The sequence below is a fragment of the Cuculus canorus genome, chromosome 5, assembly GCF_017976375.1.
Source record: "Cuculus canorus isolate bCucCan1 chromosome 5, bCucCan1.pri, whole genome shotgun sequence".
In the NCBI taxonomy this organism is placed as follows: Eukaryota; Metazoa; Chordata; class Aves; order Cuculiformes; family Cuculidae; genus Cuculus; species Cuculus canorus.
The window spans coordinates 9349929-9414973 of NC_071405.1; the positions used below are offsets into that span (position 1 = coordinate 9349929).

Below are 65045 nucleotides of genomic sequence, written 5' to 3' on the forward strand. Positions count from 1 at the left end.
TTCTCCCAAACAAGGACTAGGGATGGTGGCAAAGCTACCTTTGTACTGCTTGATGATGGAAAGTCAAGCCTATATCATGGAATCATAGAATGGCTTGGGTTGAAAGGGACCTTAAAACTCCTCCAGCCATGGGCAGAGACCAGACCAGGCTGCTTAAGGCCCCACCAGCCTGGCCTTGAACACCTCCAGTGATAAGGCAGCCGCGACTCCTCTGGGCAGCCTGTGCCAGTGCCTCACCACCCTCACAGGAAAACATTTCTTCCTAATGTCTCATCTAAATCTCCCCTCTTTCATCTTAATACTATTCCCCTCATCCCTATCCCTCTGATAAGGAGCCCCCATCTTTTCTGTAGGTTATTTTAGCATCCTTGATATTCACATTTAGGAAGCCTCTGATTTAAGTCCTTTTTTGACAGGTGGTCTTCTTCACCTGGCAACGCCCAGCCTAGGAAGGCAGGGTTTGTGAAGCACAGGACGCTGCGGGCATGCAGCTGCAGAGTGGCTTGATGAAAACACCGTGGCAGCCCAACTTGTTGAGCCCATCTCCCTTCGTATCCGATGGGATGCCGCGTCTTCCTGAGCTGAGATACTGTTGCCAGGGTGCCTCAAAGCCATCTGCTCCTCTACACATGGACAGGGGACAATGGGCAGTGGGCCTGCCTGGTTCAGGGCCAGTGCCGGAGGAGGAGATGATGACTGAGTCAGGCTGCAGACAGCGAGAGCTGGAGCAGTCAGGGTGAACTTCTCTTGACCTTTCCCTAATCTGCCAGTGTTTGAGCACAAAACCTCAGGCTTTCATATGCCACACGTTTTCATTCATTTATACAGATACATTCATGCTGCTATTATTCCAGGTTTTTCTGTTTCCATCCCCTGGGGAACAGCAAGCCAGGCACAGACAAGACATCTTCTGCCAGCAGTTATGTGCTGCTCTTTGTCATCACGCTCCACTACTATACCATGAGGGAACTGCTTCTCTCAGCCTTGCTGTGCTTTTCTTCATCAGCTGGGATTTTCCTCCTGGCAAAAGGAACTGGAGCCCTCTTGTGTTGAGCTGTGGAGCTTGCAACAATCCCTTTAGAAATCCCTTTAGGTTAAGCCACCCCAGATTCATCGAGATGCTGTGGATGAGCTGCTATTAATACAAACTCGTCTGCTCTGCTTGTCTTTAGTAGCAACATTACACACAATGATACTCCAAAACAGATTTCAGCTTCAAAAGCCACAGGCTTAATTATAAAAAGATAAATAAACCCACCTTATGATATAAAATAAGCCTACTCTAAACTCAGCTACTGGAAAAGAGTGGATTTTTCAGTCCCTGGAGTTTAATTAATAGAGTACAACATGTGCCAGCTGTGTAGGAGGTATAAATTAGAAAGAGCAGTGATGACTACAGGATTTGCCATTTCACTTGAACTTTGAAGGCACCTAGAATAAATCAATCTCTCTTCCCACAGAGCTGAAATGAATGGTTTCCACCGAGGGGAAACTCCGAGTGAGTTTCCCTAAACATAAGAGCATAGAATCGTAGGAAACCTCAAGTTGGAAGGGACCAATAAGGATCATAAAGCCCAACCCACTGTTCCTGCAGGACTACGTAACTGGAAACCAAACACCAGAACAATCCCTGCTGGCCTTTGGGCTACAGGTTTTGATTTGTACTGGTAGGGGACCAGGAGATTCGGTTTGTACTGGAACAGGGTCCAACCTGTCCTGGTAAGAGGCCAGGGATCAAGTTTATACTGGGAGAGAATCAGGGGACTTGGTTTGTGCTGGGAAGGAGCCAAATGATCCACTTTGTACTGAGATGGGTCCCAGTTTGTACGGGGACTGGTCCCTGTCTGTAGTGGGAGGAAGCCAGATGATCCGCTTTGCATTGAGATGGGTCCCAGTTTGTACTGGGAGTGGTCCCAGGCTGTACTGGGAGGGGGGCAGGGGATATAGCTTGCACTAAGACTGGTCCTAATTTGTACTGGGAAGGCAGCAGGGCACCCAGTTTGTAGAAGGAGGAGCCAGAATCTTTCAACATGTGGCTATGGCAGAACAGCACAAACACTTTGGAAGGGGCAGTGTCTTAATTGCTGAGAATTGCCAGGATTATTTCAAACCAAAGTAAATTTGGTGTTATTTTCATTAATTATAGTTATAACTGATGTTTTTCTGCCTCTTTCAGTGATAACAGCTTGACAGAGAAAGCTAATGTTGAAATCACTTTGAATATTAGTACCAGTATTTTATTTTGAGAAACTAAAATATTTATTATGCGATCACAATCATGCCACTTCTTCAGAGTCGTGGAAAATCTAGGATTATATTTGCCTTAGATTTCCATGTGGGGAGAAATATTTATTTGTTGTAATCCCTTCCCATAAAAGTTGCTGTAAAACAATCTGTTCAAAGATGTTTAAAGCCATTTCTACTGCAGACTCATTTAAGATATCCTAAAAAATTGTTACCTGTGCTTTTAAGACTTATATACAGGCTTCCAATGGTCTCTAGGGTGGGATCTTAATTTTATATTGAGCCTTTTAAGGCCATTTTATTAAAAGTAATATTATTGTTGTTGTGTGCCACAAATTGCAATGGAATTTTACCATTGTAAGGTGACAAGGTCCTTGCCCGGTGACACTTATCCTCTAGCTCAGAGACACACGATCTGTGGAATAATTTCATGTACACATGGCCTTGTGGAGACACAGTACCTACACCTCACTGCACCAGAGGAGGTTTAGACTGGATATCAGAAAAAAATTCTTTACTGCAAGAGTGGTGAAGCATTGGAACAGGATGCCTAAGGGGAGTGGTGGAGTCACCATCCCTGCAGGTGTTCAAAAACATGTAGATGTGGCACTTCAGGACATGGTTTAATAGGCGCAGTGATGTCGGGCTGATGGTTGGACTGGATGATTGTAGAGGTCTTTTCCAACCTCAATGATTCTGCGATTCTATGATTCTACGAAAGTCAGCCTTAAAAGGTCACAAAAGGAAACAAATTCTAAGGAGGGTTTTGAACACAGGGAAAGGAGAGGTTGTGTTATTAGCATGAGTTGAGCCCCCTCTGCCACTGGTGCAACACTTGGAAGACTGAGACCCAAGACCCTCCCAGACAATGTACTGACTAACAAAGAAGCAGATGCAATGTTGTGTCTTTCACTGCTTTCATTGCACGTCGCTGTCTCCCCCATCTCTAAGCCCAACCCAAGACCATGCATGAAAGAATCATGGAGTTATAGAATCATAGAATGGTTTGGGCTGGAAGGCACCTTAAAAATCATCCAATACTCTGCCACGGGCAAGGTCCCCTTCTACTGGATCAGGTTGCTTAAAGCCTCATCCAACCCGGCCTTGAACACTGCCAGCGATGGGGCAGCCACAACTTCTCTGGACAACCTGTGCCAGTGTCTCACCACCTTCACAGGAAAACATTTCTTCCCAATATCTAATCTAAATTCCTTCTCTTTGAGTTTAAAACCTTGACCTTATCATCCCACTCCCACACTCCCAGATAAAGGGCCTCTCCCCATCTTTCTTGGAGCCCCTTTCAGTACTGGAAGATTGCTATAAGGTCTCCCTACAGCCTTCTCTTACCTAGGCTGAACAAGCCCAACTTTCTCAGCCTGTTCTCACAGCCCTCTGATCTGTGAGGGATGCTCCAGCCCTCTGATCATCTTCACGGCCTCCTCTGAATCTACTCTAACAGATCTGTGTCCTTCCTGTGCTGAGGTCTCTAAAACTGTACGCAGGACCCTAGTTGAGTTCTCACAAGAGCAGAGTAAAGGGGCAGAATCACCCCCCTCGACCTGCTGGTCACACTTCTCTTGATGCAGTGAGAGAAACTAAGCTGTGGACCAAGTTTCTCTGAGTGACTGGAACTTTCAAGGCTCCCAGCTTATAAGAAAACACAGAGACACTGCTTTTTATGAACGGCTTAGACACTTTCTTCAGGCCTTTTAATGTGCTTCCAGTTGTTCTCCTGAAAAAAAAAGGCATTCATAAAAATGTCCCAAAGCACTAATCACTTAAAAAAAAAGTCTGCATTTGGTTGGCTATGTAATTACATTCTGTAGAGGTGAATGTCATTGCCTTTCTCCGTTTTGCTTCCTGGTCCTCACCACGTGTTGCAGATCATTATTATAATCTGACACAAAAGCATCTTCGGAGAGTGATGCATTTCCTCAGCTTGTGGTTAACTGCAACACCTACAGACAAAATGAGATCTTATGTTTCAAGACTGCAGGAACAACAACTGGGAGAGATAACTTCTAGGTATTTCAGCTTTTGCTGTCTGGATTGCAGAGCACATCAAAGATTGAACAACAGCGCGCAGTTGCTGACTTTCAGCCTGGCACATCTGAAATGGAAATAATTGATGCCAATAGTACCTTTCACTTAGAGAGAACTCCTAATGCCTCATGCACACAGCAGCCGCGTGTCTGAGAGACACAACACTAGCGAAGCAAAGAAGGAAGACTCTGACAGAAGACATTATGGTAATGTACGGTAATGGGAATTGCTGATTTGAATAAAGTAGCATGTTAAACGCTCCACAGTCTCTTTACTGTGTGCCATGGCCCTATTTACAACTCCATCTTTGAGATATTTGCACTCAATACAATTTGAGACAAGCCAACATGCCCGGATTACAGTATTTTTCCATTAATTTTGTTTTTAAAAATTTAAAAAGGATACATAGAAACTTCGTCCCTTGGTGGAGACTTGACAGCTATGAACAAGCTTTGCGGCACCATTCCCGTTGTTTACCTCTTGGATGCATCTTTTGAAATGAAACGTTTGTCCCAAGCCCAAGGTCAGTGCAAAGCTATCTGTCACTTGTAGAAACACTGTGGGTCTCAGAAAATAGCAAACACTCGGTTTTGTAGTTGTTAGAGTAATAAATATGCTTTATTACCCATTTATAATGGGAAAAAAAGCAAATATTAATAAACTCACCTGTTAATAGTTGCAAAGCACAATAACCCATGTTGTATGCATGGTGGTGTGCCTCAGCCCAGGCCCTGGTTGAGCACATGTGTTTCTCTCAAAGGAGTCAAGAACACACTGTAGTAAAAATGGATGATGGACGTCACGATAATGTATACCATTAAATGATTACAGTCTACTACTCCGTTGACCTCTGCAGTGCTTTGTTCTTCAACCATCTTTTGCAATACAGCGTCTCCTTCTACAGTCAGATTAGAGCATCCATTATTCCTTTTGCTGCTGCACCCCCGTCCCCAAGTATCTCCCTCCACCAACTTCACCTTCTCAAACACAGAACCATAGAATTATAGAATGGTTTGGGTTGGAAGGGACATTAAAGATCATCCAGTTCCAACCCCCCTGCAATGGACAGGGACACCTCCCACTGGCTCAGGCTGCCCAAGGCCCCATATAACCTGGCCCTGAACACCTCCAGGGATGGGGCAGCCACAGCTTCCCTGGGCAACCTGTGCCAGTGTCTCACCACTCTCAGAGTGACGAAATTCTTCCTAAAGTCTAGTCTAAATCTGCCCCTCTCCAGTTTATACCCATTGCCCCTCGTCCTTTAGCTACAAGCCTTTGTAAACACTCCCTTCCCTTCCTAAAATCCTCCAGTGGAGTCATGGATTTGGTTGGTCCACAATAATTTGACAGCTCAGGTTCGTCTCTGGTGCCTGTAAATCAGGACTCTTGGCTTAAGAAGATTGTACTGAAGAACACGGCACCGAAACCTGCTGACCACAGTGAATGAAGAGGAGCTCTGTGCGCAGTTTTTCTTCCCCTTTTGCGGGGCGAAGATAATCATAAGCCAACGCCATCCGCCACAGATGTGATATCATGATGTGATATGAAGCTGAAGAGGAGGGCTAACAGCTTGGCATGCCCAACGCAGCCAAGAGCTGGGCAGGCTCACACAAGAATGTTCCATGTGGCAGTCCTCAGCTGCTCACAGCTTTTCTGCTGTGCAAGGAGCTTTCTGCAATGTGCATCATGGAATAGGATGGCCAGCAGCATCTGGCGTGGGGGCGGGGGTCAGCCTTGACGTCGCGGAGAGCTGTGCCACTGCGCTGCAATGTCATGAGCTGCTGCTGCTCGTAGGGCCGTGGAGAATACATAGGAATTGACAGAGAGGTCAGGGAGATAATATGAAGTAGCTAACGTGGCTGGGAACCTGGAGAGAAAATGACAAGTTCTTTTGCACTTTTTGAAGCTGAACCTTATTTACTTCTGGGGACAGATGATCTGAAGAACTGATATAAACCAGCGGGTGGAAAAAGTTTTCTCTTAGGAAAGTAAGAGAACATCCTCTTAGAAACCTGTGGGTAATGAGTAGCAGAGGAAAAAGAGGCAAGGATAATCCTGGATCTAAAATCAATCTTACTAGAATTTTTCTGCTGCTTTAAGGAAATATGCACAAAATATCTCATTGGTAAAAGAACCCAATGACAATATAACCAAACATAGCCATGTGTGACCAGATCAGAAGTGTAATTCTCTCAATGACACGATGGTCACTTGAGGGTTTTTTTTTGGTGTATCTGGGGGAGGAGTGAGACAGAAGTCAGCCAATAACTGCCTTGACAAGGCAGATCTTTCATCTTGCATAAATCTAACCTAATTCCCTTCTTGCCACAGAAACTGTGCTGTGGACCCTGAATCCCTGTTTCGTAACACTCTGTGAGCAAGTGTGAGAGGGCAGGAAGCACTTGGCACAGGTTAGGTTCAATAGAAAGGAAATTTGCCAAGTGTTCCAAGTTTAAGTGCATCATGTTTTAAGTTCTATAGATGCAGGAATGCAAACTGGCCTACAAACTTTTGTGAATTGGACGACGAGTCATGATTAATTTATCAAGCTGTTCTAAATACATCAACTAAAATAATGGCAATATAAACAAAAGTTATGTAATTCCTCCTTGCCCATGCTTGGGCCCTGCTTATGATGGCAGAAACATAAACTGAACTAGAGCGTATGAAAAGTTTTCCAAGAAAAAAGCCTTTGTTTAATGTTTCCTCTGCATCAGCTATTCCACTTGCCTCCCAGACGCATATATTCTAAATCATGCTTTTGCTGTCCACAGAAAATTCCTCCACCTAGTTAGACTTTCAAATCTATGATTTTGCACATTAATAAATAGTAATGAAGTCCTGAAGTAAATATCAATGCTACAGTTTCATTGGCGATCTTGCTGACATTTATAAATATCTGCAGCTTTCATGGTTCAGGACACTGGCGGAGCTTCCAGATTCTGTTAAACTTTGTCACATAATTGTACAGATGGTCTCTCTTTTAAAAGTATAATGTGTAGGGTTCGGGGAATATTTCTGTTAAGCAGCACTGCATGTGTTTGCCTGCTTTATTGGAGGCCATGGTTCTGTGTGGCTGTATTTTCGCTGACCTACTAAACCCACTGTTTTTCATCCCAGCTGACACCAAACAGCCCCCACTGTTTGCACTTTCCCAAACCATGGAAATATTGCTATCTTGTGATTACTCACTACTCTGAATTAGTCATCCATTTATACGTCTGTCCATTTATACGCTACAACATAATCCAACAAGATTAATAGCCATTTCACTTCTTGTGTATGCCTTTGTCTATCAACAGGATTACAGGACTTGGTTCCTGTGGTGGAAAGTTTAGCTCAGTGACCCAAGAAATACTTTCCAATTGAACACCATTGTTGCCCTGCTCCAGAAGGTAAGGAAGAGCGATTCCACAACACATCCTGGACTGAACTGAGCATGGGACAGTCCTGGGCCAGGGATTTGACTGCTGGGATAAAGCCAAACTGAAGGGCTGAAGAGCATGGGTAACAAATGGTTTGAGTCTGGCTTCTTACAGAGATGTTTAAGTGACCAAGAGCAAAGGACTTGGGGTGGAAATCAGTTTCAGCCTCAGATTGTATGGTTGGACTCGATCTCAGAGGTCTTTTCCAACTTGGTGATTCTATGACTCTATGATTCAGGAGTGGTTCAGTGATCTCTGAGTCTGTTCCTTGTCGAAAGCTCCTAATCATGCAATACTGCCTAACTCTGTGCAAAAAAGACAGATGCCATAACATATACTCCTTCAATAGGAAGAGTCCTAAGAATGCAGTATCTTGCATTTATACTAAACATGGCAAAGTCAGAGGAAATTCTCCACTTCAGAGAACTCTGTCAAAGCTTGGCTTTGCTCCTTGTACAACAGGGAAGACCCTTGCTGTCTTAGGTCTCTCAAAAGTCCTTCCATCCAAGCAGAAATCAAGTAGTTGCACTATCTGTTCTCTGCTCAGACTGGTAGGAAATCAGTAACTTCCAAGAAAAACAATGGTAAAGCTCTCTTTTTACACGAATAAGCTTTCCCAGTCCAAGAGAGTCCCATGATCTGTTATTCCCCATATGACATTAATGGAGGCCTCAGGATGGTCACAATGAGAGGAACTGTTCAGGCAAAACTTTCTTGATTTGTGTGCAGAAGTTGTTGTGCAGATACAGATGCTCCCAGTAACTCTGCCTTGCTGGCCTGGGACGACAAAAAGAACTTCTGTCACTTGCTAAATGGATTCTGCCAACACTTCTGAAGCCCTAACACTCTTTGCATTTAAAGGAAGTTAAAAGTATTATGTATTATCTCTTTGGGAAAGTTGTTGTGAACCTATGGAAACAGCCACCTTAATTCCCTGTCTGGTCACTAGAGACATGAGACCTGTGATTGCCACTGTCACTGCCAAGGATGAGACCTTGAACGGTATGGTCAGGGCAAGTGGGATGGACTACTATTGAGGTACATCATAGAATCACCAGGTTGGAAAAGACCTCTGAGATCATCGAGTCCAAACATACCTCTCTGACACTAAACCATATCCTTAAGTTCCTTGTCTACCTGTCTTTTAAATACCTCCAGGGATGGTGACTCCACCACCTCCCTTGGCAGCCTCTGCCAGGGCCTGATGACCCTTTCAGTGAAAAATCTTTCCTAATATCTAATCTGAACCGCCCCTGGTGCAGCTTGAGGCCGTTCCCCCTTGTCCTGTCACCTGTCACTTGGGAGAAGAGGTGAGCATCCTCCTCGCTACAATCTCCTTTCAGGCAGCTGTAGGCAGTGATAAGGTCTCCCCTCAGCCTCCTAGATCTCAGAAACAGGTGGGATTTTGCTTGCAGGCTGGAGAAGGGCAGCTCTGAGCACAGCGTGTAAAACCAGCTTTTCAAGAGAATGCATAAAGGACCTTTAGACTTTCTTCTCTCCGGATTTCCAAAGATGTATTTATACTGGCCTAAAATAAATGTAACACAGAGGAAGGGAGAACAGCTTGCTGCATATGCCACAATACAGATCAAGTCAAGTGAAAAAGCCAGTGTTGGTGGCACATGAAAAATTAGCTCCCTGAAGCAAAACAGGCAACGACTTATTTATGCTGGCTGGAAAAAAACGCTTGTTCTATACACTTGGTCTTCTCCTACCTATAGCTCTTCCCAAGTAAGGCCAACCAGCCTGGTGATTTTGCATATCAGCTATTTTTATTAGACACAATAATGTCAGTAGACACTGGCTAATGTAATGTGTGAGTTGAAGCACGTGGCAGTGAACCATGGGTTAAGAAACATAGCCCCATCTCCAGTTGTCTGTATTCTGATAAAGGGAGGAAAAGCAGTGACAAAATAATTGTGTATCTAAGGAAAGGTTGTAAAGCCATGTTTTGATCCATATTTAGCAGCATTAAATTGTGAAATAGCACAATGAAGTCTGCTTACATTCAACAGAAAACTAGAGAAAATTGTTTGCCCTAATGTCCAACCTCAAGGACCTGCGAGGGGTTGTATAGAAGATCAAAACCTAAATTCTTGAGTCTGTACCAAAGCGTGAGCTGGCCCAACAGTGACTTGAGAATGAAACAGCTAAATTGCTTTCAGTATACACAGTGAGGCTGGTAGGACCCCTGCCACCGCCGCCCCTTTGCCTTCTCCACAGCTGAAGCCTGTCCAGCACACAGGCACATTGAGGCTGACCCCACCGAATGTTTCATGGCATCACGGCGCACAAAAAGTCCATCTGAGACCCAAGGGCTGTGCAGAGGTAAGGGCAGACCTTGCTCTGAAGGCCGACTGGTTGGTTTGAAACCAACAGAAAAGAAGGGTAGTGGGAGCAGGAGGGAAGGGCGAATGCAGTTGGATGTGCAATCTCTATGCCCTATAAAGGGAAAGATGGTTGAATATCACTACAAAACACAGCTGGAAAAATGAATTTTAAATATCTTTACCTGAACTCACTGACTTAGTGCATGATTTGTTTTATTGGTTGGAATATCTCGCTACTGACCCAATCATTTCTTGAGCTATTTCCTTGCTAATGCGTATAATTGCTGCCAGTTCAGATAAGCCCAAAGGTAAGAAAATAACATCCTTTCCACATTTTGTTTATTTTGATTCTCCAAAGATGAGGTCTTTTAAAGGTCATATCTTGACATAATTCCTTTTTTACCCCCTGTTGTGCTAAAATAGATCAGTATTATTGACCTTGACAACAATGCCTGAAAGGTTTAGTGACAATCCGTTCTGTATCAATGAGCACATAAAACTGCTTTTATGGGCTGAGGCGCTCTCCATGCATTTGATAGCAGGCAGATCAGCTTTTCTTGACAAGGCATGGAGTAAAAAGATTTAATGTATCCATCTCAATGTGAATTGGATCGTACTCTCCTGACATGAGATCCCCAGCCCCAGGGAGAGCCGCGCTCAGCGCTGTGTTGCTGCATTAGTCACTCGTAATGGCTACACGAAGAAACAGAGCATGACAAGAGCTAAATAACACTGTGAGTGTGGAACTGTCCAGGTTTCCACGGCCTCACTGCTTTCCCAGACTTTTTAAATATGAAAAGCAATAAAATGGTTTTTAAGGGGGCTTATTTTTCTTTTGAAACCACTCTTCTCTGAAGCGTGCTTTGTAAAGGTAGGTCTTATACAGTGAATAACGCAGCCAGGGGTTCTGTTAAGGGTCAGACAAGAACTCTCCGCTGGCTCTTTCAAGTGGCTTCAGATTTGGGGTGTTAAAGCAGCTGATCTGCTAATATTTAACTGCTCTCCTGGTGCTGACTCCAGTTTCACAGGGGCCAGTCCTCAGCCTGTGTTTGCTCTGCACCTGCTCTGAGGCAATAGGTCCCTTGTAGCTGAATTTTTCTTTTCCTTGTATTTTTTTCCTTCACTGACGCCCACTCCAAAATAATCACCAGAAGTACAGTTTCATCTCTGCATTTGGTGAAACTCTGTCCCAGAAGAATCACAGAACAGTTTGGGTTGGAAGGGACCTTAAAGGTCATCCAGTTCTTACCCCCCTGCGATAGGCAGGGACACCTCCCACTGGCTCAGGCTGCCCAAGGCCCCATCCAACCTGGCCTTGAACACCTCCAGGGATGGGGCAGCCACAGCTTCCCTGGGCAACCTGTGCCAGTGCCTCACCACTCTCATGGTGAAGAAATTCTTCCTAATGTCCAGTCTAAATCTGCCCCTCTCCAGTTTGTACCCGTTCCCCCTCATCCTATCCCCACAAGCCTTTATGAATAGGCCCTTTCCAGCTTTCCTGCAGCCCTTTCAGGTACTGGAAGGTCGCTAAAAGATCTCCTCAGAGCCTTCTCTTCTCTAGGCTGAACAAGCCCAACTCTCTCAGCCTGCCCTCATAGGGAAGGTGCTCCAGCCCCCCAATCATCTTTGTAGCCCTCCTCTGGAACTGTTCCAATAGCTCCATATCCTTCTTACGCTGAGGGTTCAAGGACCGCACACAGTATTCCAGCTGTGGTCTCACAAGAGAGGAATAGAGGGGCAGAATCCCCTCCCTTGCCCTGCTGGCCACGGTTCTTTTGATGCAGCCCAGGACATGGTTTGCATTCTGGGCTGCGAGCACACATTGCAGGCTTATGTTGAGCTTCGTATCAGCCAGCACCCCCAAGTCCTTCTCCGCAGGGCTGCTCTCAATCACATCATCCCCCACTGTGTACTGAAAACGAGGACTGCCCTGACCCAGGTGCAGGACCTTACACTTGGCCTTGTTGAACCTCCTGAGGTTCTCACAGCCCCACTCTCCAGCCTGTCCAGGTCCCTCTGGATGACATCCTGTCCTTCTAGGGTGGCAACTCAGCTTGGTGTCATCTGCAAATCTGCTGAGGGTGCACAAGAAGGCAACGCAAATGTGCCTGTGGTGTCAGCCGGGGCAGGATTTCACTTGTTTAGTTAGAAACAGGTTTTGCCAGAATCCTGAGTCTTTCCCCTTGAGTTATGGTGATAACTGGAGGAGAGGGGAAGGGGGAAGGGAGAGGGAAGCACTATAACAGATAAACAGATGAACAAAACAATCACGCAGGAGGAAGATGTACAATGACTATTGCTATTCTGATGGTTTGTGTTAAAACTTGAAAAACAAGGCACATGAAGAAAAGAAGACAAGATGGAAATTAAGACCTTTGTTCAGAATTTACATTTCTCTGGTTTAAGGGGTTATAAATAATCTTTTCTAGTGGGCTGAGTTACCTCCCATCATTAGTCTTACCTCCACAATGCCTGTTCTATCACGTTGTTCACTTCAGGGTCAAAAAAGCTGTGTGGAAAAGCAGCAGATTTCCCTGAACCCAAGTAGAGGGACTTGTTAACCAGCCCTTTCTCTATTCCCTCACTGGGAAGTTAACCAAATCCTTGTGTGTTTGGCCACAGGCTGTCCTCCCCTGTATTACTGAGTCTAGAAGTGATGTGGAAGCATCATGGCCACCCTTCATGATCCCTTCTGGACATGCAGGATTGTTGTTCAAGGATCAACAACTTCTGTATCAGTCCAAAGGCAACTGGTATATCTGAAAACAATATTTGGAGAGGAAAGGTGTAGCTCACTGCGGCACAAGCCCCAGGACTGGAGAAATGCTGAGTAAAGGTAGACCATTTATCCCACCTGTGGGAGAGGAGGGATGGAACTGGGATGAACGTTTCTGTGCACACATATTACTGAGCATCAGGGTTTAGGCAGAGATCCTGAAAAATCCCATTCCTCTTTCCTTCTCAAAAGAAAGAGAGCTACTCTCCCAAGAAAGGGTGTTTTTATATTTTGTATTTCATCCTTTCGTGCTTGTTTGATTCCTGCAAGGACAGAAGGCACAAAAAATGCCAAAAAAGAGCTTTGATCACAGAAAGCTCAGCTGCATAACACATCTCAGTGCAAGTCAAGGACCACCACCATCGCTCACATCAGCTGAGCACAGCAGAGTTGCTGCAGGTATAAAGAAATCCGACTCATATGGCTGGTAAAGCAAATTCACTGCCATTCAGATTCCTGCTTCAATCATTTAAATGGTAGTTTGCAGATCAAAGGGGTCTTGGAAAAAACAACAATCCAGGTTATGTGAAATACAATCTTAGTTGGAATGAGCCACTGTGGGGTTCCTTTCCTAAGGCAGCCCATACCTCCAGGTGTTGCTCTTGCAATAAGAACAAAAGAGGGAGGTAGGGGAGGATGAACAAAACCCCCCAAAAGTCAAAAAAAGAATGAGGAAGAAAAGAGAAAAGATTAATCATTCCATCATCAGCAGACTCCTGAGCAGGGCATTTGTTCCTCCTGCAAGAAAAGTCCTTCCTTTGCCATCCAAAACAATCACCTGGCATTTAGCTTGCCTTCAGCCCTTTCCCCCGTTTCAAGCATGTAATTATTTACACCAGGTGCTTTGCTTCAGCCCATCTCTTGTGACGTCTCCATTCACAAGTCAAGGATTGTAATTCTCCAGCCTCCACTGAAGCTTCTTTGTATAAGTTTTCTACCCTGGGTGTAACGTTACATTGACAAGCGACATGGCACAATGGAAAGGGAAATAGAATTTACCTGGCGAACAAAGGGTATTAGTGCTCCCTGCCTCTAACCCCAGGTGACCGTACAGAGCTGACTGCAGGGTCTCTGCTGACAGAAGGCTTGAGTCATATAAAAACTGTGAGCGTGGCAGCAGCGCTGGCAGACAGCTACACCTGCAGCCCACGGCTATGTGCAGCCACACTGCTTTGTGCCGTTACTTCGGGTACACAATGCCAGTCCTATTTAAAAGTTTAAATTAATGAAAGATTTTAGCTAGCAGGGTCCTCGGTGCTGATGGAGGGTGTTTAACCCAAGCAGTGCTCACCCTCTCCCTTCCCAGCCACTAACAGAAGACTGCCCCATCGCTGCTCGATTCAGACTCCGGGGTCTGGCCTTTTGTGCCCTGGGCTTTGCTAGTGGCTGCATTCAGGATGAGGTGCTGTCATAGAAATGCTGTGAAAACTCTGGGCTTGTGGCACTCATGATGCTGCCTCTTTGTTTCACTGAAGCTCCTGGAATGTGCCTGTTGCACCCACATGGGGCAGGACCTGTTCCCGTGTGTCCAGCCGGCTGATCCAGGACAGGTGCCCTTGGGCTCTGCTGTAAAACAAATAAACAGCGATAAGGATAATGAGGGGAAAGTGAGAAGTGAGGTTATTTCAGTTTGCAGCTCTTGTCCTTTGATTTGGTTTGATGGGGCAAGTCCAGGCAGGGATGAACTGGGAGAGGAAGTGAGTCTGAGGGCTCCCCCTTAGCCCTGGCTATATAGTACGTATGCCACTGCATGCGAGCCTGCTTGCAAGCACAATCTCTTTACACCTATCTAAATCAAGGGTATTTCCTGCCTTTCCCTCCCAGAAAATTCTCAAGGTCATGGATTGCCCAGAGAGGCAAATAAAAATACTGAGACAGTGATGGCAGATAAACCCTGTCTCTCCCATCACTTCTTATTGCTTCTCTTCCCTGAAAAGTGTGTGCAATAAATTAATGAGTCCTAGATTCTAAAGGGGAGAAATTCCTCCTTTTCCAATTTCAGCCTACATCCCCCAGCCTCTGTTGTGTCATCTACGCTTACGGTGGATGCTGTGGGAGCCCTGGTTGCTTCTTTTCAGAAGCAATTCTAGTTCCGTGAATATGGGGAATACTCTGGCCATACTTTCTTGTGATCTTGTCCCCAAACCGGTCTTTTAAAGGTGGCAGCCCACTGCTCCCAGGATGCCCTCCAACCAGGAGGCCTGAGGGGAGAGAAAGATTCACCAGAGAACATCACCAATGACTCACACATCACCCCTGAAACAGTGGTGTACCCCAGGGGTCAGTGTAGGGGCCAACACTGTTGAAGCTCTTCTGCATTACTGACCTGGGCGATGGGAAAGAGTGCACCTCAGCAAGCTTGGTATAAAATTAGGAGGTGTGGTTGATACATCAGAGGGTTGGGCTGCTGTTCAGAGAGAACCTCAGCAGGATGAGGCAGCAGGTCAACAGCAGTGTCATGAAGCTCAACAAAGGGAAATGCAAACTCCTGCACAGGGGAGGAATAACCCTGTGCACCAGTACAGGCTCAGGGCTCAGCGGCTGGGAAGCAGCTTTGCAGAGAAGTACCCACCGCTCCTGTTGGACATCAAGTCGACCGTAGGTCAGGAATGTGCCCTCATGGCACAGAAGGCCAACAGCCTCCAGGGCTGCCTTAGGCAGAACATTCCCAGCAGGTCAAGGGAAGTGCCACCCTTGGAAGCCTCATTAAAGGATGAGGAAATCTGTCTTCACAGGATCACAGAATTGTTTAGATTGGAAAAGACCATTAAGATCATCGAGTCCAACCGTAAACCTAACACTGCTAAGTTCACCACTAAACCATGTCCCTAAGCATCACATCTACATGTCATTTAAATACCTCCAGGGATGATGATTCCACCACTTCCCCGGGCAGCCTGTGCCAGTGCTTGACAACTCTTTTAAGGAAGAAACATTTTCTGATGCCTGGTCTAAAGCTCCCCTGAACTTGCCCAATGGGAATATCCTCCTAGGCAGCACAGTAACACCAACATTGCTCAAATGCTACAAATAGGTTTTTGAACAACAAACTGCCAGAGAAGGCTGAGGAGCTTTGCAGTGGTGGCAGTCCTGCCTGAGCAGAGCACTCTTGGCTCTGCTGCCATACACACTGCACAGATGCGTGAAGATTTCCAGTCCCACTGCCAACCTCCAGCCCTGCTGACATCTGCTGTAGGAACTCCCCACTGCACAGAGGAGGCTACAGGCAGTGCTGTAGGAAAGGTCCCCAGCAGGGAAAGGAAGGGTTGGTTGTGCTCCTACGTGTATAAAAATTCATTTTTCTCTGTTTTTTTCCATTTCTTTCTCTTTCTAAGCCTTTGCCAAACACAACAATAAACTTCAGGGGAGAGCAGCGGGACAGAAATCACTTGCTCTGAGCATCCCTAAAGCAGCAGCTAAAAAGTTTCAAACAGGACAGTGCTGGCTACATCGGCGGGCAGCTTTGCTGAACTCAGCACAACCTTCTGCTGTCTGACTTGGCCCTGCTAGAGCACCAAGCACCGCTCCTTCTGACACAAACATTCCTGTTGCTTGCTGTGAAATGCGCTACCAAGGCACCTTTCTGCTCTTCCTGCAGATGCTTCTGACTCATGCTGATCAACCAAAGATTAGGGGATCCAGCTTTTGAAGTCCTCTGAAACACGTGCTTTGAAAGTAAATAAATTAATTGAAGCAACATTGGTCCGAGCCCTATCAAGGCAGAGATCAGACAGAGGCGGGAATAATGTCCTTGAGCTTTTTTTTCCATTCCTTCCTTTGACCTGCAGACCGGAGGAGGAAGAAGGCAGATGTTTCAAATAGAGACGTTACATCACTGTTTTATTTATATCCTCCATCTGTATGATCTGTAAGACGTAAGTGGGGCCAAGCATAATTATTCCTAAAGAAATTAAGGTATGAGCAAGGCACGTGCACAGCCCCGAGGTGTAGCCTGCAATACAGGGAGAAGTTTGTCTTCCCTTTGGGGCAAGTGAAGATCTGTTCCTCCTTCCCATCACCTCCACCTTCTGCCTATAAACCTGCAGTTACCTCTGGAGCTCCCAGGACACCTGGCCATGTCCAGGACCATCTGCACACTCACTGGGTCTGGTGTTAGTGAGCTAAAGCCAGGAGTACTGGAAGACAATTTTCTTGAGGGGCACTTTCAGGGCATTTGAATAGCAGCCTCAGCCTTGCTGTTTGACGCAGCAGATATTTCTCCCATGGACAAGTTATTTTACATTGGAAAGGAATAGAAGAAAAAAGTAATAAAACCTGCCTATCTCTGAATTGGACTTGATCCCAAGGACTGCAGGAAATGGACCCACTGGTCGGGATGAGGATCTTATTCGATATGCAAACACTCACCAGGCTTTGGCTTGCCTGTTTCTTCATGGATTTCCCAGGTCCCTTAGAGGTTTTCCTCAGCTGCTGAAGAGTGCAGAAACACTGGTTAGAACCAGTGCTAGAACAGGTTGCCCTGGGAAGCAGTGGATGCCCCATCCCTGGTAACAGACGATGTCAAGTTAGACAGGGCTCTGAGAAACCTGATCGACTTTAAGATGTCCCTGCTCCTGCGTGGGGGTGGAACTGGGTGACTTATAAAGGTCCCTTCCAACTCAAACCATTATATGATTCTCTGAAATGGGGAAAAGGATGCAGTTTAGCATTCTTGAAGCTGTCAGGTTCCAGATGTGACAACAGCATGTCTCTCTGTCCCATCCCACCACCTCTCACTGCCTGATTATCCCAGAAGAGGACGCGCTGTTTTACAGCTGAAGAGCAGAATTAGAGACACCTTCCCCTTGGAAAGGCTTTGACATCCCTAGGTGAAGGCTTTTCCTCAGTCAGAAGCATTGCAGACTACCGGTGTAGGTTTATCACAGTGCAACATCTTTGAGCACACTGCAAATGCAAGTTTTTCTATGAGAGACTGCAGTTTTAAACTGTAAGACAAGTAGGAGACAACCAGCTTTTGATTTACTATTAATTATCTATTAATTCTATTTGATTTTTATTAGATTTTAGTAATTCTATTTTATTTTTTATAAGCTTTCTATTATTTTTTCTATTTTGATTTTCTATTCCACTTCCTTTGCTATTTTTTCATCACTCTGCACCACAATGAGGCGAGATGAACAGTCAGTTCTGGCTTCGTCCCATTTGTTACATGGGATTGTTTTCTTTTTCATTAACTTGTTTCTCTCTTTACTGTTTTTTTTGTTTTGGAAAGTATAGTCTGTCCACAAGGAGAAAGAGAAGGCAAGTGCAGAATTTTGAACCTCTAATTTCTGTCCAGATTTCTACTGCCTGGACCTTGTCTTCATCCTGGCCACACTTTCTGCTGCTCCGTTCTGCAGCAACCAGACTTAGTGGCAACAGCCCAGGTCCAGCATTCACCACCAACCAGGAGAGAGGCCACCCGATTCTAGGACATCTCCCTGAGAACAGGCAGACAATTATTTGAAGAACAGGAAGAAAGAGGGTGAGAAAACTCCAGCAGTGACAGCCTATTTTACAAGCATTTACATTCATAAAAAGCAGATTACTGCAGGAAAATGCAGTATTCACAGCTGGCTGGAAAATTCCCTCAAATATAGTTTCCTTTGACTCTCTCTTCTGCAACAGTTGGGACTTGGTCTGAAATTCAAATTAAGTTTCATACCCAGCCTACAATTCCATTTTGTGCCCCAGAGCAAAATTTCCTGCATAATTGTGTGTATTTAGGTCAGTTCTCCATTGTTTGCTTCTGCAAAGAAAATAGCTTATTTGCCAGCAGAGAAAATTCCTAATGCAGTTTTCAAAAGCACTTTTGCAATTAGAGATTGAGCTCCTAAATGAGACTGGAACGTAGGCATGTATTTGCTTGGGTAATGTCTTCAGACTTTTTATGGGTGTTTTTGACAGCAGGGCAACTCCATTTAAACCCAGCGCATATTTGACATTTATACAGGGATAGCTGCTTTGCCAAGCTATATTTTAGAAAGTAGTTACCCTATTTGCATACTTTTATTGAATATTAACCGTAAGTATGAAATATGTACAAATATTAATATAACTAATTAACATTTAATCTCAAAAAGTAACACTCATAATCTTTTCCTGTTCTAAGGTTCTTCCCACTGCAAATCTCCCCTACCTATTTGTGTGGACTTCTTGTTTCTCACTTTCTGCTGTGAGAAGTCCTCTCTTAGTATCTTCTGTTTATGTCTGACTGTAAAGCACAAGCGACATGCATGGGCAGATCTGTATAAACATTTTAACTTGTGCAGGTATCTAATTAAAACAAAATATTCTGAGCTGAGTCTAATGAATAAGAAAGCTCTTTTTATTGTTTGTTTAATTGGCTTAGACCGGAGATCTACACAAAGCGATGCCTTTATCTCTGTATCTTGCAAAGAAACATGGAGCACGACTCAAAATGCGTATTTCCTCTACATCTTAGAGACCCAAAATATGATCTTGTGGCTTCATAAACATTTTTGTGAATGCACTGCCAGAACAGGCCCAAAGAGTATGGCCACACCAAGCAAAGGCCCCGTCAGGGATTGATTTAGGGCAGTCATACCAAAGGTCGGGCAGTGGAAAGTCAAGAGCTGATGTTACATGTAGACTTTTCAACATTAATTAAACAATCAAATTAAATCTCTACCACTCCACCCCCCAAGACGCTTGTGAGGGACAACAAAGCGTGGCAGATCTACCTCATGATGCTGGGAGCGAGGGGAGAAAAAGAATCAGGTCACAGCACGCAATATACAAATCCTTGGGATGCCGCAGGGCACAGTATGCAACGACCTCAGACTGTTTTGAAAATCGATTACAGAAGGCCTTCAGCTGAATGGAGTCAATGACCCTGTCTATGCATGGCAAAAGGAAAACAGCTACATCTTCTCTGAGCTGATACGCACGAGGTTTCCTGGCCCAGGATCCCCACGGTGGCTAGCAAAAGGAGATCGAAGGAAGCGGCCCCTCCCAGCTGTTCTTCAGATCAGGAGAGGAAAACGTTGGCTTTCTTTTCAGAAAGATTTGATTTCTATGATATCAAAACAGATGAACCCCTGTTTTCGCTTCAAAAAAACATCACCAGCTGTGCTAGGGGTCACAATGCAATAGACAAAGAACGTGTGTAATTCAGGAACTATAACTGCCTAATGAAATATATGTCAAAAGAGACAGCTGGCCTGAAGGCTTGGGCTGCCCAGTCTTTGTCTTGGGGTTTTCTCTAGCTAGAAGTACAGAAGAATTAGGACTGGTGAAATGGGGTGCATTTTATCTGGTATATCCAGTTGCCAATGTCTCCTTTTTAGTATTTAAGCTTGTATCCTTCAGGATTTGTAACTGCCATCCAGCTAAAGCTTTTCTGCATCAACAGTTTAAGCCATAACCAACGCAAGAGAACGAAGGGGTTTCTCCCAGTGAGCACAGCACTCAAACAGAGGGGACAATTATTGTGTGTGATTTGGGTAGCAAAGAAGTGGCAACATTAAGACTCAGGATTCTCCAACAGACATCAAAAAATGAATCTTAGTCTGTTACTACTTGGGAGAAACTCTGCTTCCAATAGCTATTTCCATCATCCTCATTAGAGCACGAGATCTTGATCCAATAAAGATCTTGGTTCACTGATATGCATGGAATCCTCTCCCCATCAGTGCTTAAAGAACAAAAGATACATTGCCGCAAAGATACTTAGTTGCTGGAGTGTGTCCGGAGGAGGTCAACAAGGCTGCTGAAGGGTCTGGAGAACGAGTCTTGGCTGAGGGAAACGGGATTTTTTAGCCTGGAGAAGAGGAGGCTGAGGGGTGACCTCATCACTCTCTAAAACTAACTATAAGGAGCTTGTAGTAAGGTGGGTGATGGTCTTTTCTCCCAGATAACAACCAATAGGATGAGAAGGAATGGCCTCAAGTTGTGCCAGGGGAGGTTTAGATTGGATGTTAGGAAATATTTCTTTACTGAAAGAGTGGTGAAGCACTTGAACAGGCTGCAGTGGTGGAGTCTCCATCCCTGAAGGTGCTTGAAAAATGTGTAGATGTGTCACTTTGGAACATGGTTTAGTAGACGTGGTGGTGTTGGGCTGATGGGTGGACTGGATGATCTAAGAGGTCTTTCTCAACCTTAACAATACTATGATTCTGTAAGATATTTATGCCAATCATACACAAAAACATTTTTAAACTGATAAAGATTGAAGGAATTGTGAATAAGGTTAGGACTGCTCCGTCTAAAAAACTTGTGAACTGGAGCACAGGGATTATATTGCCTAAAAGCATTTACTCTTAAAGCGCAGAGCACATAATGTGCCAGCACCAGTTCATGAAACTAAATACATTTTCCAGGCAATGGTGCAAACCCATTTGAAGCCAAGCAATACTGAAGTCAAAAAAATTAAAAAGGGTCAAAAGTAGGTCCATTAACTTTCTTTGCCTCAGCAAACATACACTGCACCATTGTGTCTTCCTTTGTTTCTCTTTCTTCTTTCAGAAAAACCAGTAGCAACAGCAGAGGAAATGACTTGTGGGTTCAGAGCCACACAAACATATGAATAGGCTTACTTCTAAGCACATGAGCAGCTCATCGGCTTCAGCTGGGACTGAGTGTTCAGCATGTGCTGCAGGGCTTGGACAGCACAAGACCGGCCGAGTGGATGTGGACGTAATGCCTGCACGTGGTCAGGTAAGCTGAGACAAGGTATTCTCACTACAGCACAAATTAGCTGCCTGGAGAGATGTAAGAAAAAGTTTAGCAGTTCACCTAAGAGCCTCAAACCCTACTAGACCAGGTGTTGAAGAAAGCAAGCACACGCTATTCCTAATATAAGCAAATGTAGAAAACACACACATAAGACACAAGAGGGAATATGATAACACCTAGAGGATTTGCAGACTTTTATAGAACACTCTGGAAGCTTCAAGGCAAAAAGAGATGGGTTAAGGAAGAAAACCGAAAGGGAATGGTTGTATGCGAGAGGCGGCAGAAGGAATGCGCTTCATTGCATACAAAGCAAGAACCAACCACAGGACAAGACCCAACTGATTTGTGTACACAAGGAATATAAAAATCAGGCTAAAGGTTACAGTTTACCTAGAAACAAGGTGATAGGGTGAGCAAAGTCCCTTATCAAATTTTAATGGGAAAGCTTTATATTAGCTTAAAATAATAAAAATTGGGCTGTGGCCAGCAGCAGCTTTCTTCTGGCACTGAACTCATGCCCTTGCCAAGGTTTTCAGATGTGGGTAAATTGAGACCCTCATCCTTAGCTTACCACCTGAAGCTGGGACAAGATTCATCTCTGCTAGGCTGGCCACTTCTTAATGTTTCCTAACAGCATAAAAAAGTTTAGATATTGAAATTATAAGTTTTAGAAGTGGAAAAGAATTAAGCTAAAATGCTTACGTAACTATTTACATTATTTCAATTCATTCTGTATATTTCATTGCTAATGTTTTTAGTAAAAGTCTTCTGATAAGCATTCCATTTTGTTTTGTTTCCCAGAAACTGATTCCTGAAATCCTGCCAGTCTCCAGTTCATTACTGGGAGTCAAAAACAACCCACCGGAGCGTGGCTTAACTTAACTTTCCTGTTCCAGTTGTATTCGGTCTTCTAAGACAGCTGAAAGTGAGCACTAAAATTCCCTAAACAAACAAAACATTGCAAGGAGAGCAAAAAAAAGATGTCCTAAGTGTACCCTTCCTTCAGGATCCTTATAATATGAAGGAAACCATGTCAAGATTAACACTGATTTAAGCCAATTGTGTCCCTTTGTATTCTTCAAGTAAGAGACTCCCACTATACCAATGACAGGGGTGAGCACAACAGAAACAATAAATTCCTTTCTAAAGGAACACTTCAAAATGCTTCTGGCCTCTTGGAAAAAGTAATTTGGATAAGTAGGAAATGGGGAGAAAAAGCACAGCTACATAAGTCCCAGGGGACAGCCATGTCCAAATAGCCTACTCCTACTCTCTAGATCTTAGTCCAGGGACTCCTCAGGTTATTTAAAACCTGACCAGAAAAACATTTGATTCCTAAAATTTCTTTTTTTTTTTTTTTTTGCATGCTCGTAACATGCTTTGAATTATTCTGTTGAGCTAAATTAAACATAGCTGTTTTACCCTGTGCCTTATTACAGTTTATGGGACAGGACTCAAGCTTCAGTGAAGGTGACTTTTCTCACCAAGTTATACCTACTATTCCCTAGCCAGCATCAAACTGATTATTTCAGAGAAGAGAGGAAGAGCCACAATGCAGCTTCGGCAAGATGACACGATGACACTTCCAGAAGCGAACCAGCAGGAGCCTGGAGAGTGTCACAGACACTCCTACTACTAAGAAGTGCAGGTAAAGACAAGAAAACACATACAACGAATTGTATTTATTTCATATCCACTCTACTGTACAAATAAGCTCATTGGTTTAAATGCCTATTCAGCAAATTTTCATTTCAAGCCTAAGTTGTAGGTCAGATCACAGCAGTTTTCAGGTCCTGAAAGACCTGAATAATAAGGTCTTAATAAGACTAAGCAACTAGTTAGCAAATATTGTCTCAAAGGAGAGGATGAACACCAGACAAAGGTGCTAACTGGGAAAAGAAAATAAATCTTGCTCACAGCTGTGGCTTATAAGTAGGATCTTTGAAAGCTGGAGATGGTTTTAAGTGCTCTCACTTTCATTAAAAACATCGGGAAGTTTGCTCAAAAATTGGTTAGTACAAATTAACTTAATCAATATATGAATTCTTGTTATATTGATAAACTTACTGTCCTACAAGCTCACAAATGGGAGCCATACACTAAGTTCACTCAAATCCCAGAGCCTCTCCTTGTGTGCATATTTGCAGGAGTAATTGTCTTCATTATTTCTATCAGTAACTGCAAAAAATTCTTGCTATTCTTTGCCAAATTCACCTTCATTCCTTCAGAACATCACATAAGAATAAACTCTTACATTCTTAAAAATCGCTGAAATCTAAGTGAAATCAGTTAAATGATCTAGCTGGGCTTTGGGGTTCTACCTCTCTTAAATGAGCCCATGTAAATGCTGTCTGATTAAATTCAGCCCCAATGAACACCTTACATTAGCTTAACATTTCTATCTAAACAGCTCTGATGGCACATACGTTTATTATTACACGTCAAGATTTAAAAACCCAAACATTTAAATTAACCAATGATAGAACCACAGAAATATAGAATAGTTTGGGTTAGAAGGGACATTAAAGCTCATCCAGTTCCAACCCCCCTGCCATGGGCAGGGACACCTCCCACTGGCTCAGGCTGCCCAAGGGCCCATCCAACCTGGCCTTGAACACCTCCAGGGATGGGGCAGCCACAGCTTCCCTGGGCAACCTGTACCAGTGTCTCATCACTCTCATGGTGAAGAAATTCCTCCTTATGTCTAGTCTAAATCTGCCCCTCTTCAGTTTATACCACTGTCCCTCATCCAATCCCCACAAGTCTTTGTGAATAGCCCCTCTCCAGCTCTCTTGTAGCCCCTTCAGGCACTGGAAGGTCACTATACGGTCTCCTCTGAGCCTTCTCTTCTCCAGGCTGAACAAGCCCAACTCTCTCAGCCTGTCCTCATTTGGAAGGTGCTCCAGCCCTCTGATCATCTTTGCAGCCTCCTCTGGACGCGTTCCAAGAGTTCCATTTCCTTCTTATGTTGAGGATTCCAGAACCGGACACAATACTCCAGGTGAGGTCTCACAAGAGAGGAATAGATGGGCAGAATCTCCTCCCTCACCCTGCTGGCCACTGCTATTAAGAAGTACATTATTCTTTGACTTTGAGAAAAAGATGCACCAAAATGTAAATTTCTGATTGGAAGAGATAAAATACTCTTTTTACAAACTTTGACCTAGAAACCAAAGGGGTATAACTTTGTCTCCCACGTTTACTCCATTAACGGGAACCAGGGCTATAGTCAATCATTTCATCAATAGACAAGCATTTTCAGTTTTTTAATGCACAGAAAATATTCCCTCATGTTTCTAGACAACTCAGTATTTCCCATTTTTAAGCCTTAAAGGGCTGGGGCTGAACCTTGGTTTTCCAGAAGTTGGGCATCCTAATCAATCCCTAGGCTCTCCCAAAAACCCCAGACCAGATGACCTCTGGGGAACATAGTGGCTGGATTCGACTTGGAATTTCAACACGTAAAGGGAAAACCAGTGAAAGGGGGATTTTTATTTTTTATATTATATTTATTTTATTAATTAATAAAATTTATTTTATTAATATTTATTATTGCAATTAAAAAGGATAAAAATAAGCACTCAATATTCCATTTTAATCTAATCACCTTGAATTGGGAAACTGAAGGAGGCCTGATAAGTTTGTAAATGAGTGACACTAAAACAGACGTGAGAACGGTTTATAGCAAACCACTCAAATACACACACATGATGTAATTGCCTGTTTTATTTAGTGGAATCACTTCTGTAGATTAGAAATATTTCCAATTCCCATGTACTCCAACGCAAGCCTCCACCACCAACAGGCAAAACGCAGTTTGTTCCGCTGATTCCAAACAAAAAAAAACATGGAAAAAAAAAAGTACAATCTCAAAAGTTAAGTTAGAAACTAAGTTCACACATTTTCTTTGGGACCAGGAATCTGTACATAGTACAAAATATACATTTATTGAACTTTCTGTAAACACAGTCTGAATTGTGTAAAACTGTAAATAGTGGGTGAACTACGTGGAGAATAATTTATTATATATTGTTATACATTCTACTTAAGGAAAATAGCTATGCTCTTGCATATCACTCTGTTAAATTTATAAATCCCACAACAATGCTGTGTCATCTGCAAACATGCTTTTTCAAGCTTAAATGTCTCCATTCGTAACACACATTTATACAGGTTATCAATGAAAAAAGTTACACTTTCCACAAAATAGATAGAAAGAGGTCAGGAATTTTCTAAAAAGACAGGCACAGCATATCACTATGAATGAGACTCTTCTGATAAGACGTGGAGTCAATTCTGTGAGAAGACGAGTGAGAACTCTCTAATTCAGCATGTTTGTATGTGGTCTTAGTAACAAGACAGATGCTAGAACCCCAAATCTCTGCTTAGATTTATAAAGCAGCCAGTTCTGGAAATGAAACCTCATAGTTTTCAAACATCTAGTGCTCCCTGACTAGGACAACCTAAGTTTTTGTCTCGTATTAACCCTTAGCTGCTAGTAATTTAGTTTTCCAAGTAATGAACTACTAAGCACAATTCGCCAAGAATGTCTGCATAAATCAGCCCTTACTCCAAAAGCTGAATTCCTGGCACCACAGTTGGATCAAGTTAATAAATACAACTTAACTCTTGGTACTCATTGCGATTTACACCACCAGCAATAAAGCTTACGCTAGGAAATTCCAACTTCCAGCATCAAACTGCTGCATGGCTTTCACCCGCAGAACGCGTGGTAACAGGTACTGCAGCACCTCCTGTACTGTGTACTCTGTGGTGTAATGCCCAGATTCCAAATTAAGAGTCTGGGAATGTCAAACTCCAGCAGACTTGCCAGTCTAGTATCAAAGACTTGGCAAGAATAAAAAGTTCCCCTAAAAGCACCAACAAAGATCCCTCCAGTAGGTCTATCACTGGACATGGAAATGAATTAATGCTATCTAAATTCACCACATTTCTAGAGTTTTAGGGCCTCTATGTTTTTCTACCCCATGTAACTTACTTTAGGTTCCATTCTTTTATTTATTCTTTAAAGGTAAAAATACTACATGAAAGATCAAAGCTTTTTAACTGTGTCCTTCTGACGTTTTAAAGAAAACAAGGCTGATTTAGGAGTTTAAAGAATTATGAAAGTGTTATTTCCAATTAATCTAACTTTTTGCTTCACCATTACCACCTTTGTCCCTTTGACTTTGAGAAACTTTTTCAAAACCAAAACCGAATAAGGATTCCGTTTCATTTTCATTCCAAGAAGACAGGAGCAGTTAAGGCGCCAACAATACATGTGCAAACTGTGTATACTGTAAGTGAAACTCCATCAACACCAGCAGGATGTAGAGTTAAGCACAGGCCTGATTTTCCCAGTTTCTTGGTATCTCAAACACAAATATTGTGCCTCAGCCTGGAAACCCAACAGTGAAAATTCAGTATTTCCATTGCTCAGATGGGGTTGAATTCAGTAATGCAAGTGAAATTAAACTCTGAAGATCGTCATCTATAGGCATTACATACATAAAAGTATGTAATTTTTCATGACTTGCCAGCCTCATTTTCTCAAAGATATTTCTCAAAGACACAACAGAACTTCCTTCAGCTCTGGAGGTTTACTCACAATATGTATCAAGAGTTCCGTTTCCTTTAGCTGTAAAAAAAACTATGCTCCCATCAGCTCTTCTGAGATGTTCACTTAATGGAAGCAAAAATGAATTTCAGTTTTGGCTCAATGCTATTGAGCGAGCTGAGAAGTGCTGACAGAGTTATCTTAAAGGAAAATGTTTTACTATCTGACACAGCACTCACCTTTGCAAATAAATGGCAGGTGACAATGTAGTAAAGACCATTGGTTCTATTTTTCTTCTTTTGGGGGGCAGGAGGAAAGATAAAGTAGATGTCTAGTGATACTTTAAAAAGCCTTTGGGCAGGAATCAGCACAAGCTAAGTGTAAAAATCTGGCCAGGCATAAAACAAGATATACTCTAGAAACCTGACCTGTCACCCCTCCTCTGCTGAAGTTCTCACACTTTCAGAACAGAACTATTTCCTTAATTCTATAAAAGGCGTTTTAAATTAAGCTAAGCTCTCTTTCCCAAATTTTGTGGCTGCAAAGGTTAGGAGTTTTGCTGTTGTTGCTGTGTTTAAATAAAGCTTCGCGCAAAACACTTTCCTAAGACATTGCTGTCACTCCTGTTCTCTTTGCTTGGAAACAGAGACTTTTACAAAGGTGTCTCCGTGAGGGGAAAAATAATGCTTTACTGCTACTCAAAAGGAACATCAAATAAAGACATAAAGCAAGGAATATGCACAGAGCTTAGGTAGCTATAGGTCACCAACTCTGACACAATCAGGAGATTAAAGCTCCAGACTTTTTTTTTTTCACTTAAGTAAACAGTCAACATATTTATAGATTTTTCTGACAAGTTTTCAGTGGGACATGATGTAGACCCAGCTTTTAGCATACGGTATACTTTTTTCTACTTGAAAGTATTTAATGGTCCATTAGAATAAAGCAACCTTTTTTCCTACAGCTTCTTAAACTTCTGTGAAAAAATGCCACGGCCCAGGTGTTGGCAACCTCACCTACAAAGTGACATTATCAATGAAAATAAGGCTACGAAGAGGTTCAGAAGGTGCAGGCCTGGCTCTGCAGAGACCTGCAGACTGTGCAAGCACTCCAGAGACAGCTCTGAAAGAGCTCATCCAAAAATTGGATTCTCTGACCAATATTTCATTGACAGGTCAGTCAAAAGTACTTAGTCTCAGACTGTTACTTTCAAATTTTACTCCATTTTTACAGCTTACAGCAGGAATCACATTCATTTTATGCACTACAGCATCCTAGAAATTCAGGTGTGGAGCCTCTTACTACCACTTCGAGAGTTAAAAAATGCAGTCAGTCTGAGACTTTACACCCTGTATTGGTATATAAAGGCTCGGGTTTCCTTCGTCTCAAACACAGGTGGCTGCAAGAGCAAGGATCTACTAGTTATCTAAGAGACATTATTTTCACACCTCATGAAGCTTGGCACAGAGTAACAATTCCATTTCATAGAATCACAGAATGGTTTAGGTCAGAAAGGACCTTAAACTCTCAGGTACAGCTCTATACAGTTTTGCCTTTTCTGAACCTATTCAAGGTACATCAGGTTTGGGTTAAAATTTTGTATTTGCCCAGGGTAACATTTTACTAAAGGTCAGCTTGTTACAGACACAGCCAGGTTTAAAGATCAAGAAATTTAAATACACCAAGTCATTTGTGCATGGAAGCAATTCAAGGTGCAGGTAGAGATGAAGGTGAACATCTCAGCATGATGAAATCCTGATGTACCTTGAAATAGGGTAAACTGTAACAAGCATATCATTATACCAATTGTGGCAGCCCCGCTGTCTGTCCCACAGGACACAGCTATGTAAATCTAGAGAAAGCAAACAGAAAGTAAGTTTGTCAGCATGGAACTCGTACACAAGACATTAAAACCAAAGTCTCATGATTCGAGTTTTAAGAAGGTTTACCAATACAAAATGTTTGTCTTAAGTACAGAGTGGAGGAAGATTTGCAAAGGCTTTGACATTCCCTATATAGGTCAATCACTTATCTGCACCGAGGGTGTGGTTTCCCAAACTGCGGCAGAAGGAATGGGTGGTGTAACCATTCCTTTGCTCTCAGTCCTGTCTTCCCAGTCCAGAGCGTGTCCTAAATCCAGCTATGGGATGCTGGCACATCAACTTACCCAGCTGAAGAGCACAGATTACTTTTTTCTCCTAAGTGCACAGCCACATGGCTGCTGGCATAAAAAGGGCGGTGGGGCAAATTTACAGTAGTTTAGTCTTGATGTATGTTCAGCATGAAACCACATCCTTAGTCCATAAATTACTAAAGAATGAAATTCATCGGGAAGTCTATCTTTTTCCAGTGTATCAAATTAAGATGGAATTCTTATCAGAGACTGGATTGAAGTGAAAACTATTCCCTAACTTTGCTAAATTGCCTTTTAAAGTTTCTAATTCTTAAACAGAGCGAAATGTCTCAGATTTTAACCTACATAGTTGAGATGCTTTGTAATAAACAATAACAAACAATAAACAGCTTTGCAATAAACAATTCAATGGACACTGAAGTGAGTTTATCATAAGTACAAGTTGAAATTACTTGCTTCAGCACCTACATGAACTCTCAAGGTAAGAGCTACCATCACTCATCTGCTGTTTAATTATCATCGAGGACCTTGCTGGTATGACACAACCCAGGGTTACTGCGACCCAGCACAGTTTAAGGAGAGGCAGATGAAAATTCTCTCTCCAATTCTGACTTTTGCTGGAAGATTAAAATGAATGATGACCACACACAAAGATCTTTGTGGCGCTGCTTCCCAGCTAGGTAAGAGCAAGCCAGCTAAAAGGCTCCACAACTCAGCCAGGACCTGTGGATTTCCGCCCCATCGCGTGTACCAGGGATTCCAATAGAACAGATTTACAAAGCCTTGCAAATCTAAGACCCTGCTTAATGTAACTGCATTTAGTTAATCCAAGATTGGCTTTAAAACACATTTTAGAAGCCTCTGTCTTGAACATATTTCAATGCTGAATTAGTGAGGATTATTTGAAACAGTTGTCTACAAAGCAGTACAGGTATTCTCCCAGAACGATCAGCAAAACATTTAATCTGACTACAACAAAACTCACAAAAACTGAAGCCAGTGAAGCCGTCAAAAGTAGAAAGAAAACAAAGTCACACGGCATATGAAGCAAAGTAGCTTTACAAATGTCATTTCCTTTTAAAAACAAGCAAATTGGGACCATCTTATTTGAACATGTATTTAAAAATACATCTTTTAACATCACACAATTTTCATTTTTGTCACACAGGAATCTTTTTCCGAGAGGGAAATAAATAGCACACAACACTTAAAAATAAAAATAAGATTGCTGCCTTGCCCCTGAGGTGCTAATGTTTTAGCATTTATTAAAAAAAAAAAAAGTTTCTGGTGCAAGAAGGAGATACACAAAGGTGCAAAAGTGCCTTTTTCTTTTCAGAGCAGTGAAAACTATAGCTTGCCTTTTTCCTAGGATGTTTTATATACTCAATTCACATATACTGTAATCAAAACCTGTATCTAAAATGGCAGTGTTTATGCATACTTAATAGATTCAGTGCTCTGACCTCATCAAAATGCTGAACATAGGGGGGAGAGAGAAAGGCCTGAAACGGGCTTTCTTCTGCTACCCTCAAACCTAGTTCCATCGCCTGTAGCAACAGCAGAATTATTTTCTTTCTAACCTTTAGGAGACCTCATAAGAAGAGGCTTCAAACACATCATGCGTCACTGAGACAGTTTAAGTGATTATGAAGTATGGCTTTTCACACCACAGTTTTGATTCTGACTTTTTAAAACTCAAAGGTTCCCCAGTCCATTTCAAGGTTTTGCAGTTTCCAAAACTAAACTTTACTCTCTATGAAAAAGGACAGAATTTTATCTGCCTAGTCCTAAATTAAGTTAGCTTTTTGCACTAACATGCCATGTATTACTAAATACGCTTGTTAATTAGGTGCCTGTGAAGCTACAACTTAACATTATTATAGTTTTGCACTCTACAACAAAATTAGACATTTGAAGCATTTATTCATAGGTAGGGTAAGGAACTGGTTCTTTAAGCAAAAATTGCTATAAATTTATAAATACAAATAGTGCTTATGTTTTCTTCATTCATGCTTGAACAGATTACAAACTGAATACAATGAAGTTACGTTTAAGCACCCCACATAGACAAGAACAATAAAAGAAAAGTTTGCTGGTATCTACTATACTTAGTTCCAAGTCACTATAAGTTACTTTTTCACTGTTCAGTGTTCCCTAACTCTGCATTAGTTTTAAGGCTATATATACAAATATGTATATTTCAAAGTTAGGGACAGACAAATATAGCAAAATGCATTGTACTACATTTTCCTATCAAAAAGTAATTATACACCAAGTTTTGATTCGGTTTAACTGCAGTAAATGTTACAATCTACTTGTTTTACTGGTTTTCCTTTTGGGGAATCTGCCTACTAAATGAGTAAACTACATATTCAATACAGTAGTCTCAACCAAAAAGACAATACAAGGTGCACAAAACAGCAGTTTTGCAAACACGACTGACTTGAAAACTTAATTTTTTTATGCTCAATGGGAGAAAGCTAAGCTTAAATCAATTTAGTTTATTATCTCATAAAATCTTAAATTAGAATTTTAAACAACCAACAGTTAAATATTGTCAACATGCTATACCTCAAATCACAAGTACGGTTTAACCACTAGTCTCTCATTCTACATAAGTGGGTCAATTAAAAACACACACCATAAAATGTTAAAGATTGTCAGGCTTTGACAAATATTTTTATCAAACAGTAGGCAAATTCAAACCAATGCACATCTTCAGTGGGGAGAAAAAAAAAAACCAAACACAAAAAGCCTGAAAAACCCCACACTTGTTAAAAACAGGGTAACATTAATCCCACATATTCCTCTAGCATATGGCTATGTCTCGGGCAATAATCAAAATACTTCCCATTTTAAAATGGGCTACCAATTAATAAAAATATTCTTCCACAAGTAAAATACCATTTACAATGGCACCAACATTTTAAAAGGCAGGAAAAAAGGAATTACACATTTATAGATAAATTTCTTGTTTGTTAAATCAAGCTTTATTGATAAAACGGAATTCAAAATATTTTACTTCTAACAGCAGCAGACCCAGCCAACAAGGATTGTAAAAATGCTGCAGACTCCTACTGTACGTAGAAAGCTGCCTGTTCGTGCTCAGTGATTAGTAGTTTCAGGTAAGGGTTAATAAAAAAAAAAGAGGCGCAAAGAATCAAGGCATTCTAATCTCAAGATTTGTACAGGTACAAACATGATACTATTTATAGGGCATGATTTAACACCCACTGAAGTAAAACTCACAACTCCCTTTAACTCAATGTGAGAGTGGGAGTGTGTCCAAGAAAGTGAGATACATTTGTTGAAGGACGTGCACTGCTCTATTTTTCCATTGCCAAGCCAATTCACACTCCGTAACGCCTGGTAAGCTGTCCATCAGTTCTGCTTTCATATAAAATAAGTTATCCTTACAGTTTTGTGCACCTCTTGAGCACCTACCTGGCTAGGCTGCTGCTCCTTGCAATCCAAAACCACAACAGGAATTCAAAGGGATATACATTGTTGCATCACACAAGCCAAACATTTCTTCTGACCTTTACAGTGATTTAAAGCAGTTCATAATTAAATATGAGCATTTTGTACAAAGACAATTGCACTTTACAAAACCAAAATCATACAACATAAATTGCTGGAGTCTGATTTATGTTTGTTCACAACATGAATAATGGTTCGAAATCACGTTCGAAATCACAAAAAAAGATGTCATACTGGTGTAGCCACTCTCACCAACACATCATATTCCTTTATTTAATTAAGGTTGAGGATGGATGTTAAGAATGGTCATTGAGGCTGGGCTGTGCTTCCAATTGAAGGATGAAACGTGAACTCCACAGCTAGAAGAATAGGTTTACATCATCAATTGAAGAAGAATCCTTAAAAAAAAAAGAAGGAACCCTTTAAAGTCTGGAGTGCCCACAGTTACAGCAGTTTCTGGATAATCCAGACTGAAAAGGGTAGACATATCATTTTAGGTGTCTGTTTTCCTTCCCTCTTCAGAAAGAGCATTTAGAAGTATCTAAAAAACACATATCTTAAATTAATAAAGCATTAAGTACCAAGACATTTCAAAATCTGACAGTGTTCTATAATATCCATGTCACTCCTCAAAATAATATCCTAGGAACAATATTCAAGAGCATTTCCACAGTAGCTAGAAGTAAGAAGATACAGACACACTTACTACATAGGTGCTAAAAGAGCAGGATGCGTCTCATGCCATTTATTATCCTTACCACCATTTGTCTTCTCAGCCCTTCCTCACTGCATAGGAAGATGCACTCTTCAACTGACACCTTGTTATAATTCAGATCAATTTTAACACTTCTAATTTACTTTGAGAGAGAAGTGCAGTTTGGGTAAACTTTGGGAAACTCTAATTTTGGATGGTAATAAAACTGTGTGAAGAAATATAAAAGAAAAAACTGGAACCAGAGATATGCCTCAAAGGGCTAAATCATAACCATATGGCCACCAGGCCATATGACAACCAGGTGTCCAGTACCTGAGTGTTCCTAAACTTCAGCCCAGTTAGGCCCCCAGGCAACAGTGGATTTTGTTTAACTACCACATCCCTAAAAAATATTTAACTGATTCCTATTATCAGTTAAAAAAACGAAAACCCAACTTGGTTCAAATCAAATATTTTAGTCTGGTAAATGTTTTTTTAACCCACTTGCCTTTGTGTCACATTTGTCTCCTTTTGCCTTCCTTAGGTTGTTCTACATTCAACTTTGTCTAACTGCCTCATCAGGTGGGTAAATATGTTAAAATGACGACAAAGTGGGACCGCTTTTGAAGCAACAGCTGAGTCTGTAGCACAGGCATCAGAGCAAACCACTTCTGTACCGTAATCGTTGGTTGTTTCAACGTTATCTGCTACCTTCTCCTAAGTAATTAAGGGCCACGATGAGCTTTAACATGCTGGTGCTTCCACAGCTGCATTTCCCTATCATTACTAGAACTGCAGGAGGCAGAGATATGACTCCTCTTTAGAGGCACTGCCTTACCAATTCCTTTCAGACAAAAGGAGCTAATTAAGTCTCTAGCAATGCCACATGACAACTTCTTAGCACTAAAGTTCTGCACCCTTCATTCAAACTTGCACACAGAATTCATTACAAACCATACAGAAGAACAGTTGGCATGGAGGTGTAGTAAAAAAAAAAAAAAAAGCCCAAATCACTAAAATTACCCTTTGCAAAAGTACCACCTCCAGTTTTTCCTTCAAGACCAGAAGTAGCAAAGGAGAGCAATTATATGAAAGACCAAAATGGTTGTGTTTGTTTCAAGCACAAGGATGAAGAATAAAAGCAGCAGTGAGTAAAACCGCAGGAACTGCATGCCAGCTATTCAGTATGCAAATGCCTGCATCCAAGTTGCCAACATCATCACAAAAAGTAGTTTGTGTACTGCACATTTGTAGAACAGTAACACACTATCGCATGTATTTTGAAGGTAAAGCATCCTCTTTCAGCCAGTATTCAGGAATTTTTATGCTAAAGAGCTAATGAAAACTGCCAAATAAACCATAGCATCCAACTGTACAGCCAATGCACAGTTCCTTATGTCTGGATGCATTTCACTTCTGTGGCACATCAGCCAACAGGTAAAATATCAATTTAACTACTTTATGAAGCACAGCACTTTTGGTGACTGAACATTGTTTCCAGTGATCTAACTGCACTTGCAATCATTGTTTGTATTTTAGAGTTTTGAGGGCTTTTTTCCCCACTCATAGTGTATTCATGTCACATGGATCACTGACACATTAGAAATCAAACCATGTTCTTGCTGTAAGATGCTCTATTCTTACAAATGCTTACACAATAATTTGGAAAAATTAATATACGTCTTAAGTTGATAGTTACAAATCTTTTTAACCTACAAGTACAGCCTTTTTCTTCTTCATATTTGGGGAAAAATGTCTCCCATAAGAGGGAAAGAAATATACACTACTCTCTACCATTGGACAGGAAAGTACATGGAAACCCAGGCAGGACTCAAATAATGAAACTCCACAGGATAAACAAATCAACCATACTGGAGTTTTGAGATTTTGATTAGCAGAAGGCAGGAGAAAACAATTACAAAACATAGTCCAAAGAGCACAGCATTGCTATGTCTCTTTTGGGGATCTTTGAACAAGAACTAGCAAAACGTTTCTTTATAGAACGCCTGAAATAATTGGGGTGGGGGGAAAGAGAAAGAGATAGAAAGAGAAAGGATACTTACAGTATCATCATTTCTGTAGGGGTTCAGTCTGTTATAAACAGCTTCAATCACATTCCGTCTAGAGCAAAAGAAACCCACAAGAGTTTAAGGTTGTGCCTTAAAAAAAAGTCAAATTCCCTAAGTACAACTGTAATTTAAAATGCAAACTTTAAAAGGTTTTAAATGCACAGAAACAAGTTTACTGCAAGTTAGCACTAAGTGTCATTAAGCATTGAACACAGCTACCGTATCCTTTGAAACCTTTAGTTTCAAGAAAAACGAGGCGGAACACCACTCGGGGTTCAGCAGAAGAGCACGATCTGACATTCAATGAGGCTGCGATGCAGTTCCGTTTGGTGATTTGTCTCTTGACTTTGAAAAAGGGCATCAGAAAACTCGATGGACGCTGAATACCCTGGTCATTTGTGTCTGATGAACACAGCAGTTGCACTTCATTTATTATGGCACATTCATAGTCAAATAGTGATTTTTTTATTTTCTGGATGCACAAAAACTGCATTCTGAAGTACATTTTTGTTCGTGTTACATTCCAAAATGTACTTGCCATGTGCAAACCTGGAAAAATTACTCCTGAAGCAATACTCTTTTACAGTAGTGTCCAATACCCCCCGCAACTTTTCTCAAAAACAAATCTTCACTGCAAACAGCAGTTCTACATCTTCAGACTGAGAAGAATTCTGCCTAGTAAAAAATATTAAGAAATTCATACCAGCACCTTGACAGTTTCCTTCTTTAAAAGGAAATTTGCATAGCATATTTATGACAGCTTGTAATTATCTTTTGTCTCTGGGATTCTTGGTTTTTCTAGTATTGATAGGAAATATATCGATAAAATATTAATAGAAGAATTTTGTAAACATCATGTTTACACATGGGTGAAAGGTTTCCTTGAAAACTGATAAAAAAAGAAGAGAGACTGAAGGAAGAGGAAGCCTCTGCCTTACCCAGCACATAAGGAAACAACTTTGGAGGGGGAGCAGGAAGGAAAGAGGGGAATAAAAGACAGGAATTATAGATTGGACTTGAAAAGCAACTTTCTTCCACATCCCCCTTCTGCAGAACCAAATATGACGAAGTAGCAGACTACAACTGCGGTACAGAACAAACCTCAAAGAACAACCTTTTAACTGCCCGTGAATGCATGCAGAGCAATCACAGAGGAGTGCATTAAAAGAAAAAGAGCAGCTGATAGCTTTTATGATCATACCATAACACTGAAAAGTCAGGAACCACCATGCAGCAGTATAAATATCACAGCGAATCTACTGAATAATTACAGGGCAATGAAAAGAAGCTGAATTTAAAGGAATAACACCAAGCACTTACACACAAAGCATATCACACATGTGAACTGGAAAGTTTCCTTATCTTTCAAGAAATAGGTATCTTTCATTCTAAATAAAGGCAGGTTTCTTGAAAAGCATTATTTTCCTTTTAAGGTGGCAGTATGGCTTTGAGTTATACTAACATCCAATTAAATCCATACTTCTATCAATCTCTATTCAAACTAGCATCGTTAAGACCAAACCCCACAGAAGCCAGTCTCTTCAGTGACTTCAGTGCTTCCTCACAACCACAATATCACTGCCAGCCAAAGGAGACTGAGAAAAATCAAATTGTACGCCATATTTCATCAGCAACAGACTCAATGGTACTTTTAAAACTACAGCAACACATCCTAAAAAAACGCCATTATATATACAACGGCCATCTCTTCTTTTCCAAGTCCAACAGTTAATGTTAGAACAATCTTGTTTTGCATAAGCCATCATTATGTTATTTACTACGTACTTAACAGTCCTCATGTTTTGATGTAATGATAAAAAAAATCATACTCCAAAAGGCTGAAAATATAAACTGTGCCATATGTGCCCAATCCATTTTAACATGGTACAGGTTCATGAACAATCTTTTAAACCAAAAAGCACCTGGTTTGGTGCACAAACCAGCTAAGCGCAGTTTTCTTAGATACTGAATGTCAATTTGAGAAGCCACAGAGCATCCACACCAAATTCTTCAAGGACAAAGCCTACATAGAGCTGTGAATTTAACTTCCCACTTTTCTTTCTTGATAGAGTTTTATATAGTTTTCAGATTTGTCACAAGCAGAGATACAAAAGCAAACTTTTAAGCAATTACAACATTGCTTTAGCAACAGATAAGAAAAGAAAGCTGCCAAGCAAAACATCATAAGCATATCGCTTCTTGTTGAAGTGTATAACCACACATCCAAGTAACTGCTAGCGTCAGTGCATTACTTCTTCATCTTCAGATGTAACCTCCCACCCAGAAACCCCAGTTAATTACAAAAACCAGACACATTCAGGCCACCCTTAAAAAACTCTGTCCTCCCCAAAACTACAGTTTGACATTTCATTTTAGCAGTGACTCACAGTTAAATCTGTTCTCATGCTTGTCCTTTTTATTCAGAACAACTGAGTAATAAAAATCAGAACAGATCATCACCTTTTGTCCTGTACCCTTCTTCCCTCCCCCCACTTTTAAGAGTGGCCTTACAGTTACAGTTTCAATTTAAATCAAACCCCACATTTACACAGATGTGCACTCACTTGCTTGCCAATTCCCCCCCCGGCGGGAGGTTTGGGATGCTCTCAGTTGCTAACATATGCATCACGTGGACTAAGTCTGGGACTCCTTCAACCTGCTTCTTTACGATCTCTGGGAATCAGAAGTACTTTTTTTGTAAGTGCAGTCCAAATTTAACTTAAAAAGATTGAAACACTCAGTTCTATAAAAAGGCAGCTTAACTTCTGTTAATATATAAAAATATATAAAAAAAGAGACAGACCACATTCAACATGGAAAATATTAACTTTGGTTCCGTAAGAAAATGAACGTGTAACAGATTTGACAAAGATACACTGCTGTTAACATGCAAACTGGGTTTAGAAATACACAGCTACCTAATAAAGGTGAGAAACAATTCTTTAATGACCTTCCTGCTATACATCAGGTATCACATATGTAATATCTTCCCAACAAAACGCCCTGGGCATGAGGCAGATACTAACACCTGCCTTACTGCTGCAACAGAAGATAAAAGATTATTGCTGTTGTAGCAAGCCTAATAGTTTTAAGAAACAGAAGTTCAGACATATTAAAAATGACTCCCATGGCTGTACGTACATAAGCAAACAGTTGTATCTCACTGCTTTCTAGCACCACGCAAATTTTAAGAACTATTATGCACAAATTAAAAGCCAGGGACACCACATCTAAGGCCATTCCATCCTCAACTCACTTAAGGGATATGTGAATATTGGGCAGTTATTTGAAGCTGATCCACTCCAACTTCAGGTGAAGAGAATCTGTTCTGTAGCCACAGTCACATTTATGTTTATTTGTAATTCTTAAACTCTATTCTTAGGCACTTTTTTTTTCCTTCCCAAGCTGTAAGCACACAATTTTATTTGAATCAAATGAGATTTCAGACCATACCATCCTTGAAGAGTCCCTCTTTAAACCGGGATTCTTATGAAATTTAATGAACAATCACATTCTTTAAAATGCATCCCATTCATTTCTCTGTAAACATAAGCTTTTAGAAATTATAAGAAATAAGATTAATTAAGACTTGGCACTGTTGTCCTTCAAGCGAATACTGCAGCACACATACAATAATGTGTACATATGTGCATATATACACCCATGCACACTATTCTTCACGTAGTAAAGCATTTACACAGCTTGAAGAGTAGTTGGAATTCACCAGTGCGACTTTGAAAAATACTGTAGCGTTTAGTTTTTGCCCTAAACGATCATTCCGGAAGAGCATACCAAGTTTTCATTTTATATTTAGTGAGATAAGGCATGTTAAAAGCTTTTAAAACCAGCATGTATTCAAGCCTTTTTAATTAAAAAACTTAAAAACAAGAACTGTGAATTACTGTTTTGCAAGTAATAGTTTTTCAAGGCTGTTTGTGTGTTTATGAAAGGAATTGGCTCTATTTTGCAGTCAGGCTGCGTAAATTATTTGCAAGGTACAACGGAAACACTTTCTAGCCCTCAACCAGCACCAAACCCTGCGGCACAAAGCTTTAAGCTGCTTACTTCAAGACCTACATTTTAAATGCATGACACCACACACCATAGACACCTCAAAAACTTGCCACTTCCTCAAAACCTATAGCCAGAATTCATTTTATCATCTAGTATTTAGTAAATAAATAAGCTAATGCTCTTAAATCTGAACAAGAAGCAAAGATCTCAGATTTGGTTTGCCAAGTTCCGTTATTGTACAATGTTGAACATCTAGTATATTCTACATTGTGCTAGTGCTAAAGTTCTGCTGTACAAAAATAAGGAATTTATAATTTACCTATACTACACAGTTCCACAACCTGTAACTGTAGTACATTTAACATACAGTCTCCACTAAATGAATACATTTATATTTTGATAAAACTATAGATACAGACTCAATGAACATCACAACAAATGGAGTCGGTCTGCTAGCTGTGTTTAATCTCCTGGAATTGTCTTCTTTCAATACATTTTACAACCCTTCCCCTAACCTTTAATTTACTTTTAAACCTTCAACACATCATCATGGCATCAAGTACTGGATAAATGTACTTAACCCTAAAATAAAGGATTCAAAACATATCTGCTTATTTTATATTCTGACTGGGAATTTTACACAAAATTTAAGAAAAAGCCAGAGCTTTGATTTTGTGAAAATATGGGAAGGAACATATAACAGCTAACTTAAAATTATTTGTCTCTATGTAGGTATAAATATTGCAAGCATTATCTATTACGGAATGTTTTTATGTAAAAAACTGAAAACAAAAAAACACAAATTTCTTTTTAGAGTCAACACATCAACAACCCATTAGTGCAAATGACAGCAACACATTTTGGAACGACTGATTACTTCTACCATGAACTTCACATGATATTTTAAGAGTAACAGTGATTTATTGCAAGTAATGGCACAACGAAGCTTCTCCACACTTGCTGCTTCTTCCATTATTATCTATTGCAGCTAGGAATCCAAATTAGTAAAAAGAAGAGTCCTAGGTGGCATGCTGAGTAGAAAACTTCTTGTTTTCAAAAATCTTAATTGCCTCTCCTTATTCTAGATGGCCAGCAGTACTAAGCCCTCTTCAGTCATAAAGTTCGCACCGCTTCTTAACAGAATAAAGGTATATTAGAGGCTGACAGAATAGAAGTACCACCAGAAAAAAAATGTCCATTTCTAAACACAATCTCATTTCTTGGACTACATCGTGTACTGACGTGCATAAAGTTACATAATTTGCATTTTTACCAAGTTTTCATTTTAATGAATTTTAACTTTAAATCGGTTTAAGATTATTCTAAAAGTACTCTTACATTTTCTAGTTCCTCAGCTGAAGATTAGGCATTTAAAGTTAAGCACTGCCATTCTTAAAGTATCCTAGGACAACAGTAAAGTTATTCACTGTAGCGTTGAAAGTTTCAGATGCTTTGCATCCCTGCCTTACTAGCCAATGCCGTGTTATCCATTTACACCAGGAAACAACTGAATTGCACAAGCATTTCTAAGTTAAATATAACAAAGCTAATCAACTCCTGTTCTTGATGTTCTGCTTTAGTTCAGTCTCTCAACTTCCCTCCTAAGCAAGCCCTAAAAGGCCAAATTCAGCACACAGCTGATGCAGGTCACTGCTGGGTTGAATAGTGTTTTCTACATATTCATTAATTGAAATAACATCTTTGTGCATCAGTAGACAAAAGATTGAGGTCAACCTATAAAAGAAGCAAAGACCTTCGAGGACAAGTACAAAGTATTTCCTCAAGTGGTCTAGACATCATCCCATTAAATTAGTATTAAAGTGCTTTATAACTACATACAGAATCCTTCTGCCTCTAAGCAAGTATTGCACCTTGCTCATTCCTGAAATTTGGTATTTTATATGTGCAAAGCACTGGCAGACAAATTCATTGTATGTACCATAATCACGTGCAGTTCCACTGTTTATGTTCTTCATTTACAAAATGAAGTGTCAGTACAGAAACATCAGCTTTCCTCATTGTCATATTCTGGGGTACAATGAGGTTGCCTGAAGATGCAGCCGTAACTTGAACATGTTTTCATGTTCTAGGTCATGAGTTTCTCTGAAATCGGACAAAAGCATGTAAGAGACAAAGGCAATATATGCCCAGATCAGAAGAGTCAGCATGCTGTAAATTAATGTGTGAATTTACAGCATGCTTGTTCCTCACTGGTTTTGTGAGTGGGCACACATAGCAAACTATTCATGCCTGATGCAAAACTGCTCATCGCTTTGGAACAGAGAAAGTCACCTGACTCAACTCATGCAGTGTTACCCTGCTCTTGGATGTTCCTGCTACGCTGTCAAAAAGGTTCACACTATTGCTTACTGTGCACCAACTTCTATTAGGCAATAAAACACAGAAATGTCTGTCTGGACATTTGTTCAGGGGCAGATGGAGTTTGCCAAGACCTTGCGAATGACGCCTTTGAAAAGGGTGACATTTCTGAAGGAGCAACACCACAGACAGCAAGTGCTGTAAAACTGTGCATTAATTTGTCTGAACCCAGAATTCAAGCCCTCTGAAAAAGGTCTGAGGCTGCAACATTATCTCTGTGCAAGCTAACAAGGAAAATAGTGCACAATATATTCCTCTAACTTACTAATCGCTGATGCCATAACTGTAAAGAACTCTGCATGTCATGCCCAGTGTGCTGTTAAGGGTTCCTGGAGCACATACACATACCTCAGCTTATAACACGTAGGTCTAAAGGAGTCCACTTTCAAAACAGACAAACTATGCAAATAATGCATACAGCGTGTCTTACGTTTCAGAAACAAACTCCAAGCTGGGTTTGTTTTAAAATACAAGGCACTATAAATCCATTTTTAATAATAAATCTTTTAAATCAAATTGACTTCAAATATCATTTTTAGTTAGGTGACCCAAAACACCTAAGACATGCAGTTTCAGTTTAAAGTTTAAGAAATCCTGAACTACAAACTTGAAGAAAAATGAAATGTTGAACTTATTATCAGAGTAAGATGAGCCCCTGGCTTTTGTTCATCATGAGAGCTTAAAGACTAGCTCTGCCAAATTTCTGAAGTATGTTCAAATAAGTAAATATGTTAGAAGGTGCTTTCAAGATGACAGTAATCGAGCTGTAACCCTACCATAACGGAATAATAAAATATTACAGTTAATTTGTACATAACTACACAGGAAAATGGCACCAAAACTGCCATCTTCACAGACACTTGGCAAGATATTCAGATTATTGCGTTTAACTACATATAGCTGGAACTAGGATTTACTGGTCAGAATTTAACACTGTCAATGGACTCATGAAGAACACTAAGCACAAGCAAATTCTTTCCCTGCCATCCTAAATAATTTTCAGGGCCAGAGGCTGCTTCACTTTCACATCAGCACTTTTTCGGGACACAGAGCAGGGCAATACCAGCACCTTTTTCAGAGGTGTACACTAGACGGCCAGTGGCACTTGAAGGTCTATTACAAAGCCTGCATGTGTTAAGAGTTTGGTTGTTGGAAGGGGAAGGGACCAGGGGGTCTGTTTATAAACAAAGCTACTCATTTTTTTTTTTAAATGATTCACCTTCTACTCTGCTTTCCAGGTACTCATCCAATTCTGCCTCTCTTTTCACCACCTCTGGTGATACCTTTGGTGCGTTCGGAAAACAGATCAGTATCACACTCATGTTGTCTCGACTTCCCTGGTGGAAGAGAAAAAACAGTTTGAGAATGGACACATATGAGACTCAATACACAAAACACTTTACACACAAAATTTCACATATGGTGTGATAGTAAAATACAACTTCTACTACTATGGACTAATATTACTTTAAGCCTTAACCTCCCTCAAACCCTTACACAACTCCAGAAGTCTGCCTGTTCATACAGCCTTTGAAGTCATGATGTTCTTTGCACTTCTCTTGCTTGAAGACAACGCAGAGCCAATTAGCTGAAGAATGATTTGTAATCACAAAATTGTGTTCCATCTTGAAGTACTATCCAGCTATTTGGGGATCACAGCTGAACATTAGATGGGTAAACAAAACCATTTAAACCACTAAGGAGAGAGGTATCGAACTCAGACAGTGCTTCCATGTAAAATCACAGCTACCAGGGTACTTTATCCTCTTTTCTTTAAAAAGAAGAGAAGTTGCAAGTGAGAGAACTGAATAAAAGACCAGCTGGAAGGAGCCCAGGCCTTTACAAAAGCCTTCTTTGAAATGGAAACATTTAAAACTCCAACTAAACAGAACCCCGATACTTGAATACATTAAAATACAAACACATTCTACTTCTGAAAAGTAGCTGTTTAGTTTACTTTCAGTACCCCTGTGCTATGGTCTACAAACACGCATCCATAAGCTTGACTTCTAACACCAATTAAATCCTCAGAAATCAGCAAGATCAAGAACAAGCCAGTGTTTAGAACAAGAGAATATGGGTGTACAGGGAGGTGCTGACAGCTGGCTGCTGCAAAGCTTACAGCATCCACAAGCCACTGTTCCTTCCCTGGTATTTGTTTTCAGGATGACCAGACAAAAATTATAAACAAAAATGTACGCGTTACCAATCTGCCAAAGCACTGGAAAGCAATTACTTTCTTCCAAAAGGGAAACAATGACCTCGCTAGCCATGTAGCAAGGGCAGAGATGCTGCCTTGCGTTCTTTAGTATCAAAAACGTTGGCTCTTTTACATAATGACCTGTAGCTTGCCTTTAGAAAACAGTGAAGCTATAAAACCGAATACTTCACATCTTTTTCATAATTGTACCACCCTGCAACTCATATATCTGCTAAACAAAACCATCCTGCCTTCTCCTTTAGCTCATTTCAGAGCTCTATCACATAAGACTGAATAAGAAATACAGTAATTAAAGCACCACAAAAACTAGCTTAGGAAGTCAGATCTTCATACAGCAAAGAAGAAAATTTAAACTGCAAAACATGAAGTAAAGATTCAGTCATCCTGCATTAAACTTGGTGCAATTTTGACAGTAACATTATGACTATACACCCAAGAAAGGAGGAGAAGCCTGATGAAGATTCTGCATAACAGAAAGGGGCAGTTATTGTCCCTGGCTTGCCCATAAATTCCCATCAGCTTCTAATTTCCCAGTGATCACATCTCTGTACATGATTTTTAACTCTTCACTAACCAAAACCACCCAGAAAGCCATACTGTTTCTATTGTGCTTGTTTGCCCTCTACTACCATTTTTGTGGGAATCACGGTAATTACTGCCAAAGTCATGTTAACATAAACTATTGCGAATTTGTAAAATGGAACCAAAACTTATTCTTAACATGTTCATGAACTTCTAATAGTGAAAACACAGTGAACTACTTCTCTCAAGTCTGGCTACCTTGTGCAAGCAGGTGTCAACTATCTCATTGCAAACTTTCTCAAGGTCATCAGTGACTTCAAGCCTGGATCTTACAAAGTCACATAGCTCTTCATTTCCCATAACATCCCAGATACCGTCGCAAGCCAGTATGATGAATTGATCGTCTTCTTCTGACCTCTCAATTTCATGAACTTCAGGCTCCGGTGAGACTAGCTGTTCTGTAGGACCTTTCCCATGGACACGTTTGTAATCAAAGTCCCCAAGTGCCCTTGAAACGGCAAGAGAACCATTCACACGCTGAACCATTACAGAGCCACCTGCGTTCTGTATACGCTCTTTCTCCAGTGGATTAGTTGGTTTGTGATCCTGCGTGAAGAAGTAAACCTTCCTGTTCCTACAAAGTAAACCTCTCGAGTCTCCACAGTTGATGAAGTATGTGTGTTGGGGAGAAATCATGACACCCACAGCTGTTGACCCACTTCTGTCTGCACCATGTTTGTTCTCGGCGATGACTCTCATGTGCTCATCAATTTGCAGAAAACCTGTTCTGATGCCACTCTTTACACTTTCCACAGATGGTGGTCCACCTGGCCCTTTAAAATCCTGGTTGCTCGTGATGTGATCCAATAAATGCTCACAGCAGTACTTGGCAACCTGTGATCCAGCGTGCCCATCATATACAGCAAAAAACGACCATCCATCGAGTCCATTTGGCAAACCAATCACAGCCGTGTGTGCGTCCTCCATTTCAACTCGCCAGCCTTGCATACTGCTCAGACCGTAACGAAGCCCATTCCCTTGCCCCTGGGCATTATGCTTCTCCGTCTTTGGCTTGTCTAAAAATGCTCCCATGATGACGTTCCCTCAGTTCTAAAAAGAGAAAAAAAGGTTATTGAGATAATTCTTAAGTATCTCTTGTTTAAACACCTGATTGTACGCTATTAAATAATAACCCAAATAATGTTAAGATAATAAAAATACACAGATATTAAAGCTGACTTTTCTGTGTACCTCTCAAGCCAAATTTGCATTGCTTTCATTTCGACAGTAGTAGCTGAACTGCGCGCTTCATATTTTTGTAATTATTTTCAGCTGTTTTACTTGGAGAACTTCTACCCCACTGTCATTCACAGTTCTGACAAAAGCCTCTAGTGTAAGGAAGCATAAAATCAGTCTGAAAGAAGACCTGTTAACTGGCACACATCTGAAAAGCTACATTCCCTGTGATTACGGAGCCAAAGGAACAGTTCAGTGTTACCAGCACACTGGCATTCCCTAGATGCCTACCTGCTGGCCACAAAGTCTGCTCACACTCTGCTTTTCCAATATTGATGGAGAAAGGAAAGCAAACTGATGAGGTTTTCTTTCGGAGGAGGAAGTTTGGGGCTTTTTGTTTGGCTGGTGGTTTGGTTTGTTCTGTTTTTAAATAGATAAAGCAATCCGAATGATCAAGATCATGCCAGAGTCTGCATAAAGGAAGAGGCAACAATGGATTACCAGGAGCAGGACTTGGAAGGAGCGCTGCAGCTGTCCCTTAAGGCAGCAGCAAGCCATTAGTTTGGCTCAGCCATCTTGTGAAAGCTCATGCTTAGATTTTCAGTTAAATTACGCAGCAAGCTTCTCAGATGTCTGTGCTGCAGATTTACTTAAAACCTTAATGTATTCATGCTTCACTGAAAGACAGCTCCCCCTGACAAGTCGAAGGAAATCTGTTTGGAAATAAAATCACCAGTATTGTAAATCCATGCTTCCTTATTCAAGCCAGACCAATATACCACACACCCTGTCCTCCTCCACCTCCCATCACTGGGATGTGATGCAGCAAATATTCATGCTTAAAAGAATACGAATTATATTCACAGGCTGCGTAAACTGACTGGTTTATCTTCATGGCTTTCACACCCTAACTGTTCAACCCACCCTTCTAATCCACATCTGTTTATTTGTGCATTCATTATTAAAAAAAAAATCACGCAAAATAGGTCACACATTTTATATACTTGCAAATTCTGCCCTGGGAAGCATCAAAGAGCGTGCAAATCCCTGTTACACAACGCAAGGTAATGGAACAAGACTACGAGCTTTTCTATTTGAAGACAGTGGAGAAAAATTAACTGTGAGAAGAGTCTCTGAAACAGATTTTACCTAAGGTCCCAACTATGCCGCTGTACGAGCAGAAAAGTTAGACTACTAGGGGTTTCAGAAAGTTTTAACTTGTATATGGAATACATTTAATCAGTTTTCTAAGTGATACCATCACTTTTTGATAATGTGCTTTTACTGCAATACAGCTCCAGCTGTGACACCGTATATCCAACAAAGCCTTTCACACTGCCTCTTCCAGCCATGATCAACCTGTCTAAAACATCTGTATGTGTCAGAATAAACACCTGAGAAATGTTTTTATCTAATTTCACCACAACAGTGATTCAAATGGGAGGCGTATGGGCTGGATACACGCTCCCTGGCTCACATCCTTTTTAACACATGCAAAAGCTGCAGATTCTTCAGTTCTATGAAGAGATGTCAACAGCACGACACCTCTGCTCTTAAGTTCTGTCTCTTCTCAAGCAAACAAAATACTGATGACCACGCAAACCGTAACCAGCCAACAAAATACAGTTTATGCTGGTCTTGTACTCTAAACAGAGGCTTCAGGTTGATGTTACTGCAGTTGCTAGGAAAAAAATATGACTGAAGACTATCTTCACGTGCAACTCAAGTGAAGTCAGAGCGATCAAAATAATTACAGAATGATGTCATAAATCATATTAAGAATTATTCTGCAGAATAACAGACTTCTTATTCATCTCAGAGTTTAAACTAATGCTAAATGCTTTGTTATTGTTGAAGAGATCATAGAATAGAATGCAGATATTCAACTATTTCACTTTAATCTAGAGCTCAAAAAGCTTTAAACTGCCCTGGCCAATACCACATTTCTGTCAGGTATTTTACATTATTGCTGCATTTAAAAAAAAACCAAAAAGCATTAAGAACAGGACACAGTTAAACTAACCATAAGCACCGCCACATTTGCACTAAAAAAGGTAGCACAACTCAATTTGCACTGAATATTACATGTAATATTCAGACAGAGTTGTGCTTTGTAGGCTGTTTGTCCCTCTCAGTAGTTTGTCATGTAAAACACAACTGAACATATGCATGGGCAGGTCGTACGCAGTTCTAACAATTCACACAGAACTGCTATCATACTTCAAAAATTAACAAATCCACTCTCCATTTAAATTCAAGTTGCCGTATCCTTCCACAGACTGTAAACTGAAAGCTGTTGCTATTCTAAATTAAGCTTTGTAGGTGAGATGCTGGCACATGATCCTTCAAGGCTGCGAACTACCCACTGTAGAGGCAAATACAACCAGAGAGAAGGATAACTACAATGTGGTCTCACAACTTCTGCTTAGGAAATTATTCACAGCCCAGAGCATAAAGTGGTCACCTTCTGAAAACTGCCATCACAGACTGCACAAGCCCTCTTTGCAACACTGCAGCTCACCATACTTCCATCAGAGCAACAGCCTAAACCTAGTTTAGAGTGGCCAAGTTTTCAAAATTCTCACCGTATCTGAAGGAAAAGCATAGTTTACTTGTGGATAGGACAAACATGCCAAGCCTTTAGTTTTTCCAGCATCCCAATTCTTGTTCAGAAAAAAAAAATGAGTTCAGTATGATCAGTCTGTGAATTCTTATGATTCGGAGCCTATCTGCTACTTCTCCCCCCACATTCTTATGTGTTGCTAAAACCTGAAGAATTTCAAATCCCTTATTTCCTAAAAAACCCCATCTTAGCTTTAAATGGACATACACACACGGACACAAAAAGGCTGACATAAGAAAGCTGTGCCTCCTTCCTACTAAAAATATCTTGTAGGCCTGTTTTTGAGTCCATATCTACAAAAACATCTTTCACGCATCAGTGCCTACCCAAACTCACTAGTATGTTTTTCATTCTTCTGTGAGGTGGTTTCTGCACTCTACTGATTAAGCTGGAATGACACCTTCAGTTAAGCATACAGCTCTGTATGCAGATCAGATTAAACTGTAGCTGTGCAAGCACACAAATTACAGCATGACTTCATTATGTAATGACACTACAGAGAGACGCCAGACCCAGGAGAGTCTGCATGCACAATCTGCAATAAAGCAACAGATTCCAAACTTCGTTTAACTCTCATATTTTTTTAGTCACCTTCTTAAACAGGAGTCTCCATCTTATAACCCTTACTCTCCACAACCGATTCTACTGCTCTTTCCCCTTGCCCTTCCCATCACAGCCACACATTTCTGCAGGCACATTAGAAAACTGCAGTCTTATACTGGGAGACAGAACCAGCCCTCTGCTCTGGAAGCTTCAACTTGCAAAATGCTTCAACAATAAACGCATGTACAAAAGGAGACAGACATTCTCCCTGCTCCTATTAAAGCCAAAGTAAGAGAAAATGCACTTTAATCATGAGGTTGGAATGCGTCCAGAAGAGGCCACAAAGAAGATCAGAGGGCTGGAGCACCTCTGCTATAAGAACAGGCTGAGAGAGTTGGGGTTGTTCAGCCTGGAGAAGAGAAGGCTCCGGGGAGACCTTAGAGCAGCCCCCAGGAAGGGCAGCCTACAGAAAAGTTGAGGAGGGACTTCTACAAGGGCATGGAGTGATAGGACGACAGGGAGTGGCTTTAAATTGGAATGGGGGAGATTTAGATTAGACATTGGGAAGAAATTCTTCGTGATGACGGTGGTAAGACACTGGAACAGGTTGCCCAAGAAAGCTGTGGATGCCCCCTCCTTAGAAGTGTTCCAAGGCCAGGCTGGATGAGGCTTTGAGCAGCCCAATCTAGTGGGAGGTGTCCCTGCTCATGGCAGGGGGGCTGGAACTGGATGGGCTTTGAGCTCCCTTCCAAGCCAAATCACTCTATGACATGTCCCCTATCCACTGCTTTTTTTTTTTCTTGGAGAAGGGCAATTTTGAACAGCCCTATAGCCGCGATGCCCTGTAAAAAGATCAGAGATGCAACATTTTCTTCAGAATTTGTAACTCCACAACATCATCTGGCACTGCAACTGCCACGATTCCTCAAGCAAACTTCAACATTAAGCCAAGATGATTCTTGGTGTGCCACCTCTGTATCAGTGCCTTCCATTAGTTTCTCCTACAACAGAAGGGCTTTCTGCAAAGTTCCCGGGTTTTGGCTCCGAAGAGCAGAGGCTTCTGAACAAAACTAAAAGTGAAAATGGACCCCACTGCATGCAAACAAATATGCAGGGGACACATTTACGAGTGCATCTAAACATGGCTCCTGAAACGCTTATTTTGTGGAGGTCAAACTGAAGGTCAGCCTCTACAGCAAGCGCATGAAAAGCCCAAGTTGCAGTTTTCAGACAGCAAAGCAAAAATACTGTACTTGGCCTAGAAAAATCAACACCAGTAACAAGATCTTGGATAAAACACAAGACTGCCAAAATTTAAAGGACTGCAGCATTAGAAACAAAACTGAAATAATGAATGGAGTATGCCAAAGAGTCAGTAGCTGAACTCCTTGAAAACAGACACGACTGGAGAACAGAGAGGCAAATAAAAGGAGGGTAATTAGTATACTGGGCCACGGACTACCATGGACAACCACAGATACATCACTGGAATGCATGAAATCTCTTTGCTCCTTCATTTGTTCCTCAAATTGTGCTATCCAGACAGCACAACTACACTGCCTTCTGATACAAACAAAAATAAATTTTACTGTTTTGCTATTTGCTTGAAGACTTAAAGAAGATAAGTCTTAAATTGCTCACAAAGGATAGTTAATGCAACTCCTTTTACCCCTGTAAAGGGACAATTTATTCTTCCAAGGAATTCAGACAAAGATTAGATCGTCTTGTCCAAGGAAACCAACCACTCCCTTCTGAAACTTGTACTTTAACAACATGTAATTTAATAATCCTTTTTAAACAAAGTTAGAGTTGTATTCCTTTCCTAGAATAAGCTGCTTATATGAACCACACTGAAGTCATAGGCACTTGTACAAACTAAGCTGAGAAATATCCCCATACTCCAATTTCCTGGAACAATTCTCCAAGCGACACTATGCGCTGTGTGTTGTAATGAGCACCATAAAGAAGGATTACAACCTCTACTTGAACTACAGGATCCAGAGCAAGTCACTGAATTATACAGACTGCTACTGAATAGAAAAGCAGCATTTGATCCCTTCAACTCCAATCTGATCTGTGGTACTTCCCCTCCCTGCCCCAGCCTTAAGCAGGCTGGACGCAGTAACCAGTCAGCACAGAAAAGTGCAAATGTGGAAACGCTTTCAGAAGGTAGTGCCAGTTGAATGAAACACTGACAGCACACACTGGATGCCCCAAATCAATTAACGTTAACAAACAACATGTCAGAGATCATCCCAGGGATCGGAAGAATGACTAAAATAAAACAGAACACGCAGATGAGGAGACATAATTGCACCACAGTCATGGGCTGAATGAAGTCATGAAAAAGCTTCTTGCCAACAAAACTATTTAAAAACTATTGAAGGCTATACGATTGAGGTCTGGCACTCATGCTTCAACAACATCAATAAAGCACTGAATATTACAGTTGGTGTTTATGAATGTGCCCTTTCAGACACCGGAATAGAGAGCCAACTGGGAGACGTAAATTGTCTATGAAAATGAAGAAATAAAATACAGAAACAGGGCTATTTTAACACACATGGACTAACACACAACTTCCCCGTCAGAATACTTGCTTCTTGAAGACACAATCGAAGTCTGCATTCTATTTCAGTATGACAATTGCAAATAGAAGAACATAAGAAGAGACTACCCATAGGGGTAAGAAAGTTTGTAATGACATCAATAATTTCTTTGTTTATGACAGATGCAGGAGCTATGGCATGTGCCAAAGGGAACAGGAAAAGGTAGACAGCCAGAAACATTAGTTTAAAGAAAGTAAAGAGAAATATCAAAGCTGTCAGCAACCAGCCTTCATACAGGCAAGAACATCCCTACAGGGATGCAAGTGAGAGGGCAAACAAACCCCGAAGGTAAACAAGTTAATGACTCTGTGTGTTCTAGGGAAAGCATGAATCGTTTCCACCTTTCTCCACTCATCCTTCCTCTCTCTCTGTGTAATTAATATGCAGCAGTCACTGCAATCACAACTTCATACCACAGCAGAACACACTGAATCACTGCACTCCTGATACAGACACCTATGAGCTCTGACCCTGTGACAGCTGGTCCACAGGCATTGCCATTTCACTGAGCTAGGCTGGTTTGTGAGTTGGTTTGGTTTTCAAACATAACCCCTCTTCTGCTTAAAATACTTTACCCTTGCAAGGAGCAAACAGCCTTTCTGAATGCTCCCCCCCGTACTAAACAGCAAAGTACTTTATCGCACTTGTTTTCCTACGCCAATGTATTTTTCACGTGTGCGTCCAGTGGGGTAGGTAGGATTTAGGAGAGGATTGCTAAGCCTCCAAAGGTTTTCTGGAATGCAGAAAGTAACCAATTCTAAGTCAAGACCCCCCCTCCAACAATGTGTTTCAGCTTTTTCATAAAACACCTTTTCCTGCTTCTATCCTGCAGTCAACTAAACCTGTTCCACGGTTAAACTAGCTGCTGTTCTTGATATGAATGTATGATGGATTAAGTTCAAATTTTCTCCAAAGGAGATGTATGCAATCTGATTTTTGAAAAAACAAGCTCTGGACATTAAAGAAAGGTAATTAATCTCTCTAACAAATTGTTCCTGCAGAAATTCATTAAGACTGTGATGTAGTTTGGAGATTTCTTTATGGAGTTGGTTTTGTTTTGCTCTAAGTTCAGTCACTGAAGAAAATGACTTCTTTCCAGAAGCACTAGGACCACTGCTGAGGACAGAAAAATCACTACATTGATTCTGAGATGAGACAGAACTTGCATACACAAGTACCAGTCACTCATTAGGATCCTGACACGACTGGCACCCAGAGAACACAATTAAGGTAATATCTCTTGGCCTAAACAGAATTCTTGCTTCTTTATACATATTTGTACTATAAACTAGGGGTGGGAAAGCATAAAAAAAACGCACTAGGCAGCAGTTTCAGAGTACGGGCAGCCCCATCACTATAAAGAACTGTAGACAACCAAAATGGCATTAACAAGTCCTATGAAAATCAATGAGGTAGCTCTGCATAAATTCATATGCTGCAGTCTGAACAGTGTGAGAATGAAAAAGTCAAGGTCCTTGCTTGAAAGAGTTAATAAGCTGAAAACATGCCCATGCTGGTGTTTAGTTCAGCACCTTTCTGGTTATACTTCATTTTCCAAAGATTCCTTACTTAAAAGTGTTGGAAGATAAACAAAAGACACCCATTTCAGACGCGGTGATTAGACAAATGCTTTGTTAACAGCACACAAACTCCTGCAGACTCCAGCCAAAATTAAAAGCCCCATTTAAGCAAGCACTGTAAAAACTGGAAGATCCAAGGAAGCTGCAGTCTATGTAGACAGAAATCAGCAGAAAGAAAGGCCTCGCTTCATTTTATATACCAATGAGATGCAGTAAGATTCAAATTTTCTGAAAGAGCAAAGCAAATAAGTGAAAATAAGAACTCCAACCAAACTGCCGCTGTCAGAGTACACAGCGCTATGCAGCTATTTTGACAGAACTACGCACAGCAGCATGTTTCACCTGAAAGAGAATATAGGCGGAAAGGAAACAGAAAACGATAACACAGAATAAAGGCGTTACAGTATGTCATAAAAGCTGAGTTACAATCTTTCACAGTATTTGTAACGCCAAGACTGCTCTGTCATTGCCTTCGACCATATCAGAATATTCCCCCACCTCTAGACATCATGGGCCTAAACAATTCATGCTTCAGTACAAGCCACTGAAGGTCCAAGAACTGAACGGATCTGAACATATCAGATGTTTCAAGTAACAGCCAAACCCTCCATCCTCTACATTTCAGTTTTTTTGATCTCTTATTTACAGCTTGAAGCCTCAGTATCTTCATTCACTTTCAGCACAACCAATCAAGCAACACCTGCCATTAAGGGGAAAAAAAAAAGCTGACGATTCCCCAAGGAATGTCTTCTTTAGTGGAAGAACTACACTATTCCTCTGCTATTTCTGCGTCAGAAATTAAAAACGAAACAAACAAAAAGCATTTCCGTTTTTATCAAGTTCATCTAAACCTATTAATAAAAATCAAGACAGTATTGGAGCCCTGGCCCATCATGCCACTCAAAAGAGGAAAATGAAGTTATTTGGTAAAAAGCCTCCAGACTAGAATGACTTATTAGAATGACCAGAACTGCTCACGCTGTTCAAAGCCACTGCAGTGAAGTCAAGCTACAGCAAATTTGTCTTTGTCAGTGTTTTAGCTAAAGTGTTAAAGTAAGCTAGGAAAAAAATATTACGTGGAAAAAGGTCCCAATGGGATTATTCGCTGAGACTCTAAAAACAAAGGAAACACCAGCCATCTATTTCTGATTTGCTTATGAGTAATTTATGACTATGGAAGAATAAAACCATTAAAAAAAAAAGTTTACACCGATAGTGCTTGAGAGTGAAATAGAAATAACCTATTTAGAGAAAACACAACCACTATGCGTGTGCTCAAGGATTAGAACACCATGTTTGCAAGAAGGTCCCAAAATTTTCTGTTTAGCCAAGTACTGACCCTTCATTTTACATGAAAATATTTGTGGGTTTCTAATCTCAGCAACGTTACGACTATTCTGGTGAGGATATAGGAAAAGCAGTATACAGGAGGCTTAAAATCTGACGGCTACACATGGGAAGAAAATAGGAAATGTTCTGAAGTGTGCAGCTGTAACCTGCCTTTGCTTGCAAGGAAATGACATTAAAACTATGCCAGAAGCACATTAAGATCTGGAAGTCAAATCCTCAAAGCTTAGGAAAAGCCAGAGTTTGTTCATTTGTACACACACAGAGTCTTTATTTACAAAGCTATTTTGCCCTCACATCCCCAGCATTCCCATCTCATTAAAAGAACAAGGATCGACGATGACTGCTGCAAGAAAGCAGATTCTTGCCCCAAGACTACACGAAAAGAGAAAAAAATGAAACTAACCAGAAAACCCCTACTGTTTTAGCCTTTTATCAGACAATAACTTGCAGGACAGAAGGCTCTGTCGTATTCTATGATTAAAATATTCTTACCTGAACTGAGAACAAAGATGTTAGCAACAGAGAAGCTAATGTACTTTCTCCTCTATGTGTAAACTGCATTTCTCTACATTTCAATATTGAAACTGGACTACCCAGTTGTGTTTTGTGTCATTCTTAGATGCTCTTTTGCTACAGCTACAAAGTTTACATCCTGCACAGTTACTTCACTGGAACTATCTGTAGATGAAGTAAGCTCTTACTCAGTTGTTTTAGTCACATGTAAACATCTTTTTAGCAGAGCTGTTAAAAAAAAACCTGAGCAACTGTTTCATACATTTATAAACACACACGGTTTTGTAGACTTCAGTAGCAAGCTGAAATATCCACCAATTGTACCAGCACAACGAAAACAAAAAAATTAAGATGAAACCCCCAAGACCCAAAAGTTTGTTCAGTTTATACACAGACAGAAATTTATTTAAAAAAGACAACATTAGAGACTTGACAGACATCTGTAACTTAGTTTGTGGTTTAACACAGAGCAGAGTTTAGCAGAAAGAAATACAGAAAACCAGACCTTAACACAGACAGAAATATAGAAAATATCAGTTTTACAGGCTTAGTACCAGTAACACTGAGCCAGATACCACCTCTGTCCATGAACAAAAATCAGTCTACCCACCCCCATGGTAACCCACTTGCTTTCTTCTCCTGCCCCAATTACAATTTCTTTGTTCTCAGCATTCTTCCCAGTCTTAAGGTTTTAATGTTTTACTCCAGCAATATTAGTCCTGGTAAATCCCAAACTGTTTCTTCACAGATAGCAACAGGAACAAAATACAGAAGCTACAGGAAGATAATGACATTTCCACTGGGATCCACACCACATCGTGGCTCATATACATAAATCCTTAAACAATGTTTTTATGCAACAGTTAATGCAATGTACATAAAATGCCACAAAAATGACATTCTATGAACATTTCCTGGATCTTCAAAATATCCTAAGAACATCGGCATTTTTTCAGGGATTACACATTGTTTACACAGACTTTATACTTTGCCATTCCTTGAATGAAGAGCATTGTAGTCAAGCATGTTTAAATTTTACAGAAGATTATTTCTTATCCTAGTATTTTTAACTGCAATTTGGATCATGCGACTAAAACTACAGAGACCAGTAAGAATTCAGCAAGAAAATCAGCACCCAAAAAAATGCTTCATTTTCAAAAGAATAAATGAGACTGCAGGTTGCGTCATCTAAAACCAGTCACAGACGACACACCAATGTTTAAAAAAAAAAATGATAAAAGTGAGGTATGATTTATGAGAGAAGAGGAGCAAAAATTACAAAGGGCCACACTCAATAGAAGGAATAAATGTTGTTTGGCTGAGGTGTAGCTATGCTAAGTTCCTGTTGTCTTGACTTCAAATACCATCACTGTTCTAGTCCTAAAATGAGCTGCAGGTCTGCAGACACAAGATGAATGCAATTACTTCACCGTGGTTCCCATTCCCAAACTTGCTTATTTAATAGCACAACCGGCATTATTCAGTGACTTAGTTCCAATGCGATCCTGCTTAGGCAGTTACCTACAAAATACTGAACATGTAAAAATTACGTCAATACTGACATCAATATTTCAGTAAGAAATAGGTTATTGTTAAATTACTTATATTTAGGTCATGTTCTGAAAACAGCTGCTTTATATTCCCTAGTTCCGCTAAAACTGAAAAGTGCAGTAAGATCTCCTATTGACAGCGGCATTCAAAAACATACCAGTTACATAAGTTTGCAAATTATACCGTGCCAGAGTTAACTATCTAAGCATTTTAAGGACAATTCTTAAAATGCTACCTCAGCAAGAATGACTCAACTTCACTGTACAAGCTGCACTTCAGATAAGAAGCAACTAGCTTGATTTCATAGGAGAAAAAAAAATATCTTTCTTGTATTCTGCTTTAATTCAGATGGCACTAAGTCAGTTCTGCTTGTTTAGACCTGCAAGCTTCACCAATCACTGACATTTCCACCTCTTCTCCTTGGTTTCAACAAAAGTATCCCAACCTCACCTGCAAACAGGTAAGAAAATACTAGGGAAAACAGGTATAGTTCTACCTCAAGCAGAGATTTACTAGACAACCACCAACCAAAGGACTTAATCTATAAACCAGGTTGGGCCTTGGCTGTATATATGAAAGCTATGGCTATGCAAGAGAAGCCAAGAGTACAGGCCAGCTCTCTCCAGCGCAAGCTGCATTTATTAACGGGTTTTATCAGAGATCTATCTCTGAGGAAAACATTAGTAATTGCTACGATGCATCAGCAAGTCTTCTACTCTTAGCCCAGTCTCATACACAAAGGGAGAAGGCCTAGATGGGAAAGCTTTAGGAGCAGCTGTCCCCACCCCAGTGAAAAACTCTGGTTCACCTATAAAATGTATCTTCCTTCAGCACCTTTCCTTTGAGTGCAACTTCTGCCAGAGAGGCAACACGGAAAACTCCCCTGCCCCATGTTTTTTCCCCTCATTGCCTGACACTGCTGTTATTCATAGAAAAACTATGAATAGTAACAGAAAGGAAGCAATCAGAGAAGAAATGCAGCTAGGACTTGCACAATTCTTGGGCATTTGGCAATCCACACAGGGTCCTGAGAAAGAGCAGCCCTCTTGCTTTAGTTTCACTAGTCCTTCACCAATCCTGCTTCTGCCACCTAACCACTCAACCACGGGTGTACAGGCTCAGGGAAGTGCTTCAGGGACTTGTAGCTGGAAAGTTACTTCCTAGAATCACAACATTTAGAATTTCTACTTGAGAAAAGGATTCTACTTACTCTGATGTTAAATACCACAACCTAAGGAAAACATATCACCTACCTTTCAATTTACTGCTCTCAGGATCTAAAGCTGCCTTCTGCTCAAAGAAATACAGATAAAAAATTCCTTTGCATGACATACAGGACCTTAAACTCTAATGCAGGACATCGCAATGACCAGCGCTTTCTCACTGACAAAACGTATAAGCCTCCAAAAAATCAGTTCCCCACAAGCCCTACTGTAAATGTGAATGTTAGTTCTCCAACAACAAAATTCTGCTGTACACATGGCAACACTGAAATATTTTAATTGTACTGAATTAACACAAATGCATAATGAACAGATGCCTCCAAAATCAATTCTGCTGAAACCATTAGCCCACAGCCAGTTTTAAAGCTGTATCACATCTACTATAATACAAACGAATGTAATGAAAACATAAGATGCCTGCTCAGAACTTCTGGCATTTAACACAGAAGCCAAATTATCCAGCACATCACTGGGCAACCTTTTAATCGAGGAGAGAGCGTTTTCTTCTCTCCACTTCTGACAAGCACGCTATGACATATTACAGAACGTCAGCATAACCTTTGCTCATGACATTGTTTTCAAAGGCAGCAAAATCTCAAACTTTAAACGCCTGAAAGGCGTTGGCAAGGGAGAACCACCCGCTGTGTGATAATGTCACTATTCGGGGAGTACTCGATGCTCTGACCCTCGCTAGGGTGGGGTGCTTTATAAATAGATGCGTGGTTGCTTTATTTCTCTCCCCAGTGCTGTGCCCCAAGCGTTTGGGTGGTGATGGGAGAGAAGGCTGTTTATAGCCACTATTAAATGAACTCTGAATCGGCTGAGAAAACGAGGGAGGAGGAGGGGGGAGCAGGAAGCAAAGGGAAGCTGCTGCTACCTGCTTCACGCCCCAACCCCTCTCCTCACCTTCATCCCCACTTCCTTTCCCCCCCATGCCGAGCCCCAACAGGCTCCATGCCAGGCCTTAACTCCACTCCCCATCCTCCTCTTTTCCCTATGTCCAACCCCAAGAAGCTCTGTGCCACCCCCACCTTGCAATGCAGGGGCTGCACGGCCCAGCCACCTTCAGCCCCTGGGAAGGAGGATTCCAGAAAGCCAGAGTTAAATCAGGGGGGCTGGGGATTTTTGAAGGTGGAGTAGAGGCCAGAAGGAGTGCTTTTAAAAGGAGGATTAGGGATGCATCATTGTTTTGAGGCTGCGCAGAAGGAATTGAGTAAAAGACATTGAGGTCCTGGAGTATGTCCAGAGAAGAGCAACGGAGCTGGCGAAGGGTCTGGAGACCAAGTCTTGTGAGGAGCGGCTGAGGAAACTGGGGCTGTTTAGCCTAGAGAGAAGGGCACTGAGGGGAGACCTTATCACTGTCTACAACTATGTGAAAGGAGGTTGTAGCAAGGTGCGCGCTGGTGTCTCCTCCCAAATAACAAGCAGCAAGACTAGAGGAAACAGCTTCAAGCTACTCTAGGGGAGGTTTAGACTGGACATTGGGAAAAATTTCTTTACCAAAAGGGTTGTCAGGCACTGGCAGAGGCTGCCCAAGGAAGTGGTGGAGTCCCCATCCCTGGAGGGCTTTAAAAGACAGGCAGCTGAAATGCTCAGGGATATGGTTTAGCAGTGGGCAGGTACAGCTGGATTCAATGATCTCAAGGGTCTTTTCAAACAAATGATTCCACGATTCTTCCCTCAACCCTTGCCACCCCCATTCCCATTTCCCTCACAGTACCAGTCAGCTTCCCACCTGCACTCCAGGAGGAGGAAACACACACACATGAACGCAGGAACGGAGACACAGATAGACAACCACACACAGAGACACACAAAACACACAATCACACGAGACAGACAAGACACACACGTGCAAGCACAATCACACAGACATGCACTATCACACACGAGAGATGCACATGCAGACACCCGATCACACAAGACAATCACACACTAGAGAGGCACACGCAGATACAATCACACATGCAAGACAACTGCACACAAGACGCACATGCAGACAAGCGATACACACGCAGATACACAATTGCACACGCAGACACACACACGCAAGACAATCACACACAACAGACAGACGGACACACAAAAGACAGACACACGCAAGGCAGTCACACACGAGAGACACAGATACACACACGCAAGACAATCGCACAGAAGAGACATACATGCAGACACACACGCAAGACAATCACACCCAAGAGATGCACACGCACACATGCAAAACAAGTGCAGTCACAACCACTCACAAGACACAACCATCACACACACTCATTACACAGACACACACTCATCACACAACCATCACACACAAGACATCACACACAGACACACATGCAGGTACAATCACAGACACGCACAATCACACCCAAGAGACACACGCTCCCGCACACACGCTCCCACCCCCCTCCTCCCTCGCCCCCCCCACTCACCGCGCGCCCCGAGGCGGCCGAGGCGGAGGCGGCGGGGGGGGGGGGGGGGGCTGTGAGCGGCCTCAGCTCATTGGCGGGCGGCGGCTGCCGCGGGCGGCTCCGTGCGCGGCGCGAGCTCCGCGCTCATCTCGCCGCTCGCTCGCTCTCCTCCTCCTTCCTCCTACCACCCACCCCGGCTCCGCTCCGCGCAGAGCCCGAGCGAGCTCCGCGCCCGCCCGCCCCCCCCTCCCTCCCCCCCCCCCCCGTCGCCTCTCTCTGTCTCCCTCGCTCGCTCTCTGTCCTCTCCCCCCTCTCTGTCTCACGCAGGCACCACGCGCGCACTGCGCCGCCGCCTCTCCGCCCCGCGCAGGCGTCGCGATCCCACTCCCCCCTCCCTGAGATACCCGGATGTCGGGGCTGGAAAGGGAGGGGCGGCAGCGGGGCGGAGCGAGACGGCGATGCTGTCCTCCAGTGGCTGAGCAGCACGGCGCGTGCGTGTGGGGGGGTGACGTCATAGCCGCCCGCCGTCCGATGGGAGAGGCGCTGGGGGAGAGGGAAAGGGAGAGGGATGGGAGAGGGGAAGGGAAAGGGGAGGGAGGGGAGAGGCGAGAGAGGGCAGGAGAGGGGAAGGAAGAGGGAGGGAGGGGAGAGGGAAGGGAAGGGGGAGGGAGGGAGGGCAGGGGAGAGGGAAAGGGAGAGGGGGAGAGGGAAGGGAAGGGGGAGGGAGGGCAGGGGAGGGGGAAAGGGAGAGGGGGAGAGGGAAGGGGAAAGGGGAGGGAGGGGAGAGGGAAAGGGGAGAGGGGGAGAGGGAAAGGGGAGGGAGGGGAGAGGGAAAGGGGGGGAGGGAAAGGGGAGGGAGGGGAGAGGGAAAGGGGGGGAGGGAAAGGGGAGGGAGGGGAGAGGGAAAGGGAAAGGGGAGGGGGGGAGAGGGAAAGGGAAAGGGGAGGGAGGGGAGAGGGAAAGGGAAAGGGGGAGAGGGAAGGGGAAAGGGGAGGGAGGGGAGAGGCGAGAGAGGGCAGGAGGGGGGAGGGAAGAGGGAAGGGGAAGGGGGAGGGAGGGCAGAGGAGAGGGGAAGAGGGAGAAGAGGGGGAGAAGGGAGAGGGGGAAGGGGAGAGGGAAAGGGAAGGGAGGGGCAGAGGGGAGAGGGAAGTGGGGAGAGGGAAGGGAGGAAGGAGCAGAGGGGGAGAGGGAAGGGGAGGGACGGGGAGAAGGGAAGGGAGGGAGTGGGAAGAGAGGAGGGGTGGAGTGGGAGGAGGAACGGAAGGGGAGGGGGAAGAGGGAAGAAGGGGAAGGAGAGGAGAGGGGAGGGAAGAAGGGGAGGAAGGAGGAGGGAGGGGAGAGGGAAGAAAGGGGGAGGGGGAAGGGAAGAGAGACGGGAGGGGGAAGTGTGGAGAGGGAAGGGAGGAGGGAGGGGAAAGGGGAGGGGAGGGGGAGAAGTGAGAGGAGGGGAAGGGAGGGAGAGGGAAGGTAGGAAGGAGAGGGGGCAGAGAGGGAGGGGGAGAGGGAAGGAGGGGGAGGGAGAGGAGAGGGAGGGAAGAAAGGGAGGAAGGATGAAAGAGGAAAGAAGAAGGAGAGGGAGGAAGGAGGGAAGAGAGGAAGGAAGAAGGGAAAGATGAGAGGGAGAGGAGAGGAGAGGAAGGAAGGAAGGAGGGAGGGAGGAGGGAAGAGAGGAAGAAGGGAAAGATGAAAGGGAGAGGGGAGGAGAGGGAAGAGAGGAAGGAGGGAGGAGAGAAAGGAAGGAGGGAAGAGGAAGGAAGAAAGGAAAGAGGAAAGATGGAAGGAGGGAGGAAAGGAAGAAAGGGAGGAGAGGAAGAAGGGGAAGAGGAAGGAGAGAAGAGAGGAAAGAAGAAAGGGAGGTGAGAAGAGAGGGAGAAAAAAGGGAAGGAAAGAAGGAGAGAAGAAGGAAGTGGGAATGTGATAGGGAAGGAAAGAGAAGAGGTGGGAGGGAAGGAAGGAGGAGGGAAATTGAGGGAAGAGAGGAAGGAGGGAAGGAAGAAAGGGAAGCGAAGGAGTGAAGAGAGGAGGGAGGGAAGCAAAGAGAGGTGGGAGGAGGGGAAGGATGGAGGGAGGAGGCGAAGGAAAGAAGGCTGAGGAAAAAACACTGAAGGAAGGAGGGAAGGATGGCTGAGTAAGAGCCATCCTCATGTCTCATCCCCAAAGCCGTGGGCAGGTACCGAGACGCAGGGACAGTCTGGCATAGGCTCTTACCCACCTAAAGCAGAGCCCTGCAGGCTTCCCTGTTGAAAGCACATCTGTTGGCCAAATTGGCAGCAGATTACCAGTAATGAACGCATAACGGGATTAATAATCCCATGATTTTCAGCTGCCCTTTGATGAATGTTGGGCTGGTGAGAAAAGGGATGGGAGTGTGTTCAGGGAGTGATTGCGCCTGCCAGTCTGCAGGGAACAAATTAAAGGGATGAGTTGTTACAGAAACCTCTGTATTATCTAACAGGGGGAGGTGGATGTGGTGGGACTGGCGGGAAGATGCTTAGGGAGGCTCTGGTGGGAGCAGGGGCGTCCTGGCAAGGCGAGAGCTCTGTTTGGCTCATTCCAGAAAGCCAGGGTTAAATCAGGGAGCAGGGGATTTTTGAAGGTGGAGCGGATGCCAGAAGGAGTGCTTTTAAAGGGAGGATTAGGGATGCATTGTAGTTTTGAGGCTGTGCAAAAGGAATTGAGTAGAGAGGGAGAGATACTGAAGAGGGCTGGGGGAAGGTGAAGTGGGTACTTCAGGCAGGCTGTCTTCTTTAGATCGCTTCCATCATTAACAGCAAGGAAAGCAAGCAGCTCTATGTCAAGGTTCCCCTGAACTCAGTGTTTGGAAAGCCCTCACATTGCTGGTTCTGTTCCCCTGAGCTATTGTAGGTGACAATAAGTGCAGCATCAGCCTGAGTGTGCCAACGACCAGAGGGTTCTGGTGGAGGCAAGACTTGATAAACCCAGCAAAGCCCTAACTGGAGATACCTGAAAAAGCTGTAACTTATAAAACAAAACCTCATTGTTGTATGGCTTTCCTGTAATAAACTGTTGGTGTTTTACAAAGCCTCCAGATTCCCTTGCTGACTGTGACCGAATGACATGTTCAGAAATGATCTCACTGTCTTCCCCCTCATCGCATTTGTCAGTGTGATAGTGAACAGCGCTCAGTAATGGTTAATCACATTTGTCAGTGTGATAGTGAACAGCACTGAGTAGCGATCAATGTTGTGTTCACTGTTTCGGGCTTTTGAAATGAAGTTTTGGTGGTGGAGAAAAACTTTTAGGGGGATTTAAATGCAAAATAGTCTTAAAATATGTTGTACGGGAGCAGAGCCTGTGCAGTGAGTTCCACAATGAAAGGGACATTTTGGAAGGTTGTGGAGGAATTCCCATAATCTTTGTCAAAGCAATTTTGAATTTTCTCTTGGTGTCCAAAGGTAATTAGTTACAAGTTTGATATCCTGGTTGTATCAGAAACAGCGTGGCCAGCGGGACCAGGGAAGTGATTGTGCCCCTGTACTCTGCATTGGTGAGGCTGCACCTGGAATCCTGTGTTGAGTTTTGGGCCTCTCACTACAAGGAGGACATTAAGGGGCTAGAGCGTGTACAGAGAAGGGGATGGAGCTCGGGAAGGGGCTGGCTCCTCACAAGTCTTATGAGAAGCAGCTGGGTGAACTGGGGTCATTTATTCTGGAGAAGAGGAGGCTGAGGGGAGATCTTGTCGCTGTCTACAGCTCCCTGAGAGGAGGCTTTAGTGAGGTGCGTGCTGGTTGCTTCTCCCAAGTAGTAAGGGATAGGATGAGAGGAAATTGCCTCAAATTGCACCGAGGTTCAGATTAGATATTAGGAAAAATTTCTTCATTGAAAGGGTTCTTGGGCAAAGTCAGAGGCTGTCCAGGGAGGTGGTTGAGTCCCCATCCCTGGAGGTGTTTAAAAGATGGGTAGACGAGTTTAGTAGTGGACAGTTCAGTTGGATTCAATGATTTCCAAGGTCTTTTCCAACCAAATGATTCCATGATTTTGTGATGCAGCTCAAATTTTAAAAACTGCATTTTTTTTCCCCTCAAAACTTCTACACTATGCAAACAAGGTGGAGATTACGCAGAATTGTTCCTGCAGGCATGTGCCATGCTGATTTAACTTCTGCACTTAAACATAAATTAATTTTTTCACCTTCCTTTCCCACTTTAATAAATCTTTCCTAACATTTTGAATTGTATACAATTGTGGATTTCATTTAGATTCTGTAAGTGTTATCTGTAGCTGGGGTTTGTGTGTGCGTGTGCTTTTAAATAAAAGTGAATGAAAACATGGCCCGGCTTATTTTGTGATGCCCTAGTTTTAAGCTGCAGGAATGTAACAACAACGGAGAGTTTGCTGCTGTCATTTTCTATTTGTATGTTTTTCTTGGGAAATTGGATAGAGTCGAATTACTACAGTATTTTCTTCAAGTGTAACTTTTATTTAGTTTTGCGTGGCCTGCTGTACTGACAATGGCAATAACTATTCTGAAGAAATTCAAACGTCACATCTAATTAGGTTCAAACAGCTATGTGTAACATAACACTGGACTGTGCATATTGTTAGCTCATGAGACTACATCTCCCAGCATACAGCTCTTTATTTTCCCTCTAGCTGTAGATCAAGATGGGATACAGTTCATTGTGACCGGTAGTCACTGGAGTCATTAGCACCACAGTCAAAGACGCACTTAATGAGAATCATTCCAAAGCTCTTTCCGCATCATAAACCAAGAATCGTATTTCACTGTTTGGAACAAGATTTTTTTTTTTTTTTGCATAATAATGCATATTTTAAATGCTATGCTGTTCCACAGGGTATTTT

At 42.1% G+C, this 65045-nt stretch overlaps 1 protein-coding gene across 6 annotated transcripts; it reads right to left on the reverse strand.

Annotated features, from left to right (window-relative positions):
- Positions 1-25226: 25226 nt before the first annotated feature.
- Positions 25227-60378, reverse strand: PPM1A (protein phosphatase, Mg2+/Mn2+ dependent 1A). Of its 6 annotated transcripts, none has more exons than XM_054067140.1 (6): positions 60243-60378; positions 44844-45695; positions 43062-43179; positions 38014-38122; positions 35444-35501; positions 25227-33045 (listed from the first exon to the last, which is right to left on the reverse strand). In XM_054067140.1, exons 2-6 carry the CDS (start codon positions 45675-45677, stop codon positions 32983-32985), a joined length of 1182 nt encoding a protein of 393 aa, XP_053923115.1. In that variant the 5' UTR covers positions 45678-45695; positions 60243-60378; the 3' UTR covers positions 25227-32982. The 6 variants fall into 6 exon arrangements, with proteins under 6 accessions (XP_053923115.1, XP_053923118.1, XP_053923116.1 ...); XM_054067143.1 differs by having other exon boundaries at positions 25227-33084; positions 60243-60377; XM_054067141.1 differs by lacking the exon at positions 60243-60378 and adding an exon at positions 46113-46129.
- Between the last annotated feature and the right edge of the window lie 4667 nt (positions 60379-65045).

Bases quoted from the DNA above. Each gene is read 5' to 3' on its own strand.
- PPM1A (XM_054067140.1), bottom strand. From the start codon at position 45,677: ATGGGAGCATTTTTAGACAAGCCAAAGACGGAGAAGCATAATGCCCAG. The intron at 43,180-44,843 runs GTAGCCAGACTT...CTCTTCCACCAG, and splicing joins TTGACACCTGCTTGCACAAG to GGAAGTCGAGACAACATGAG. The intron at 35,502-38,013 runs GTGAGTGCACAT...CTTTTGCTCTAG, and splicing joins GGGGGGGAATTGGCAAGCAA to ACGGAATGTGATTGAAGCTG.